The sequence below is a fragment of the Chiloscyllium punctatum genome, chromosome 8 (genome assembly GCF_047496795.1).
Source record: "Chiloscyllium punctatum isolate Juve2018m chromosome 8, sChiPun1.3, whole genome shotgun sequence".
Classification (NCBI taxonomy): Eukaryota; Metazoa; Chordata; class Chondrichthyes; order Orectolobiformes; family Hemiscylliidae; genus Chiloscyllium; species Chiloscyllium punctatum.
Window position 1 is genome coordinate 47,233,303 of NC_092746.1, and position 72,089 is coordinate 47,305,391.

General features: G+C 41.3%; 1 protein-coding gene across 1 annotated transcript; it reads left to right on the plus strand.

Moving 5' to 3' along the window:
- Positions 1-16,643: 16,643 nt before the first annotated feature.
- On the plus strand, positions 16,644-56,361 carry tfpi2 (tissue factor pathway inhibitor 2). The gene is made up of 5 exons (XM_072575485.1): positions 16,644-17,051; positions 28,352-28,531; positions 38,292-38,471; positions 38,567-38,740; positions 49,218-56,361. Exons 1-5 carry the CDS (start codon positions 16,976-16,978, stop codon positions 49,322-49,324), a joined length of 717 nt encoding a protein of 238 aa, XP_072431586.1. The 5' UTR covers positions 16,644-16,975; the 3' UTR covers positions 49,325-56,361.
- Positions 56,362-72,089: the final 15,728 nt, after the last annotated feature.

A 72,089-nucleotide genomic window follows, 5' to 3' on the forward strand; every position in this document is an offset into this window, starting at 1 on the left:
ACCTGACATGCTGCCTCACACGCTTTTGCTGGGGCAATCCTGAGAACGTGAGTTAGGAACACCTCAGCATTCGCAGCAGGGGGGCCAGCAACCCGAACTCCTACTGAAACCACACAGAACACAGCAAACAGATATGGAAGAAATGAAAGTTAAAGAAATTGTAATTCACTGATTTGTATTAACAATATGTTGCTTCCTGATGGCAAGCTCATTTTCTTAGTTATTTTATGGCAAATTAGATGCAAGAAGGATGGATCTACAGTTGCTGGATGAGTGGTTGAAGAACCTTTTCCTGTGAAGTGGGTAAGGTGAGGAATAGCTAATAGAATTGCATTGGTTTTATTTTCCTATGCAAGTCAATATTAGCTGAATATTTGAGCTGTTTGGGGAAATGAACTGGAATGTACACAGCTCATCTGGCTGAGACTGCAGATGTCTGCAATTACCAAACACAGGAACTACAGCCTGAATGAAGAAGTACTGCTTTTCTAAGAGCTCAAGGAAGCTGAACCTATGTCTGAAAATCCTGTGATGTGGGCATGCATCTCGAGTGACCTCAGCACCTTTCCTGTGTAGCTCCCTCTAGTGCTTGTGCACAACACATGGGTGATGATGATCGACCTCCTTATGAAGAACCCTGTTAAACATACTCAACATTGCTCCTGCCTGACGGTTATCAATGTGAAAGTCTTAAGTTTAAGGAAAACTGCTTTCATGTTAGGAACATGAATTTGGTTTCTGTGCTCCAAAGAAGGTTATGTCTTTGTAAAACTCTACATTGTGTACGGCTATCTGCTTCTAGTGCAGCAATGGTGTGTCCTTCCAAGATTGGTTTTATGGGGGGTAGTTCTATGGGAATACTCTATATGGTAGGGATGTGGAGTAAAGAGTTAAATGTAGCTTTACTCATGAGCCTATACATAAAGAGCTATGTAACAATGACATCAGATTACATGATCCAGAAGCCTGAGGCTGTAGGGTTCCAGAAGATGTAATTTCTTAACATATCTTGTATATAGTTATATTTAGTGAAGCATTTTAATATTCATCTAAAGGAGTGTAGACCTAACTTTATATCAGGGCATCCCTGCTGAATGCTAGAGACTTATGAAAGGACCCTATCTTGATATTATGCAGCCATGTGGACCGCACAGATACAGTTTACAAAGTTCTGCATCAGCCTATAAAGGTGAAGAGGTGATGGACATACACCAGCTTATTTAAAAGAACAAGCACCAAACCTGCAGTTTATGTAACTTTGAAGAATTTCTGCTATTCCATATTACTTCAAGTTGTGAGTGGAAGGTAATCATTGCATGTTTATGCACACAGAAGGAAATATGTATTGACATTGGGGTCAAAGAGTAGAGTTCTGAGCTGTAGACTTGTTATGTTGCACTTTATGAAGAAGCAAACAGGGCACTCAGTAGAACATATGCTTTCACCTCATTGTGTTAACTCAACATTATTACAATTGCATAGCTTTTACTTAAGGCTTTCCTGGGCCTGTTAGATGCTATGCAACCATGAAACTGGGAAAAAGGAGCTGTTTTAGTGAGCAGCCTGCTCACCAAGGAATCCTCAAGGTCATTAAATACAATAACCTGCATTGCAAACTCTATTTATGTTTTGACAACTGAGATAAATTGCACCACAGCCCTAATATAAACAAAATATTCAAACAAAAATCAATAACATTCTAAATATATCAACCCACAACATTCTGAAGAAAATCCAATTTACCACGTCTCTCAATGTTAAAGGATTGTTTAACAAATGGTCGAGTCTGGATTAGCGACACTAAAATCTAAACAGTCTTTCTTATACCATGCAATATCTAAAAAGCAATTTTGTTGAAATCCATATATTAATTGATAAGACTGCAGACAAACAATCTGGGATTAAATCATTCAGTCATAGAGGTAATAAATCTAAAAGGGTGCAAAGATTTTGATCTCCAACTTCATCAACTGGCTGTCGGGAATTTCACATTGGTGACATTTCTTGCAGCTCTGACAAGATTTCTGCTGTAGGCTCCGAGAATTCAGCAAGGCAAAAGTGAGGACTGCAGATGCTGGAAACCAGAGTTTAGATCAGAGTGGTGCTGGAAAAGCACAGCAGGTCAGGCAGCATCCAAGGAACAGGAAAATCGATGTTTTGGGCAAAAGCCCTTTATCAAGGCTTGTTCATTTTGGGTTCATTTATTTATTTGCCCCAAGGCCTCCTCCTGATGTCCTTCTGCAGGAGGCTGGGGCCCTGGGTATCTCCATCCCTGCTCCATCTCGGGCGGCATCAGCGGAATTTGAGCCTGGACCCCAATGGGCAACTCAGAGCCAGGACCCGTCATTTGATGCCCAGCTCAGAGGCAGTGGGCATGGAAGCTATGCCATTGGTGGCAGCAGAAAAGGAACACCAGCCCAGGAACCCTGGGACAATGGCAGATGGCAGTGACTGGAGGAGCAGAGAGAGTGAAATCTACAGAGAGGGCAAGATGAACATTTGAAGTGGTTTCAGTAACTTCACTTTAATATCAATTTATTCAATATTTCACAATTTACACAATTTATTAATTCATTCTGTAATCCAAGATGATGCCGGAGCATGGCGAGAAAATACACTTTTCATTGTATTTAGTGACAATATTAAATAAATCTATATTTAAATCTAAAGATTGTCTTAAGAAGAGTAGGTTGGGTGCACCTCAGTGCTGTTCATTTGCTTTTTTGTGTTTACTCCTTTCGCCCATCAGCTAGAGCCAGCAGGTACACAGTAATTCATCTTGTCTTACCCATTTAATGCAGATACAAAGCCAGGAAGCTTGCCCTCATTGTCAGACATCATCACTCAAGGGGATGGACATATAGTTGTGCCTACTTGATGTGCCAGCAGCATATGCACTAAACCTACTCCACCATGTTTCAAGCAAATGGCTATGTCTCAAATTCTAAGGGGAGAAGTCCTCAGTTATGTTAAGGGAGGCCAGGGACCCGGCACAGTAAGCTCAACAGCCTCCTCTGGTATCTGTCTAGGGACTTGGGGACAGCCTCTCAGGGCAGTCACAGTCAGGGTGCTGGCTCGTAGGGGCTGAAGAGCCAAACGTCAGGCAGCATACCACCTTTCCAGTCTCTTTCTGGCCTAGTGTGGATCTGGTAAGCCTCAACATGCTGATAGTGACTTTCTGCCTTCAGACCCTGCAACAATATCTTTACGTTGAACCTCCCACACAGTGGTGCCCTTAATGCCACGAATTGCCTGAATTTTATTTGGTCCAGACAATGATTTGGGACATGGTCAGCTTGTGTCAGAGCACTCTCCCTACAGGAGGTAGGCCGTAATCAGGGATTGACTGCTCGGCAGCAGGTTCCTCTGTCAGTTGGGTTTCCGCTGGCTGGTAGAGGAGAGGACCCTAGACACTGGGATAACCAGGCTCCGGACACTGGGATTACCAGGCTCCAGACAATGGGATAACCAGGCTGTGGACACTGTGTTAATCAGGCTCCAGACACTAGGATAACCAGGCTTCAGATATTGGGATAACCAGGCTCGGGACACCAGGATAGCCAGACTCCAGACATTGGGATAATCAGGCTCTGGACACTGGGATAACCAGATGGGGGGACATTGGGATAACCAGGCTGCGATAACTGGGATAACCAGGCTGGGGACACTGGGATAACCAGGCTCCGGCCACTGGGATGACCAGGCTCCAGACAATGGGATAACCAGGCTGTGGACACTGGGTTAATCAGGCTCCAGACACTAGGATAACCAGGCTTCAGATATTGGGATAACCAGGCTCGGGACACCAGGATAGCCAGACTCCAGACATTGGGATAATCAGGCTCTGGACACTGGGATAACCAGATGGGGGGACATTGGGATAACCAGGCTGCGATAACTGGGATAACCAGGCTGGGGACACTGGGATAACCAGGCTCCGGCCACTGGGATGACCAGGCTCGGGACACTGGGATGACCAGGCTGTGGACACTGGGATGACCATGCTTCAGACACTGGGATAACCAGGCTCGGGACACTGGGGTAACCATCCTCAGGCATGTGTTGGTTGGACAGGCTAGATAGCCAGGCACACGGTGGCACAGTGGTTAACACTGCTGTCTCACAGCGCCAGAGGCCCGGGTTCAATTCCCGCCTCAGGCGACTGTCTGTGTGGAGTTTGCACATACTGCGTGGGTTTTCTCTGGGTGCTCCGGTTTCCTCCCACAGTCCAAAAATGTGCAGGTTAGTGGAATTGGCCATGCTAAATTGCCCAATGTGTTAGGTGAAGGGATAAATGTAAGGGGGTGGGTTGCGCTTCGGTGGGTTGGTGTGGACTTGTTGGGCAGAAGGGCCTGTTTCCACACTGTAAGTAATCTAATCTAATAACATGGGCGCAGTTGGCTGAAAGGGTGTTGGTCAAGGTCTAGTGCATGGCCAATGGCCTGAGCGGACTTGGGACACTGGGATAACCAGGCTCAGGACACAGAGATAGCTAGGCTCTGGACACTGGGATAATCAGGCTTGTGACACTGGAATAACCAGGCTCGAGAAACTGAGATAGGCCAGGCTCCCGATGCTAATATAACCAAGCTCGGGACACAGGGATGACCACGCTATGGACACAGAGGGTGTTGGTCAAGGTCCAGTGCATAGCCAATGGCCTGAGCGGACTCAGAGCGTCCTGAACAGTGTAGTCAGCCCTGAGACTGCTCAGAGATTCAAGGTGGGTCAGCCATGTGGAGGGCTTCAAGACAAACGGACCCCTCTCCATTGCCTGTCATTGTCCCCCGGCAACGATGGGGGAGATCTTCGACCAAAGGGTCCATCTTCTTTCCATCTGGGATCTGGGATGGGGAGTGTGAGGCACAGTAATCCCATGTAATAGTAGCTCGAGTGAGTTCACTGGGTTCCAGGTCACATGTTGTTGTTGTGATTTGGGGGAATCAGTTTTCCACATTTATGTTGAACGTGTTTGCTTGCAGCCCCTCATTAGTTTTTTTAAAGGGGCTGCTCTCAAACCTCTCATTGTGCTTCAGCCCCTCTCTCGTGACCTATGGATACACTGTGTAGAGAGGGGCAGGCAGGTCAGAGTGCCCTCCTCATAGGCCTGGCCAAAGTGACCATTATTCTGCAGACAGTGCGCTGTGGAAGGGGTCACAGTGCCTGATTCAGTTATGCCTGGGATGTAAGTGGAGAGGGAACATGAGGCATGGACACACAATGGAGATATTTAGAGACTGGTGGGCATTCCAGGGGCTTAAAGTTTGAAGAGTTGAAACCGGATGGCACAGCAGTTAGTGCAGGTGCTGGGGGTAAGTGCCTTCCGGTGGAGAGGGTATGCAGAGCTGATGGTATCGATGAATCTGGTGGTAGGAGTGAGTGAGGGAAGATAGAATCATAGAGCCATACAACACAGAGAAAGACTGTTCAGTCCAACCAGGTCACACCAACCATGTTCCCAAACCAAACTAGTCTCACCTGCCTGTGTTAGGCCCATATCCCTCCAAATCTTTCCAAATGTCTTTTAAACGTTAGAACTGTACCTGCATCCACATTTCCTCTGGCAGTTTATTCTATGCATTAACCACTTTCTGTGGAAAAAACTTGCCCTTGTGTCCTTTCTAGAACTTTCTCTTCTCACCTTAAAAAACACGGCCCCTAGTTTTGAACTTCTCCACCTTAGGGAAAAGACCTTTGTTATTCACCTTACCTATGACCCCCATGATTTTATAAATCTCCTTAAGATCACCCCTCAACTTCTTCTGCTCCCAGCCTATTTTTCTTACTCAAACCCTCCATTCCTGCCAACATCCTGGAAAATCTTTACTAACCCTCTCTAGTTTAATAATACCCTTCCTATAACATGGCGACCAGAACTGCATACAGTACTCAAGAACAGACCTCACCAACATCCTGCACAATATTAAGAATAGGAGAGCATGAGATTTGGTGAGAGATAAGTGGGGTAGCAGAGGTAGGGTGAGCGTGATGTAGCAGAGAGAAGATGTTGGCACTTAGCCTGGCAAAGCAGAAAAGGCCATTGACTTTTTGCCTACAGTACAGGGCATTCCTTCAAACAGCTGAGACTGTACTGATTCGGGTGGCAACTTCAGAGCAGGCTGCCGGGGTCTGGTGTCATGTCCTCCGCTAGTCTTGTGATAAGAGGGCATCTCTCCTTTGCACCACCTCATACACAAAGATATCCAGGTCCCTGTCCACAAGGTATGAGGCAGCCAACTCTCCCAGACAGCAGTGTCTGCAGAAAATGTCACAAACTGTGCAGAGCAGCTCCAATTGACACTGGTCAGTTTCTAAAGTCTCCATGGTACCAGGCATGCTCCCTCTCCACTGACACTGACTGACAGTGCTTGACCAGGTATATAATGGGCTTTTAAAGTATGCCATTACATCCGCACAGTGGTGAATATTTCCAGCAATGCTGAGTGGGAAGATTGATTTAGCACTGGCCGAGATGGGCACTATAGGAGTGCGGTTGGTAATTAATGAAGTGAGTTTAGGATGGCAGTCCCCTCCCCCCACCTTACCCCAGTTTAGATTAGATTAGATTGCTTACAGTGTGGAAACAGGCCCTTTGGCCCAACAAGTCCACACCGCCCCGCCGAAGCGTAACCCACCCATACCCCTACATCTACATCTACCCCTTACCTAACACTATGGGCAATTTAGCTTGGCCAATTCACCTAACCTGCACATCTTTGGACTGTGGGAGGAAACCGGAGCACCCGGAGGAAACCCACGCAGACACGGGGAGAACGTGCAAACTCCACACAGTCAGTCGCCTGAGGCGGGAATTGAACCCGGGTCTCCGGCGCTGTGAGGCAGCAGTGCTAACCACTGTGCCACCGTGCCGCCCACAAGTTCCAACCTTCCAGCTCAACACCATCCCCATGACCTGTCCTACCTGCTAATCTCCCTTCCCACCTATCCGCTCCACCCTCCTCTCTGACCTATTACCTCCACCCCCACCCCCATTCACCTATTGTACTCTTTGCTACCTTCTCCCCAGCCCCACCCCTCCATTTATTTCTCCACCCTGGAGGCTTCCTGCCTCAATTCCTGATGAAGGGCTTTTGCCCGAAACGTTGATTTTCCTGCTCCTCGGATGCTGCCTGACCTGCTGTGCTTTTCCAGCACCACTCTGATCTAAACACAAATTACCATATGCATGATTCAAAAAAGCAAAATGCTGTGGATGTTGGAGATCTGAAATAAAAACTGAAAGTATTGGAGAACTTCAGCAGGTCTGCTGGTAGAGAAACAGAGTTAACATTTCAAATCCTACTTCTGCTCCTTGGAACTGATCAGGGGTGAAAATAATGGGGTTTATATTGTGGACAAAGTGGGACGAACAAGTGGAAAAGATGATGGTAAGAATATCCCAAGTAAAAGACAATAGGGAGCACTATTGGGAGGAAAGAAGATATATTGAGGTCACACAGTCAGATTAGCTGTAGACCTGCCGCTTCCCTCGGCCAACCTGACACATCAATATTGCATTGTGGGTGCTCAGCTGGGCTGGTTAGAATGGCCACAGTTCTCTGGGATTTTTGGGATCCCTAGCTCCAATCTCTCCATAGTGCCCGTGCACCCTCATGTACTTAAACAATATCCTATGTCATCTCATTCAAAGATAGCCTTTGTTGCCATTGAGACAGGAATTGGAGAAAAGAATGGAATAGTTGAGTCAGGCCTAACTCCCACAGGATAAGACATCATGACAACTGCCTAGGAATTGGGTATAAAAGTTGATGAATATCTTCCTATGGCCTTATACTACCTTTGATCGAAGGGAATACTCTCTCACTGATGAACCTCTCGGTCTGTCAGTGATTGCTGTAATGGATCCATGTACATTTGATTACATTTTGCCACCTAAGGGGAAGTGCAAAGCCAGTTTCCCATTGGGCGTCTGAATCCGTGGGAAAAGTGATGAGTTCATCATCTAGGCAAACAAACCATCCAGAGCAATGGTTCTGTCGTGATGGGCTGCTTCTTGTGAAGTGCAACAGAGATCTGCAGCAGAGCCTGGAAAGAGCTGTATTAAAAATCAAAGTTGATACTTTGATGCAGTACTCAGGGGAGTTCCACTGCCAGGGGTGCTATCTTGCAGATGAGGTATTTAAACAGAGACCCCCTCTGGCTGCTCAGGTTAAAGACACCATGGCACTGCTTCAAAAAAGTTACCCCAATGTCATGCGCCAATATTTACATTTCAATTAATATCATTGTGTTATGATCGTCTGCTTTTTGGAGGTTGGCTGTGCTCAGATTGCCTGCAATGTTTCCATTACAAAGCCGACTACACTTCAAAATATCTGTAAAATACTTCACTGGGATGAAATTATTTGAGATTTATGGCGGTTATGGTAAATGCAAGCTCTCTCTGTTTTATAAAGATGTTGTTGTTGTTGGTATTGCATCATTCTATGGCGAAACCATGCTGCCCTGTGCCTGGAACACAGCAATTAAACATTGATCCTCCAGCAATATTTTTCATTAATTAATTAACGCAAATCAGCCACCAATCTGATATTTTGGTGCACTAAATATTTTCCTCTGCTTACGTTGCAGGAATGACTTTAAAAGCACATCTGTGCTTTGAAATATTTAAGGATGATTTGAAGCTATGACAGAAGTTATACAAATACAAATTAGTTTTTAAAAATCAGACCAGAATGTGAGGAAGAAAGCTTTTCTGATAGAGCGAAATCAAGAATACTTGACTGTCTTCCATCAAAACATTCCGGGTCAGCATCCTCTGTGCATCCCTCAGTATGCATAACAGAATTTAGGAACAATTGAGCTACAGAAATTCGAACGTTTTTATTTAGAACTGGTAATTTTCTCTTCTTTGGTGCTTTTACAGTGTTTATTTTAATCTTATTTTAGTCTGAATATGTCTGATTACCTCCATTCACAGTTTATACAATTATCATCAACAGTCATATATTAACATAATCCTGTTTCATTTAAAGTGAGGCAGAAAACTGTGTCCTAAAAAACAAAACAAATAAGCGAGGACCACTGTTTCTTCACTGTCATATCTCTATAGTGCTACAGCAGTTTTCCTGTGACTGGGAATGAAAAAGCTTTGGTCCCAAATAGCACACAGGCTGCACCAATCAGAGGTGTGAGTGAACGATAGGCCCAATGTGCACACTTTATTTTTCAACTTCCTCTCATGCTGCTCCGTTACAGCAATGTCCAAAGGATTATGGCACACCCATATTTGTCTAAATCCCCAGGAATGGCAACCAAAGGCATACATTCTTATTCACCCTAGCTCCCTTATCTGCTGGCCTCAGGTTCCAGTGTCAATTGTGTTGGAGCAGTTTGTTGTAAGTGCCTGGTGGGCTTGCATTTAAATAGTACAAAACCAGCACTAATTGGCAGTTCCATTCAGACTGATATAAAGGATAACTGCTGTGACAAATGATGACCTGACACATTGGTGCAGTGGGATTAGGACTGAAGCGATATTGCTGAGATGAGGCAAAGGCAACTTTACATTTACTGATTTGAAATTATTTGATGTTGTCATTGGAAGATTACCTTTTCAGCACTGAGTTGTATGAGTTTTTTTCTTCTGATGGAAAACGATGAAAAGCTTGGGCCTGATTTGATGATAAGTGTTTCTGCACCACTAAATTTTGACAATAAGAACCAAAACCCACCCAACTGTGCTGGAGGCCCTTTCACCTTGGTGAGTATAAAAAATGATTTTTTTTAAAAATTCAGAATGTGAGCAAAGGAAGCAAAATCAGAATTGAACATGTTTCTTTTGCCTGTTGCTCTTCCTTGTTATTTTTGACATTAATGGAATTGCAATGTTGAGATAACTTCCTTCACTTCAAAATTCATAAATACTTTAACTTTTAAAATATCTCACAGAGAAAACTTACAGGTGAAAACTGGTTACTAATATTCAGGGAAGCAATTTTATCATAAAAGACTATCAGAAGAATCATTAATTGAGTATACAAAAGTAATTTACTTAATATTTCCCCATTCTCTCATATATTGATAAATCTCTCCAACAGGGCCACGCTGTTTAAGTATCATAGAAATCTTCACTTCCCCTACTTTATCAAATCATATTAACGTATCTTATTCTTTTCTATTGCATATGCTCCTGCAATTCTTAAAGGGATATTTTCTAACCACCTCAACTACTCCTTGTAGTGGTGAATTCTGGTATCATCCACACAAAAATTTTTGCACTTTTTCCAATTCATCCATATCCTTTAATGGTCTGAAACCAGATCTATTCAAAGTAACTTAGGTGTGGACTAACCAAAGTTCTATTCAAGACTGGAATAATTACTCTTTCTCCAATATTACCCCTCCAAAGATGAACTCAGAGCCTTCTTTACTGTTTTATAATCTTGTTAACTTATTGGAGACTTCCTAGAACCTGCCCAAACAATATTCAGCAAAATCATAAATACCAGAACATACACTAAAGGCCATTAATGATCCTTTAAATAATTTGTGTATCAGCAGCCTTAGATTCCCCCTATTCTTCTCCCCATTTAGATGTTTATATTTCAAATAATCTGTATCTTCCTCACCTTTGCTACCAAAATATTTAATCCCCTACTTACCGATATTGTATTTTAGTTGCTAATTATACACCAGTTCTACTCAAAAATTACTTACTTACTGTACTTTGTCGCAGTTCTTCTCTAAATTAAATATCATCCCGTAACTTTGTGTCATCAGTAAAACTTTGAAATTGTGCTCGTGTGTTCAAATTGTTTTCATAAATGGTGAACAACAGCATCAATTCAATGAGAGTTGACTCTTATCACCTTCCTTTAGGAAATCTATCCTGTTGATTGCATTTCGAAATAGAAGGTCTCTACAACCTGAAACATCTACTCTGTTTCTCTACACAAATGCTAACTGCCTTCCTGATCATCTCCAACTCTTTCTATTTGTTTTTTAGAATTCCCAGCATTAACAGCATTTTGCCTTCATGCTACTGTTTATCACTTTTTTTTTTCTTTTTTAAGGTTTCTCCGTTCCACATTTCAGTAATAATTCTTTCAAATTGCTTTTTTCCAACATTAATCAAGACATTATTACTTGACAACTGTTAAATTTTCAGCAACTTCCCACACGATTTTCATTTGTGCCTCCTCAATACACTCCTCTCTCATACCTGTCATACCTTTTGCTTGTTATCCCTCAGTTAGGAGGATAGGAGATTATGTGCTGAGTTTTACAGCATGATCCACATCATTCTTACTTCATGTTCAACTCGTGAATCAGCTTCATGGGCCCTGGGTCTTTTTTTCAAAATTGGAGCTCTTTGTCACTGTGAAATGATCCATCATAATAATTGGCTCAGAGTTCATGGAACTTGCCTGATGATTATGGGCAAAATCATAAGTTCTTCAGAACATACAGTAAAATTCATTAAAGTGCCTTACAATTTATTTCACCAATCTTTAAATATTAAAAAAAATATTTCTTTCAGCAACTATTTATTTCTTTTCTGCATTTTCAAACATTTGTTATTTCCACTGCATCCTTGACAATCTGGTCCAGACTCTCCCCACTACCTCTGGAAATCAGTTGAATGTAACTTGACAGTTTTGCACAGCACTTACATTCTGCCAGAAAAATGACCCTGAGCTTCTAATTCCAATACACCACTATTTTCCCGCACTAACTTTTTTGCCTCAGGCCTGCTGCAGTGTTCCATTGAACCTTGGCACAAGCTTGAAGAGCAGCATCCCACCTTTCACTTGGGGTCCCTGCAGCCTCTAGGACTCAACATCGAGTTCAATAACTTTAGAGCCTGATTCTGTTTTTACCCACCTTCATATGCTAATCCTGTCATAACATGGATTGCTTTCATCACAACCAATCCATCTCATTCACTCTCAGTCCTATTATCACATGACATGGTTTGCTCTCTCCCTCTCTCTCCCTCTCTCTCTCTCTCTCTTTCCGGGTTCCTACCTATCTGCTCACTTCTTCCCCTAGCCACCTCCTCCAACCTCATATTCAGCACATTCACTTTTTCCTAGCTGCTATCAGTTCTGATGAAAGGTCACTGGATTCGAAAGTTAACTCTGCTTTCTTCTGACAGGTGCGGCCAGACCTGCTGAATTTCAACAGCAATTTTTGTTTTGTAATTTCTGAGGTCACAGTCATGTCAAACAATCTGTCACACTGTACTTCACCCTTCAAGTTTAGAAATTAAAAATTCCATTAAGGTACACCTATTCCCTCTTGACTCTGATGTAGCTTTCCAAATTTCCTTGATCCCTAGGTTATATTTCCAGAATTAAACTGCTCAAGTCCTATATCACTTAGGTCATGGTTGATCTGTTTTTGAACTCCATTTACTTGACTTAGTTTCATTTTCCTTCATATCTTTTCCTGATTAAAATCTGTTAATATCTGTCTTGATCATTTAATTTGACATAGTATCCACAATTATTTGAATGAGTGAGTTCCATATTTCCACTATTGTTCATCTAAAAAGAAACTTGCTCACTTAAATCCAAACAATCCTCTATCTAGTATTCTTTTTTCTTCCTATATCTAATGTTAAATTCATATTCTATCTCTCACACCAGTTTATGATAGTATGTGGGTTCTGCAGTCATCAACACAATTAATAGCTTTAACAAAGGAGAACAAAGAAAATTTACAGCACAGGAATAGGCCCTTCAGCCCTCCAAGCCTGAGCTGATCCAAATGTACTGTCTAAACCTGTCACCCAATTCCTAAGCATCTGTATCCCTCTGCTCCCCACCTACTCATGCATCTGTCCAGATGCATCTTAAATGAATCTACCGTGCCTGTCCCTACCATCTCTGCTGGCAACACGTTCCAAACGCCCACCACTCTCTGTGTGAAGTACTTGCCGCGTGTATCCCCCTTAAACGTTCCACCTCTCACCTTGAAAGCTTGACCTCTCGTTATTGAATCCCTCACCCTGGGAAAAAGCTTGTCTCTATCCACCTTGTCAATACCCTTCATGATTTTGTAAACCTTAACCAGGTCCCCCCACAATCTCCTTTTTTCTAATGAAAATAAACCTAACCTACTCAAGCTCTCTTCATAGCTAGCACCTTCCATACCAGGCAACACCCTTGTAAACCTTCTCTGCACCCTCTCCAAAGCATCCACATCCTTTTGGTAATGTGGCGACCAGAACTGTACACAGTATTCTAAATGCGGCCGAACCAATGTCTTGTACAATTTTAACATGACTTGCCAGCTCTTATACTCATTACCCCGTCCGATGAAGGCAAGCATACTATATGTCTTCTTGACCACTCTATCCACCTGTGCAGCAAACTTCAGGGTACAATGGACCTGCACTCCCAGATCTCTCTGCCCATCAACTTTTCCCAAGGCTCTTCCGTTCATTGTATAATTCGGTCTAGAATTAGTCTTGTCTAAATGCATCACCTCACATTTGTCTGGATTGAAAACCATCTGCCACTTTTCCACCCAACTCTCCAGTTTATCTATATCCTCCTGTATTCTCTGACAGTCCCTTATGCTTTTTGCTCCTCCACCAATCTTTGTGTCATCTGCAAACTTGCTGATCATACCAACAGTGCCCACTTCCAGATCATTTATGTATATTACAAACAACAGTGGCCCCAACACTGACCACTGTGGAACACCACTGGTCACCTTTCTCCATTTCGGGAAACTCCCTTCAACTACTACTCTCTGTCTCCTGTTGCTCAACCAGTTCTTTATCCACCTAGCTAGAACACCCTGCACACCATGTGACTTCACTTTCTCCATTAGTCTACCATGGGGAACCTTATTAAATGCCTTACTAAAGTCCATGCATATGCATTGACAGCCGTTCCTTCATCGATCAACTTGGTCACTTCCTCGAAGAACTCTATTATGTTGGTAAGGCACAATCTCCCCTGCACAAAACCATGTTGCCTATCACTGATAAGGCCATTCTTTTCTAAATATAAATAGATCCTATCCCCCTCAATACCTTCTCCAGCAACTTTCCCACCACTGCTGTCAGGCTCACTGGTCTGTAGTTACCCGGAATATCTCTACTACCCTTCTTGTACAGGGGGACAACATGAGCAACCATCCACTCCTCCAGCACCTCACCTGTATTTAAGGATGCCACAAAGATATCTATCAGGGCCCCAGCTATTTCCTCTCTCGCGTCCCTCAACATCCTGGGATAGATCCCATCCGGTCCTGGGGATTGGTCCACCTTAATAACTTCTAGCCCACCTAACACATCTTCCCTACTTTTGTAAATATGATCCAGACTAATCAAAATTCTATCTCTAACGTCAAGATTCATCATGTTCCTCTTCTCAGTAAACACTGATGCAAAGTAATCATTCAGAATCTCACCTATTCTCTCAGGCTCGACACACAGCCTTCCTTCGTTATCCTTTAGTGGACCAATCCTTTCTCTAGTTACCTGCTTCCTTCTTATATAAGAATAAAATGCTTTGGGATTCTCCTTAATTCTGCTCGTTGAAACTATTTCATGACCCCTTTTAGCCCGCTTGATTCCTTGTTTAAGACTTGTCCTACTCTTCCGATATTCCTCCAGGGCCCGTTCTGTTCTTAGCTGCCTAGACCTTATGTCCGCTTCCCTTTTCCTCTTGGATAGTCGTACAATTTCTCCTGTCATCCATGATTCATGAATCGTGCCCTTCCTATCCTTTGCCTTCAACAGCACATGCTTATCCTGTCCTATCTTTAACCAGTCTTTGAAAGCCTGCCACATCTCAAATGTGGACTTCCCTTCAAATAGTGGAGTCCAATCCACATTTCCCAGCTCCTGCCTAATTTTGATATAATTGGCCTTGGCCCAGTTTAGTACTGTTCCCTTAGGACCACTCTCATCTTTATTTACAAGTATTCTAAAACTTACAGAATTGTGATCACTGTTCCCAAAGAAATCCCCCACTGCAACTTTTACCACCTGTCCTGGTCTCGTTCCCCAGTACCAGGTCCTCTGTGGCCCTTTCCCTCGTCGGACTATTGACCTCCTGCTCTTTGACTCTTTATGATAGAGATTTGTTTCAAACCATAACGCAGGACTATATCAGCTGCTTGTCTATATATAATAATCAGATATTCCACACCAGAGACTGCAACAGAGCTATCTATCAGATTTGAAAAGTGTGGCACTGGGAAAGCACAGTAGGTCAAGCAGCATCCGAGGAGCAGGAGAGTCAATGTTTCAGGCATAAGCCCTTCATCAGGAATGTGGAGAAGGAAAAAGGGGCTGAGAGATAAATAGGATGGTTGCGGGTGGGACTGTGGGGAAGGTAATAGGTAGATGCAGATGGGGGATGATAGTGACAGGTCAGAAGGAAGGTGGAGCAGAGAGGTGGGAAGGAAGCTGGACAGTTAGGGCAATTCGTGAGGGTGGTCCCGAATTGGAGGGTTGGATCTGGGATGAGGTGAGAGAGGGGAGATAAGGAAACTGGTAAAGTTGATGTTGATGCCATGCGGTTGGAGGATCCCAAGGCGGAATATGAGGTGCTCTTCCTCCAGTCGTCAGGTGGCTTGGATTTAGCAGTGGAGGAGGCCCAGAGTCTGCATGTCCTTGGCGGAGTGGGAGGGGGAGTTGAAGTGGTCAGACACAGGGCAGTGAGGTTGTTTGGTACATGTGTCCTAGACATGTTCCCTGAAAAATTTCACGAGTTAGTGTCCTGCCACATCGAGAGCAGGGGACACAGTAGATGAGGTAGCTGGGTGTGAAGGAAAATCTCTGCCAGATGTAAAAAGATTCTTTGGGGTCTTGGACAGAGGTGAAGGAGGAGGTGTAGGTACAGGTTTTACACCTGCAGCTGCAGTCCTCACTTTCTCCTGACTATCAGACATTGAGTCTAACCAGTAGCTGATCCAAAATCACTCGTTTAGCCTGAGTTTGATTTCTATTCTTGGGTTTAAATGTGTCAAATGTTGGCCTCGATCCTTGAGGCAGCGTATCGCCTCTGCCCACTGCGTTCTAATGGAACTGTTGAGTTTCAACTGAGACTTCCAACCTTAGTTGAAGCAGAAGTGAACCAGGGTAAATAAGTTTTTAAAAATCTCAGTTTTTTTGTGAATTGGTGGGGTTTGAGTGTTCTATGTTGGTACTAAGAAGACTGTAGTTCTGAACTTTTTAACTTATTTACTTTTCTAATTCTGTAACTAAAATTTTGTACCTAGATACTTTGTACCCTAGTGGTGCTGTATATGGTAACAATGTACACTTTTCGCTATACTCTTGTACCCTGAACTTGGGTTCATAGAGTCATAGGGTACAGAAACAGACCCTTTGGTCCGACCAGTCCATACTGAACATAATCCGAAACTAAACTAGTCCCATCTGCCTGCTCCTGGTCCATATCCCTCCAGATCTTTCCGAGTCAAATACTTATACAAATGTGTTTTAAACGTTATAATTGTATAAACGTTATAATTATATAACCCACTCTACCATTTCCTCAGGAAGTTGATTCGATGCTGGAACCAACTTCAGTGGAAAAAAAATGCCTCTCGTGTTTATTTAAAATCTTTCTCCTCTCACCTTAAAAATATGCCTCCTGAAATTCCCCATCCTAGGGAAAAGACAAGTTGCGACAATAAAACCCAAATTTATTTGAGTATGTGATGAATGTTGAGTGAACGAATGAGAGCGGGTAAGTGGGTGAACGCACGAACGACTAACGGTGGGGAGTGAGTGAGTGAGTAGACTAGTCCGGGGGGAAAATGATGACATGGATGCAATAATCGTTTTTGGTGTTCCACTGAAACATCTCGGAGCCAAGACGGAGTGCAGTGGCCGGAACACCCGCTGTATAAATGTACCAGACTGGAGTTTCCTGAAATCGGCGAGTGGAGAATCCACTGCTCCAGGCGCAGACTAAAGTCACGAGTCACAGAGAGGATCCTACAGTGAAATCAACAGTAATTCATTCGCTCTGTCCAAATCATGGAGTTGCAGCTTTTCACCATGATCTGCAGCATCTTGCTGCTGCTGGCTTCACGATTCAACATGGCACAGAAAGGTAAAAGCTTCCAAAATGTCTAGAATGTAGAATGTAGTTTTTAAAAAATTTCTTCATATTTTCCCCCCAAAATCCATGAGATCTTCTGATACGTTACAGGAAAAGCACTCGGGATATTCCTTTTGTAGAACGATTTAGGATTCAAAACAAACTTCGGGATTGGGTCTGATTGAGTAGTTAATAGCAGAAACCTGCTTTTTGAGAACTGGAATTTACTGTCCGTTTTGCTCGTGAACCAGCAGAATTAGCAGGAGTCAGTTATGCGGAGTGATACCTACTCCGAACTGTTTGAGACTCGACATTCGCTTCACCCAGAGTCAGAGTTTCCACATCTGCATAATTATATAATTTTCACTCAGAAATTTAGGGTATTTGGAGAATGTCAAACGAATAACAAAGTAAATTATTAATACCTTTCATTTAAACTGACAGCGAAGTTAAAAACTATGTTTCAAGTCGACTTATCAGTGGAGATTTTCCGAGGCACAGTTAGATCAATGTTTTGGAATGAGTACACACTTAGCGTTTTTTTCCAACAGCTGAAGTATGTTTTTCATTTGTTATTTTTCACTCCTGGAATAAATTCTGTTCTGTCACTCTTTCCCGTTTTTCACCCTGCGAAATATTTTGTTCCAGAATGGGTGATAAACTCCTGCAAGAGCAAGACTTTGACCAGATTTAAGTGCAGCTTTTAAAAACTTGTGAATAATTAAGTTATTATTAAAAATCACACAACACCAGGTTATAGTCCAACAGGTTTAATTGGAAGCACACTAGCTTTTGGAGTGTCGCTCCTTCATCAGGTGTGGTTGGAGAGCTCAATCCTAACATAGAATTTATAGCAAAAAGTGTGATGTAACTGAAATTATACATTGAAAACTTGATTGTTAAGCCTTTCATCTGTTAGAATACAGTGATAGTTTCACTTCTTTCATGTGTAAATCACAAAACCTTTTTTAAAAAAAGTTGCATTCTGGGGTTAGCTGTTAACGATGGTGATAGTTAGACAATATGTTGAAGGTGTTGGCCCCCTGTGTTTATGTAAAACTCCGTTATCTCACTTTTTAGATTAGAATCAATCTAAACATTATGGCATAGACAGAGAACACAGGGGGCCAACACCTTCAACATACTGTCTAGCTACTACCATTCCCGATGAAGGGCTTTTGCCCGAAACTTCGATTTCGCTGCTCGTTGGATGCTGCCTGAACTGCTGTGCTCTTCCAGCACCACTAATCCAGTAGTAGCTACCACCATTGTTAACAGCTAACCCGAGAATGCAACTTTTAAAAAAGTTTTGTGATTTACACATGAAAGAAGTGAAACTATCACTGTATTCTAACAGATGAAAGGGTTAACAGGCAATCAATTTTTCAATGTATAATTTCAGTTACATCACACTGTAAATCTTTGCTATAAATTGTGTGTTAGGATTGAGCCCTCCACTACCACCTGATGAAGGAGCAATGCTCCGAAAGCTAGTGTGCTTCCAATTAAACCTGTTGGACTTTAACCTGGTGTTGTGTGAATTTTAACTTTGTACACCCCAGTCCAACACCGGCATCTCCAAATCATAAGTTATTATTGTTAGCGTTAACACCAAGGACCGAGTTGGCTTTCTGCTGTGTTGAAACTTTGTTTAAAACATGACATCCTGAAGGATTTATAATTATCTTGCCTCTCAGTCAGAAATCCCAGATGACTTATTTGAATATTAAGTACCTCCTTGTCTTCAGAAGCTGCAACTTTTTCATAACAAATTCTAACTCAAACTGTCACATGTTGGACTTGAATGTGACTCAGGGTCGAAATCTGTCAACTGCACACTATGTACTGGACTGGGTCAGTTTGAAATTGTGTATAGGACCCGACTAGAGAACTGATTAAGACAGCCACATTTAAAGTAATTTTTATGCTAAAGTTTAACCATATTTTCTACTCCTGTTCCCAGTGATCTGATTAACATCACTTCTGTGATGTTTGACTCTACAGTTAGAATTGAAAATTATTAATGCATTTTAAGAGATTTTTCCCTGTGTATATTTTTTTTGCCTCAATCAAAGTAATGTGGTAGATAATTACAGAGCTCCCATCCCCAATCTGAAGGAATGGGCGGAATACTTCTGTTATACTTCCTAGCCTCAGATATATTTTAGTTTTATTGCCCAGAGTAATCTGCTAGTGTTAGAAAAAAACTACTGGCTTTGCTGTTCCTTGTGTGAAACTGAGACAGCAATTTCAGTGGGAAACAGATTAGCAGTTACACTCAAATCCAAAAACACTTGTTGAGTTGCAAATCTTCAAACTAGTTTTGTGAAGATTCCATCTTGCTGTGTGTCTCTCCACTGAACTGCAGTGAATGATCTGATGTTGCTCTACTCAAACAATAGGTATCAACTAAACTCACTCCAGAAAGCTGTCATTTTAAAGTAGCACTATACTTTCATCAGTAAGTGATTTAAGAGAAAACATCATTTGTTTTCGTGTTCACTTTCTGTACCCAGTTTAGCACTGGATTCACCCACTCAAAATTATACATTATTCTCTGTCCTTAAGATGTTAATTTCACAATCCATCAATCTAATTTCATAAGGTTTGTCAGTTCACTCAGATTTCAAATGGAGCAGATCGTTTGGTCTCAGAATGGTCTTTGGTTTTGGAAACAAAGTTTTTAACACAGTAAGACTTGGTTTAAAACAGAATTAATGACTGCCTGTTTGGATTCTGTAATTTCTTTGTGATGAATTTAGAGAAAAAACATGATTCATCATATTTAATTTATGTCATATGGTAGGTTACAAAAACTTATTGCTGCCTTAACATTTTCCTTGCAATAATATTTTTCAACAGAAACACTGCATGCTTTAAGATGTGAGTCAGGATGTGTGCTGTTATCAAAGATTGCATGAGAGTCCAGCACTAAATTATAGTTTACAGAATGTTACTGACTCCCACCTGACTTCATTTACTTGTAGATATCAATAGAGTTGAGATGGTTACAGTTGATTTAAAATTAAAGTATACTGACTTTTTTTTGCATTAAAGAAAACCAGGCAGAACAAGCCTAATACAACAGGAATGCAAATTCTGAGGTGAATGAGGAATTTTTTTATAAGTTAGTTTACTACAATTTATCTTTATCAAAATACTGTACAAGAAATGAAGAATTGCATAAGACAAATACACGATGCCCTGTTACTATAAAGTGGACTTGTAGCTTACATGGCCTCAAGCCATACCAAATATTTTCCAACCAATTAAGAACTAGTTAACTTGATCACAATCACTAATGAGATTGTGACTGTTATTCTGTTTATGGTGAAGCATTTTGCAGGATATGTATTCACCTGGAGACTGATCCCTACCATTGCCTTTCTTCAAATGGGTTCTTTAACTGTTCGTTGAAAGGGAAGACACAGTACATTGGTGAACTTGTTTGACACCTCTGTTCCATGTGACCAAATTTCATGAGGCTATAGTATTCCCTGCAGTGCCTAATCAGACCAAATAAAAATCAATTTCTCATTCATCAAAATGTTGCATGACCACAATCATTTGTAAATATAAAAATTACCTTCCAAATCATCTTTGTCTGTAAAGTTGTGCACTCTTAATGTCTTCCTTAAGTTCCAAAATTGTACCCAGCACAACAGAAGTGTACTTATGTGTTGTAGGATGATATCAAAATTTCCCTACTTTTACTCTTCATTCCCCTTGAAATCTGGAATTCCTTTCTTGGAGATAAGTCTATTGGTTAGCTAGCAATTGAGAGACCATAGAAAGTGTTTATTTCTCTATTAAAATTATTTTCTAAAGAGACTTTTCTGAAATATGACTTTGGCTTTGACAAAAAAAACTTTCCGAAGGCTGACTTACAAGTGGTGTTCCGAAAGCTTCAGTATTGGGACCACAGCTTTCCACTCTAAACACTACCGATCTGGATGAAGGAACTGAGGACATTCTGGCTAAATTTACAGATGATGCAAAGATAGATAAAGGGATAGCTAGCATTGAGGTGGCAGGGATGCTGCAGAAGGACTTGGAGAGGTTAGGATGGTGGGCAAAGAAGTGACAGGTGGAGTACAATGTGGGAAAGTGAGAGATTGTGCACTTTGGTAGGAAGAATAGAGAGTTGGACCAATTTCTAAATGGAGAGAAAATTCAGAAGTCTGAAGTGCAAAGGGACTGGAGAGTTCTAGTCCAGGTTTCTCTCAAGATAAACTTGCAGGTTGAGTCAGTAGTTAGGAAGGCAAATGCAATGATGGTATTTATTGAGAGGACTTGAATATCAAAGCAGGAATGTACTTCTGAGTCTCTATAAGGCTTTGGTCAGACCACATTTGGAGTATGGTTTTGGGTCCCATATCTTAGGAAGGATGTACTGGCCCTGGAGTGTGCTCAGTGGAGGTTCATGAGAATGGTCACAGGAATGAAAAGCTTAACATATGAGAAATGTTTAAGGGTTTGGGTTTATACTTGATGGAATTTAGATGAATGAGGAGGGATCTAATTGAAACATACAAAATACTGAATGGCTTGGATAGAGTAAATGTTGGGAAAATGTTTGCATTGGTAGGAGAGACTAGGACCTGAGGGCATAGCCTCAGAGTAAAGGCAAACTGTCTGATCATTCAAATTCAGATATTCATAACAGCAACAAAAACAGAAATTGCTGGAATAGCTCAGCAGGTCTGTAGCATCTGTGGAGAGAAATCCGAGATGATGTTTCAGATCGAGAGTTTTTTTTTCCCCCATAAAGACAGTTGGGTTGATCTGTGGGAGTCATGTGACCAAACCCTCTTGGGAAAGGAAACGTGGTTACCATTGAGACAAAAGGTATTCATCACAGGTAATCAACTGTCTATGGCCCATTCCAGGGATTAAGTAGAAAGTCATTAATATATCTTTGTGTGATAGGTCTAACGTAGTAGCTTTTACTCTTAGAAAAGATTGTCTCTGTATCATATGATAACTCAACAGTGAGCACTCAAGAGACATCAGAAGAGCTGATACTGACTTCAGGTTTACAGAAGATAATTGCCAGTCACATGAGTATGCAGCCATTGCTGGGCTACTTACCATTTTCAAAAAAAGTCAATAATAAAAAATATGCATGACAATAAGATCATCCACTCATTTATTCATTCAAATTTCCAAGTTCAGTTTATCCAGATCTGCCCTTGTAACCATAACTGCCTTTAAGTTAATTATATTAGTGAAATGAAGGATGAGAATAGTTTTATTATTTGGCAACTTGTGCTCTCAAATGGAGGTAAATGGGATTTTCATTTTCAGTTCTGTGAATTGAATCGTCATTTATTGTCATTTATATTTTTCATTTTAAAAAGTTTACAATGAAAAGTGTTTAAATCATCATATCACAACACTTAAATTTATCACATAAGAAAAAAAATTAAAATTCAGTCAAAGTTCATCTTAGTTCAATTCCTGGCTCTTAAGTTCAGGAAAAGACAGTACCACTGCAAGGCTGCCATGCCAGGCCACTGGAATACTGGGTGGAAGCCACTGTCAAAGCAGGCCATCCATGTTGGGCCGCTGGAATCCTGGGCTGCAAGACACCACAGCAGCTGCCACAAGAACCAATGTCATCACCGATCCAGGGAATGAAGTTGTCGCAAAAGCTACCCAATTGATTCCCAGGTCACCAGATACTGGTCAAAACCACCTCTTTGCCGATGCCACTGCCGGTCTCTGCTGATGTGGCAGTCAAGACCAACAGCCTGTGCTCACTCCTCTGCCAAGCAACTTTTCTAAGATTCAGACACTTTTTTTTTCTACAATTTTAATATTTGTTTTGTAACTCTGGGTCAAAGTATTTCTAAGAAATCATGAAACTTAATCCAGGTGACTCTAAGTTACTTGTTGACATGACTGTTGAAGTGTTTACTAAATGATAAACAGAAAGAAGATCCATACTAACCGATTTACAGTTTTAGCAGCCTCCAAGTAGTCAATTCTGTGTCTTATGATCCTGCTCCACAGCTACCTGATGAAGGAGCAGTGCTGCAAAAGCTAGTGCTTCCAAATCAACCTGTTGGACTATAACCTGGTGTTATGTGATTTTTAACTTTGTCCACCCCAGTCCTACAACGGCACCTACAAATCAAAAAATAGTAAATTAGCATGTCTGACAATTGCATTTGGTGGCTGTGCAAAGAATCATCAGTTGACTAAGAAATTAGTCAGGATGGGAGTGATGCTTCACTAGTGTTAACATCTGTAAAGGATGTTGTGAACAATGATTGAATTTTTCTTTTGCTGTTTACGATAGAGCTTTTCTTTTCGTGTAATAAATGGATATTCTTTTAAGTATGTTGACAGCTTCATGTGAACATGTTCAGTGATTAATCACCATAGCAACAAAAATTAAAACTTATGGTCTCTAAAACCAGGTTTCACTCTTGGATCTGAATTGTTCAAGATTGTTAGCACCACAGCCTCACAGTGCCAGGGACCTGGGTTTGATTCCCACCTCGGGTGACTGTCTGTGTGGTGTTTGCACATTCTCCCCGTGTCTGTGTGGGTTTCCTCCGGGTGCTCCAGTTTCCTCCCACAATCCAAAGATGTGCAGGTCAGGTGAATTGGCCATGCTAAATTGCCCATTGTTTTAGGTGCTTTAGTAAATGTAAGGGAATGGGTCTGGGTGGGTTACTCTTTAGAGGGTCAGTATGGACTTGTTGGGCCAAAGGGCTAGTTTCCATACTGTGGGGAATCTAATCTAATCTAAACTAGGATTTTAATATTAGTCTTGGACTCACTAGTCTCTCTTTCAAACTAAATGCATTATTCAATCATTTTATGGCCGTTACTACCTCAAGTGGTTCCTTTACTATGAATTAATTCATTAATCCTGTCTTATTATACATTTCTAGGTTGAGAATAGCCTATTGTCTGATTCAAAAGTGTGCTGTTCTAAGAAACAATCCTGAAAATACTCTGATCTCAATTTTTCCTGGCTACCTCAACCAATCTGATTCATATAATCTATACGTAGACTAAAATCACCCTTGATTTTCAGAACCTCCTGTTATTTATTCCTGAATGCCTTGTCCTATAATGAAACATCAGGCCTACAAAATACAACAACATGAGACTTCTTACCTTTTATGATTTCTCACTTCCACCAAAATTCTGCATTGTGAGCTTTAGAAGTAAGGTCATCTCATGGTTATGCCAATGACATCCGAAATTAACAAGGCCACTTCACCTTTTTTGTGTCCTATTTTCCTGTCTTTGGGAATGTCATGCACTCTTGAACGTTCAGGTCTCAGCCTTGGTCACCTTGCAGCCAGATCCCTAATGGCTATTGCATTGTATAACCATTTTTGTTTGAGCTGACAACTTAACTTATGTCTGATCCATACCTTCTGATATTAAATATTTAGCAATGTCTCTTTGTAGTTGGGCATTTAAAAATTTTGCTCTTGCTGAAAGACTTATTACAGAACTCAACCTGCATGTGGCTGATTTTGACTTGCCTTATTCTTTAAGCCATCTTCCCCTCCTGGAACAAAGATCTCGTGCATTTGCATGTGGGTTTTCTTTATTTGAATGTGTTCTTGATGAAGGACTGGCTGTAGGATAGAGACTCAGTTTAATGTTTCATCCAAAGAAAATTCCTCCATCTCTGCAGTACTGTATCAGTGATGCTTTACCTTTTAACTTCGTTCCTTTTGCTATGTTGTAATGAAGTTTTAATGTACCTAAGTACCTTTGTACCGAAGATTGTGATGAATGTGGCAATGTTAGACACTTTTTGCTGTACTTCTGTACATGAGTACGCATGACAATAAAATCTAAATCTAAGTGTCTGTCAATATTTAGTTGTTCAGGACTCTGGGGCAGAACTTTAGTCCACAACCTGTGACTGAGCCACAGCTGATATTGTTCCACAGTAGCTGTAAGGCCTTTATTCATCCCTGCATCTCAAATCATCAAATGTTCCCAGTGCTCAGCTACTTTTCTATTGCTACTCAGACTTACAACATTCAAAAGCTAATGTTCAAAGCTTAATAGGTGACAAAGCAGATTCTCCCCCTCCCTCAAGTTCATTTTTACCATAATTATTACTTTTTTTTTGCTGCAGTCACTGTACTCGAAATGTTAACTCTGCTTTCTTCCCACAGATGCTCCCAAACCTGCAGAGTTTCATCAGCAATTTCTGTTTCCTGTTTGCAAGTAGACTTGTGTTTGCGTTGGTTAATTGGCAGATGGAATTTATAGGTTTTGGGAGGAGTTGAGGCCATGATGGCATTTCAACAAGGGATAATGATTCGAATGCAATTCATTGTGGAATAGGGAGCTGGTGGAGATCAACAAAAACAGGGCTAATAGGCGAGCAGAAATCAGTGATCATGTTCTCCATCACAAGAGTTTTGAGTCAATCAGTCAATGGATTAGGGTGTGGAGTGTGGTGAGTAATACATTGGAGCAATGGGCTGACAGACCAGAAATGCATAGATAAATTTGTATAAGGACTTCCCCATAATTAGAGATCTTCGAGATTCTACTTTGGGCTTCTGAGTAGAGGTTTCAAATGTGACCATTAAATCTCCCTCCGGTTTATAGTCAGGCCTGCTGGATTCATTTATGTTTAGAAAAATGTTGTTATCTTCCAGAAATGTTTTGACCATATTCCGACATTACATATTGTACTGAGAGTCTCGGTGCTTAATTATTCTCTCAAAGGCTTAACACTTAACTAATTACAGCTAAGGTGCAAAAGCCCACTGAAGTCTGGCAAGGCCACTGGAAAATATTTGTTTGGAAACATCACTGATTTCCGAAGAGTTGACATGGGTTGACCCTAGACAGTCGAGACAGTAATCTAGGTTTGTTCAATATATCATTTCAGTTGCATGGCACTGTAATCTTTTGCTATAAATTCTGTGTCTTATGGTCCTGCTCCACAACCACCTGATGAAGGAGCAGCACTCCAAAAGCTAGTGCTTCGAAATACATCTGTTGGGCTATAAGCTGGTGTTGTAATGTTTAACTTTGTCCACCCCAGTCCAACACCAGCTCCTCCACATCCTGGTTTAATAACAGCTTTATTTTTCAACAACCGTAGAACAGGAAAAGGTGACAAATTTCTTAAAGCATCTTCAATTTTTCAACTCACTATCATGTTTTGTGATTATTGTACTTTTATACTTTATAAGACAGATTTATTTGGACACTTCATTTCACACTTCAGTGTCAATAACTACTTAGAAAACCTGTCCCGAAAGGATTAATAGTACTGAATTTGTAAGCAGGTTTAATTATCTATTTTACAATTTGTAATTGTTTATTTTAGCCAATGATATCTCCAGCTAGTTTCTGAACACACTAACCATATTTTATTGAGATTTACATGGAAATCAGAACTTCCTTCTCAATTGAACATTGGAAAAACCAAAGTTTTTTTAATTCCGCTTTGATAACTGTGGTCACAGGTTCCAACATTCACCCAGCTACTTGATCAAACCGATTACAATTCACCCTGTCTCACATATCAGTGTGACTGAATGTTCAGTTATCAGGAGAATAAATTGTCTTTGCTTGTGACCCAAAATCTCCACACATGCATTGTCTCTCAGAAGTAGTGGTGATTCCAAGATGAACCCAGGCTGAGAATTTTCCTTCCCAACTCAGGGCACTGAGATTGTTATAGAAACACAGAAAATTCAAGTGGGAGTAGCTCTATTGGCCTTTCAAGACTGCTCCATCTTTCAATATGCCTAAAACAGTTCATCGTACTCCGTACCCAATTGCTGTTTTCTCTTCATCCCTTTTTGATCCTTTTTAACCCTAAGATATATTTCTAGCTCCTTTTTGAAAACATTCAATGTTTTGACCTTAAATGCTTTCTCGGCACACAACTCTTTTAAGTAAAGAATTTTTTTTCCCCCTCAATGCTCTACCCCATATTTTTAAACAGTGACTCCAGCTCTGGACTCCCCAGTCATCGGGCACGGCCTTCTTGGATTTACCCTGTTTATTCCTGTTTAGAATTTTAGAGGTTTCAATGAGATCTCCCTCTCTTTTATATTGTCAAACTGCAGTGAATATAATCTTAACCGATCTAGTTCATATGTCAGTTCAGCAATCTGAGGAGTCAGTCTGGTAAATCTTTGTTACACACCCTCCACAGCCAGATCATCTTTCCTTGGATAAGGAGATCAAACGACACAAAATACTCCAGGTGTGGTCTCACTAAGGCTCTGTAAAATTGCAGCAAGACATCCTACTCTTGTATTCAAGCTGCCTCACTATGAAGGCCAATATACCAGTTGTTGTCTTTATTTCCTGCTGCACCTGCATGTTTACTTTCAGCAGCTGTTGTGCAAGGACAGCTGCATCTCATTGTACCTCTCCTTCTCCCAATATATCACCATTCAAATACTAATCTGTTTGCCTTTTTGCTAACAAATTACCACACTCACATATATCCACCTCTACTGCATCTGCCATACATTTGTGCACTCACTCAACTTGTCCAACCTACACTGAAGCCTCTCTTCATCGTCCTCCATGTTCAATCTTTCCACCCAGCTTTGTATTGTCTCCAAGCATGGAGATGTTACATTTAATTTCCTTGTCTAAGTGAATAGCTGAAGTTCAAGCACTGATTACTGCAATTCCCACTCACCACTGGCTGCCAATCAGAAAATGACCCGTTTATAACTAATCTTTGTTTTCTGGTTGCCAACTAGGTTTCAATCCATTTCAGCACACTGCCCCCAATCCAAGATGCTTTAGTTTTCCTTGCTAATTTCATTATTAAGAACTTTTTGAAAGTGCAAATAAACCACATTCACTCACTCTCTCCCTTACCAACTCGACTAGTTAGATTCTTGCAAAACTCCAGCAGATTTGTTGAGTGTGCTTTCCCTTTTATGAATCTAGGCTGACTCTCTCTGATCCTCTCACTGTTTTTCAAGTGTTATACTATTAAATCTTTTATAATGGACTCCAGCATTTTCCCCATTGTTGTCAGCGTTCCAGCGTTGTCAGGCTAACCGGTCTGTAATTCCTAATTTTGTTCTACCTCCTTTTTTCAGTGAATGGTATTACATTAGCTACCCTTCAATCCAGCAGAATTGTTCCGAATTGATAGAACACTCAATGATGTTGCAGTATTAAAGTGAACCACTTCCTTTCTGAATTTGAAATTCTGACAACTCTGTAATGGTTGGGATTTCCATTGTTTTATGTTTCTAGGTACCAGGACATTTATTGACTCAGCTAATGTGCAATCATAAAGATGTCACATGTGACAATTTTCATTTTTCTAGACAACCGCGATGTCTGCTTACTGTTACCAGACCCAGGACCCTGTAAGGCCTTGTTCCATCACTTTTATTATGACAGATATACTCAGAATTGTGAGGAATTCGAATATGGTGGCTGCAAGGGTAATGCAAATAACTTTGCAACATTGGAAGAATGCAAGATGCACTGCCGCAGAATTAAAAGTAAGCTCCTCTTTTTCTTTCTTCTCTGTTTTGTGATGAGCATTTTGCCAAAATGAGTTGTTTATTTGGGAAAAGGAGAGAGTGACAAGAAATGTGAGGGTTCTTTCTTATTGAAACAGTTTATTTAAAAAAATGTTTTGAGTAGTTGATAACTGAACTGTACAATTGAATCTCACAAGCTACCTATTAGGAGAAGAAGACAAAAGAAAAACGCTACATTTATTTGCGTGGTGAATGAAATTCAGTTATTATTTAAATGTTTTATTTTACAAGAAAGTGAGTTGGATTTCTCATTGGCAGTTAAACTGTGAGGGAGAATGAGGTTTATGGTGCCAAGTCTGCCATGGCCCAGTACACATTTTCACGAATAATCTTCTTCTGCCTTTTGCCACTTCCATCATGCAGCCAAGTTGTTGGGTATGTTTCTTGGGGAATTGTATGGTGAATGAAGCAGAAATGTGGGTGGCACGATGGCACAGTGGTTAGCACTGCTGCCTCACAGTGCCAGAGACCCGCGTTCAATTCCCGCCTCAGACGACTGACTGTGTGGAGTTTGCACGTTCTCCCTGTGTCTGTGTGGGTTTCCTCCGGGTGCTCTGGTTTCCTCCCACAGTCGAAAGATGTGCAGGTCAGGTGAATTGGCCATGTTAAATTGCCCGTAGTGTTAGGTAAGGGGTAAATGTAGGGGTATAGGTGGGTTGCGCTTCGGCGGGTCAGTGTGGACTTGTTGGGCCGAAGGGCCTGTTTCCACACTGTAATGTAAACTGTAAATACTCTCCACTGCTGAGACCTTGTGGGGGTACATATTTCAACCACAACATCGAATTCTCGGCCGAACAGCACTTTAGATACTACAAGCCAGCAACTGGCCCTCGCACTGTGGTGCTCAACTATCTGGGAGGATAGGCAAGCTTGACCCATACTTCCAGGACATGGATCTGGAGTTGTTGGTAGTCAGGGTGGGAAGGTTGAGAGCAGTACTTTTATCCTGCTGACAGTCTAAGGAGGGCACACCACCAAACCCAGCCAGTCTGGACAGAAAATTGCAACATGGGTCAGTTTTGTCTCCAAAGTCAAATGTTCAGACATATAGAAAGGTTAATGTTCTGCAAAAGCCATTTTCTTCTCTGCTGACTCACCTTCACTAGGCCAACACTCACACTAACTCTGCTGCTGCACATGCATCTTATCAATGCTCATGGAGTACAACTCTCACTATTGAATGCATCATATCCACTCAACAGCTTTCACCTATCTCATCCAGTAATGACCACATCTCACGAGCGAACTCAAAATAATCCTTCCAAATTACCAACCCTTCTGTGCTTCCTACCCTCGCATTGTGGTTATTTCACCCCCTCTCCTCATGAATCACCACCAATTGCTCTTGCATCCATTTCCATCATACTCAAAACCTCTCTTTTTCCGCATTGCAATAAACACCCATAACTGACCAAATCGCCCAGGCCTGGTAGAGTCCAGCTCCTAGTGCCAGAGGAACACTTGGTGCATGGTGGATAGACCCATGAACCTCTATTCCTGCTCCTCGGATGCTGCCTGACCTGTGCTTTTCCAGCACCACACTAATCTTGACTCTCGCTGGATTAACAGTCCAGTGATAATACCACTAGGCTGTACCACTAAATAAGAAGTAGCAGACATTTTTTGCTGTCTGAACCAGTTAAGTTGCACCCACATGAGCCTTGGACAGTCTCTTCAAGACATTCCAAGAATGGAAGAAATTGCAATCCCCAAGCATTTCTCATCTCTCCTAATCAATCAATTCCTTCACTTCAGATAGGATCATTGAACCATCACTTTGAGTGCTACACATTGTGTTTTGCTTCAGAGTTGTCTATATTAATGTGCAGGGAATATATAAAGGCCTGGATTGCACATCATTTCATACTTGTGTCCACCTCCTGAAGTAGAGTGCAGAATTTGTGATGACTCTGCAGGGAATTCTATCTTTCAACTTTTTAAGGGATGGTACTGCCATTGAAGGTTGGGAGATGTGAACTGCCCATGGTGTGTGTCCACTTTCTTCTGTATAGTGGTCTTCCAAGCAAAGGTGCACAAAGTGCTCCATCTCATAGGTTAAATATTATCCCTAAGGATGATGTGGAGGAGCTGGTGTAGGACTGGGGTGGAGAAAGATAAAACTCACCCAACACCAAGTAGTAATCTAACAGGTTTATTTGGAAGTACAAGCTTTCGGAGCGCTGCTCCTTTGTCAGTTAGCAGCTGTGATCCTGCCCCACTAGCTGCCTGACGAAGGAGCAGCGCTCCGAAAGCTAGCACTTCCAAATAAACCTGTTGGACTATCACCTGGCGTTGGGTGATTTTTAACTTTATTCCGAAGGATGTTGAAGCATTTCAGGGCAATCTAAGTGTTTATGTGAACTCAAAAATATCGAACATTTACCAATGATGGGATGGATAGGAGATTCCTCAGGATTCCTGCCAACTTGATTATTATGATCATAAGGGACCTCACAGCACAGCAGTCAGATGTCACATCCTTTATAGATGCCTTAAGGAGCCTACCTATGTGCCTTGCAATGTCACTGACTACTGTGTTGTCCTTTACGGTCATATTAGACAGTTCATATGTAGACACTTCAAAGTGGGCTTGCATGAAGATGTCGCATTTACAAACACTTGGATAATGGGCAAGTTGTCTGTGAATTTTCCTTTTTGAGCCTCCCATACTGAAGATAAAATCATTAGCGTATACCAGAAACAGCAAAGGATCCAACATTAAGCACCAGTCTGCGATGTGAGACCTTGTCAATTGTCGTAATGAGTTGAGAATGTGGTGCTGGAAAAGCACACCTTACACACAGCCACAATTGTTGTAATAAAATTGTTATAGAAAACGTCCACTACACTACCCTTGTCAATCCTCCCTGTTACTTCCTCAAAATTCAGTTAGTAAGACTTGTCCTTTCTTTACTACTACTGGAATGACTATTCCTGGTTAATCCATGCCTTTGTGAGTAGCAATTAATCTTATTTCTCAATATTGATTCTAATAATTTCCCACCTGAGGACAGACTGACCAACCTTTAATTATTTGGCTGGTCCATCTGAATGATGACACAATTTTCACATCTCTCATTTTCTGTTACCTCACTTGTACCTAGTGAGGATTAGAAAATGATCCTCATTAATAGTGTAGATAAATATTCATCAGACCCTGGAGATTTTTGTCCACTTTAAAGGATGTCAGTCTACTCTCTTGTGTTATACGTAATGTATCGAATATTTGACACATGTTCTCTTTAACTAGAATGTCAACATCGTCCCTTTTCCTTTATGAAGACAGACACAAAATGTTCATTAAGATCCTTACCCACAACTTCTGCATCCATATACAAGTTACCATCTACATCTGAGATCAATGTTACATTTTCGTTAGTCATCTTAGTGCTCTTAATGCATGAACAAAATATCTTTAGATTTTCCATAAATTTGCCAGCCATTTTTTAAAAACTGTTTCCTGACTTCCTTTTTTACCAGTAAGCACAGTGACCATTCCCTCAGCAATTCACTACAATTAAGCCCATCCCCAAACTGGGTTTGCCTGCTTTCTCAGACTACATGGACTGTTGCTGATAAAACTCTTGATTATTTTTGACCAAACCCCAGTGATGGACTATGTTGTTCCATTTCCCTGTCCACAAATATTTTGGCAGCATATCTTTGACTACAAACTGTCGCCATCAATTGATATCTCCACGGTACCCCATACTGGACTACCCTTAGTCCTTGAACTATTTACACATTTTCTGAGAGATTGACCATACCTCAATCCCCTTATACAAGGATGTAGATCCAGGGACTGACATAGGATCTAGCACCTGAAAGCCAATGCTCTATACAGGAATAGGATGAGATGTTGTCTGACTATAGTGGTACGTCAGACTGACTATTGTCCCTTCACCTACATTTTGACTCTTCTCTCATGATGGGCTTGAAGTTCATGCAGTGTGTTAGCTGCATAAACTGCTGGCACATGCTGCAGCTGTGATATTGATATAGCATGGTGTTGCCATGGAGTGACATGTCAACTGCCTAATCAATGCTCCTCACTATCACAAGTCGCCTGCCTCTCCCTCTAATAAAAGCAAATACTGTGGATATGGGAAATCTGAAAGAATCACATTGGACTCAATGTTAACTGTTTCGCTCTCCATAGATGCAGCTTGTCTTGCTCAGTTTCTCTAGCACTTCCTGCTTTAATTGCCACAGTCTCTGCATTTAAATAAAAGCTGAAGTGGATGGCTGTGTGTAATTGAGTATGAAGGTTAGTGAGTACTAAGAAATGAATGTCACCATAGAGGATGGCTTACTGGAACTCAGTCTTAAAGCCAGTCTGTGCCACAAAATCAACCAGAAGCAGACATGATCACAACATCCCAGTAAGGGGTAAAGTAATTGAGCACTAAATAAAATGAGCTAAGAGCTATGAGTTTGTGTCAAGTACAAAAGCATCCTGTATAGATGTGCGAGATGCCATATCTTTCCATGTATGCAAGATGGCTAGGCAGAAGCATGAAAGTATATGTCTGTCAGTTACAAATTAGTATCAAAGTTTTAAAGTAGTGACTCAGTTGGTCTGAGAACCGGTATGATAATGTTGTGAGGCTGCTGGTTTGCTGATGCTGACTTACCTGGATGAAGGGTCGAGGAGGATGGTAATCATGGCACATGTCGGGATGGCAAAAGAGTTGCATTATGGCCAGGACAGACATTCGGAGATCTTCAGGTGATAGTAGCTGTTCTGCTTGATCTGTTAGAAATTTGTCCTATCTTGTTTCTCAGTGGAGGAGAGGAGAACTGGCAATCAGGTGTAAATAGGATGAGTTGGTACTTTAATGCAATAGAAGGAGGTGTTTGCCACACAACAAGATTTGAGAGTTTTTCTCAGTACCAGGAATCTTTCTATTTAATTCTCACTCTGTTATCATCCTTCACTGCACCTTGCAGGAAAAGGAACATTCTGTCTGTCATCTTCAAAGTATTTTTGCAGATCATTCTGTGGAGAATTTCATATCTAATGACATTGCTATAAGACTTTGCTTTTTTAAAAAAGGAAACAAATGTTAAGGTTTTTTCTCTGAAAACATTTCCATAAGTAACTCCACATTCTAAAAATTCCTATTCACTCACTGGGATTTATTCTCAGTGGGAACCTTTATTCCAATTTCCTGTATTGTTGCCCAGATAGCATTTTTCATTTAGGTACTTTCAGAATATCAGTTTGTTTTTTTAAAAAAAAAATTCTTTCATTTTGTGTACCACGTTAATTTCTTGTTTTCTGAAGATATTGTTCTACAGCTCTAGGACCTAGTCCCAATAATTAACTCTTGACATGAGCCAGATCTTGTTCTTGTGTCATGTGCCCAAGTAAGTACTTTGGAATTGTAGTCAATGGATAACAAAGAGTTGGGAACTGAGACCCCTATCATCCTTTCTTTCTGATGGTTGTTGCTTGACACTGAAGCAGATTTTAGCACCCCCAGTTCCAATCCATTTGAGTTCAACTGATTTAATACTGAAAAAATAATTATATTAAGTATAGCAGCTGGGATGTCACATTGCAGTTGTACAGGATGTTGGTGAGGCCACTTTTGGAGTACTGTGTCTAGTTCTGGTCACTCTTTTAGAGAAAAGAAATTATTAAATTGGACAGGATGCCGAAAAGATTTACAAGGATGTTACTGAAACTGGAGGCTTTGAATTCTAAGCAGAGGCTGCATAAGCAGAGACACTGTTTTATGCCTTTGGACGCTGAAAGGAACTGAAAAATAAAACCAATGAGTTTTTCTGACAATGACTATAAAGGTCCTGACACAATTTTTCAGATCTAAGAACAATTTAAAGTTCAAGTCTATTTCAGGATACACAGGCTTGAGTTCCTGTCAAACTGCCAACAATCAGGTGAATTCAGAGAAATGTGTCAATGCAAAGGTACTGGATTTGATTTCACCTCAGCTAACTTAACTGATGGGATTACAGATCTGGTCATTGCTTCTTCACATCAAATCCTTCTGAAAAGCACTCCTGGGCAATCCTAAGGAATATACCATTCATGTTCTAATGGAAGAAAAACTTAAACAATTGCAGGAGGCCATGTGCTTGACTTTAGAACAGCTATTGCTGTTAGCAGATTCAGTGGAATGTGCAAGATATCCAAATCTTGCATAAGGTCTGGCTTTTCTTGCACCTGAGACAGTGTCCAGTATTTTGCGATATATGTTTCATAAGTAGACATCGGGCTAAAATGTGTGAGAAATCCAATCTGCCAGAGAAACCCAAAGTACAACACACTTAACCGCATAAGGACAGGTGAAGAAAAGACAGTGAAGGAACAATGCTAAAGAGGTTTCCAAAGTTCAATTTATGGCACTCACATGTGTCACAAAGTCCAAGTGAGAACTGCAGCAATGCCACTTTCAGATCCCAGACAAACAATACCTGTGCAAAACTTAATATCTCCCATGGAAGCTGCCAGAAAAACTGAAGTCTTTACTTCCATCCCAGTTTTCGATCCTAAAAGAAATGGATATTATACAGTAGAAGCCAAATTCAACACTGCTGCCAGAGCAAATTTCATTCCTTTATGTATCGTATGCATGATGTATTTAAGGGACTGGCACAGTGTTGTACAGTCCATTCAAAGTAAGCCCATGGTTTCCAATTGATCCTAAATGCCAAAGCATGGCATTTAGGATCAATCTGTTTTAAATACCAATATGGATCCTTGGGATGAACACCTAAAATCTTTGACATAATTGAAACAAATGGAGCAGCCATTATCAGTATAGCAACACTTACAGACCTCCATATGATTACAATCCATAAGGTAACAAGCCTATCAGTTTTAACAGCAAAGATTTCAGGCTGCAGTACCGATCTCATACATTTTGGTCATAACTGAGCCATTGCAGATTCAGCTTTTATTAGACAATGACCAACAGCAACAGCTCTAAAAGATTATCATTGGGTGTCCTAAATATATATAAGAGATCCCTGAGCAAAATTTTCAAGTCATAATTCTGCAAGCTCCATGTCAAAATATATGAGACTTCATAGAGCACATGAATATAGAACAAACACCAAGAGATTGGCACTTGAACCCAGACATTGCCTGGTATTGACAAGAGCACTGAACAATTGATCTAGTTGTGTGAAACATGTCAGTCCATTAACCTCAACAATCAAGAAAATGCCTCCTTCTACATGAGATTCGTGAGCCAGGGTGCAAGGCTACAACTGATATATAATTAAATCTGGTGACTGACTATTTCGTCAAATTACCTTTTAGGTGATAAGTCAAAAGATTTGTGTAGGACCATTGCAGCGACTGTTGAGATATTGACTGTCATATTCAGTATGTTTGGTGTGATTTAACAAATTGTGTCAAACAATGGTCAGCAGTACACTAATGTACCCTTCCAAGATATGAAGTAAATGGCTGTTCAATGTTTTGCCTGTTTCTCCTCATAATCCTCTGTCACACTGAATGTACTGTTTGTCCCAAGGTTTTTGAATAACTGTGAAGTCTGTGCACAGATTTGGCCTCACCAGCAACTGTCAGGTTGTGAGGACAGACCCACAAAGTTCTTCTCTCTTAGACTTTCACCATCCAAACGCATGTGTACGACACTTTGTTGAAAAGAAGGGAGACAACAGTACAATTTCTCATTGAGCATGCAAACAATAATTATAATGTGAATAAAGATAAAGCAATCAAGTTTGACACTTACAAAAAGAATTCTGGAAGGATTCTACGTTGTTGTGTCTAGTCTAGACCATTTATGTAATAGGCAATGGTCAAGTCCCACAGAAAAGAGATGATATGTCTGAACTGCAATTCATCAACCATTTATCATACCAGGTAACAAGCACTAATCAAATAATTAATGGTATACATCCTTTTGCAATGACAGCACATCACAAACTGAAGCTACACCACTAAGTTGTGATAACTGTATAAGGACTAGATCTGGTCATTTTATAAATGTACCAAGGTGTGTTACGAATGTATAGAGAGACATATATATATTAGTATGTACCTGTACATGTTTTTGGAAAAGGGTTCCCATTCTTTAAAGGGAAAAGTGAGTGCTGTATTATGGCATAGATTCCAAACCAGACAAGCATGTACCTTTAAGACACTTGCATGACACCACAGTATATAACTCTCCAATATAAAGGTACTCACCTTGCCTCTGTTACTGAGTTATGGAGTCGATGTCTGTGTCATCAGTTAGTCAGTTATGTGCATATAATGTACAGTAACATCAGTAAGTACAGAACCTAGACTGTGTATATCTGTGATATTATAGCCTAGTAAACAGTTAGGTCTTATAAATAAACTTCAAGATATCTAAGCCACAGAACCCAAAATTTATGATATGCATTACATGGACCAACATATGTAGTAAAGCATAAATAGCATGATAGACATTCAGGTTTTAGTTAATAATACAACATAAGTGGAAAGTTTAATCAATATATGACTTGGTTTTGCACACAACTGTGCAATTGCCAACAGCACTGCAGAGGAGTTCAAGCCAGTCCTTTAATAAAATTTAAGTGTGAAAAATAACTTACTAAAATGGAAAACAAGAGCTTTGTTAAGCTGTATTGAGGGTCAGTGAGCTGGATCATTCTGTTACAAAGAAGCCAAACATTCATGTAGAAATTGGTCAGTTCAAAAACATCATATAATTTAGAGAAACTTAAGTTTGCACAGAACAGTTGCATGAATTCCTGCATAGTTTTTCATGGGATTTATCCCTGTGTTTTGTGAATTGAAAGCACCTCTGTCAACCTATCATGTATTAGTGTAAATAATCACTTTCAGTAACATGGGTACTCAAGAGGAGTCCAACCGGCACGATGGCACAGTAGTTAGCACTGCTGCCTCACTGGGCCAGAGACCCAGACTCCATTCCCGCCACTGTCTGTGTGGAGTTTGTACATTCTCCCTGTGTCTGTGTCGGTTTCCTCGGGGTGCTCTGGTTTCATCCCACAGTCCAAAAATGTGCAGGTTAGGTGAATTGGCCATGCTAAATTGCCCATAGCGTTAGGTGAAAGGGTAAATGTAGGGGAATGGGTCTGAGTGAGTTACTCTTTGGAGGGTTGTTACGGACTAGTTGGGCCAAAGGTCCTCTTTCCGCACTGTAGGGAGCCTAATCTACTGCACATGTAGACTCACTAAGTGTGCTATGTAACTGAAGCACAACCTCCTGCTTTTGTGTTCAATTCCTTCACATTAAGTGATAACATTCTATGGGTATTGTCCAGTTTAGGTGGGTATTGTCCAGTTAGCCTTGTTTTTTTACTATGCTTCACATTATTTAATTGATAAAACCAGAAACACCTCATATAATAATTCATTAAATCTTCAATCTTCAACCCAACTTGCTGTGTTTATTTCTCTATATAAGCTTTTGGCTATTTGAACAATATATCTCCTGATGTGTTTTGTAACTAATTTTGTGCAGACATTTCATTGTAAATTGTTCCTTTCCCCTTATCCCTAATATCTTTCATATAACTTTTGCTGGATACTTTGAATTTGTTGGAAAAAGACAAGTGGCAATCATAAATGGGTAGCTTTGCTTGAACTATATTCTAAATCTACAGTTGGCAGTAATATCCTCTGTGATTTTTTTTTGTAGCTGGAGGAAACACTGAGAACATATTTGCATCTAACTGCAGGGTTTTTTTTTTATAATTGCAGAGGTTTCTAAAGTCTGCAGGCTGGAAGCAGATTCAGGACCATGCCGTGCTTCCTTTGTGAGATATTTCTATAACTTTACAACAGGACAATGTGAGCAATTTATATTTGGTGGTTGCTTTGGAAATGATAATAATTTCAAAGACATTTCATCTTGCCAGAATGAGTGCAAGCCAATATCAGGTAGCTATTTTATAATATATCTTTCTTCATTTTAAATGACAATAAATTTGTGCTGCAGTAAGCCAGATATTTTCAAAGCTATAATTTCTTTACAGTTTTACCCTCATTCTGTACCAAGCCCAAAGATAAGGGATCTTGTGCAGCTGATATCCTGCGGTTTTACTTCAACGATGAGAAAGGGATCTGTGAGACATTCACTTACTCTGGCTGTGGCGGAAATGACAATAACTTTATCGCTCTGAATGCTTGTCAAAAGATTTGTCAACCACGTAAGTCACCCAGCTCCCGATAATTAAGGGAAGACATGTCAATGTGTATAGAGTGGGGGAGCTCCAGACAGGAGACTTATGATCTGCTGATATTATCTATATCTTTTCACTTATTCCTCCATATTTCATACCTCATTGACCGGTTTGTTTCTGGTTGTACAGTTAGGCTGGTAGCCCATGGCCGTAGCCCATGGCCATAGCCAAGGAGCAGAGTATAAGGAGAGCGGGAGAAAGAGAATGTGTTTGTGTTAAAGAAAAATGTGGAAATGACAGGATCCTGGAGGGAGGTGGCAATACTAGGAGCTTGAAGCAGAGGAACATGTTTGCAGTTAACAAGGAGTGCTGGAAATGCTTACTTTTCTAAGGCTCAGAAAACCCAGTTGAGAAAAATAAAAGGAAAAATCCCATTTTTAAATAAAATGTTCAAAGTAGTTGTTGACTAAGCTGTTTTCCCCCAAGGCGGATTGGTCACCTGCTCCTTTTGCACCTTCTTCAAAACTGGAAATGCACAAAAAAAGTGTTTCAGTGGTTTGAAATGTTTAACTCCTCATGTGATGAGAAACGCACCCATATATGATAAACATAAAGCGTAGAACAGTACAGCACAGGAATGAGCCTGATGTTGTGATGAACATGAGACCAAATTAAACTAAGCCCTTCTGCCTGCCCTTGGTCCATTTATCTTCATTTCTTGCAGATTCGTGTGTTTATCTAAAAGTCCCTTAAACACTCCTATTGTACCTGCTTCCACCACCACCCTGACAGTGCATTCCAGGCTCCTTCCACTCTATGTGTAAAAAAAATCTTGTGCGTCACATCTCCTTTTGAACTTTCCCTCTCTCACCTCAAATGCATGCCCCCCCCCACCCCAGTATTGGAAGTTTCAACTGTGGGGGGGCAGGGGGGAGAAAGATTCTGACTGTCAACCTCATCTAAGCATCTTGTAATTTTATAGACTTATATCAAGTCTCCCCTCAACCTTGCTACTTCAGTGAAAACAACCTGAGCTTTTCTAGGCCCCCCTTATAGTTCATACCCTCTAATCCAGGCAGCATCCTGGTAAACCTGTTCTGCACCTTCTCCAAAGCCTCCACATCCTCTCCATAATGTAGTGCCCAGAATTAATGCTGTAGTGTAAGTGTTTCCTAATCAAAGTCTTATAAAGTTGCAACATGACATCTTACCTTTATAATGACTGATTAATTTTATCTGTAATACACTGCAGTTTATTTTCTAATAAGAAGGCAGCTTCATATTGCATTGTTATTCTTCTAATGCATCCAGAGTTGCCTTCCTATGTTTGAGCTGGAGCCATTGTTTAGGCTGATGCATGGTTGTGGTATCATCTTCAATCACTTGGAGCACCCATAACGCTGAGATCACATCAGCAGTTGCCACTAATTATGGCCATCTTTTTCTGGCAATCTGTCTCTTTTGGTACAATGTATTGGGACGATGTACCTGTTACAATTCAACATGTACAAGCTGGGAGATGTACGTCTGTTTTGTTATATTATTGCGTGTGTGATGGGAGGTAGGACAAGGAACATTGGAATTGAATCATGTTTGGCAGAAACTGTTAAGATCGAAGTGATGCCGAGGATTGTGTGTGAAACAGTTTGAGAGGCTATTGGTTAATCTTTAAGGATACAAATGCAGTACATTAAATATTAATACAGGAACAAAGGGCCAAAAGGCTCTTCCTGTACTGTAATACTTCTGAGATACTGGGGTTTGTTCATACACTTTGACCATTCATTAGAATGCTATTGAAATTTTTGTGACACTGCATCCCGGTCCTTGGAGTGATGCTATTGACTTCCTGCTCTCTGAGGAAAGAGATCTCCTCCTCACTCCCTCTTTCTCTCCTCCTTTCTACCTCCTTTACTAAGGCTTTCAGGATGAGAATGCTGAATGCACTTAGAGAATGCTGTGTACTTTGCTGCACCATTTATTCTGCTCACAAACACTTCCAGCATGACTTCCACTTCAGCCAGAATGCATCTCCCCTTTAAGAGGTGGAAGCTGACTTAAAGTGAAGCTGACTACATTTAGATAGTGTTAGACTCACACAGGCTAGAGTCCCTTGCTGACAACATGTGCAGTCATTCATCAACAAGTATAGCATTTATCTCACTTAAATTAGCAAACAGCTTAACTACTAAACATGTGCAAATTAATCACAACATCACAATCTTTATGATCTGTTTTAGGGTCAATAATGGTTGAATAACTACTCTGCCCCAGTTTAACAGTAGAAAAGGAGGAGAGCTTGCCAGAAGTTAATAGTGGATCAGGAACAAAGTAAAACACTGGTAATGAGGAAATTAATGGAATTAAAGTGTGACAAATCCCGCAGACCTGATGGTTTCCATCCAAGGGGGTTAAAGGGAGCAGGACAGCACATTGTAGGTGCCTCAACTGTAATCTTTCAGAGTTTCCTAAATACAGGATTTGTCCCACTGGATTGGAAAATTGAAAATCATTCCACTTTTTAAGAAGACGAAAGATGAAAACCGAGGAATTACAGGCCACCTAGCCTAATGTCTATGGCAGGGATATTGTTGGTATCTATAATCAAAAATGAGGTAATGAAAACTTCAAATGTATCAGTTATCAGGGAGAGCCAGCATGTATTCATGCCTGACAAATCTCACTGAAATGTTTGAAGAGGCAATATGGTAGTGGATAGGGGAGTGTCTTTGGATGTTTTATATGGACTTCCAGAAAGCATTTGATGAAGTTCCACATAACAGACCTTTAACTAAGGTAGAAATCCTCAAAATTGAGGCCATATTGCTGACACGGCTCAGAAATTGGTTGAGTGGCAAAGAGTAGAAAATAGGGATAACGGGTAGGCAAGTACTGAGTTTAGGATGTACAAGCAGAATTTTTTCAGTCTTGCATATAGTCTGTTTAAATCTTCTGTGGAAATAGCCACATGGTTTTTTAAACTTTATCTAAGCCTGACCATACCTCACATACATTTAGTAGATCATCATTTTTAAAACATTTTGTCCATGAATGTTAGCAGATCATCCAAATCTTCCTCAATGTTCAAATTTTGAGGCTCCACCTCTGAGAATACTTTACACCTCATTTCAACTTTTAGCAGCAGACCTCAGGCGCAAAGTGAAATCTTGTTTATCCTTTGGTCAAATTTTCAGGATGTGACCAATGATATGCCACAAGGATCTCTGTTAGGGCTTCAATTATTCACACCATTAATAACAACTTGTATAGTGGCCTAAAAAAAATTCAAATTTGTTGATGACACAAAGCAGCATGGTAGACTGTGTACTTGCAAACACAAAATTATAAAGAGTTATTGAGGGACTAAGTGAATGGGCAAGACTGTGGTAGATGGAGTTCAATGTAAGCAAGTGTGAGGTCATCCAATTTAGACTGATAAAGGTAGGTCAGGGTACTTTCTAGATGGTGTGAAGTTAAATACAGAGGATGCTCAAAGAGATTTGGGGGTTCTGGTGCATAGATCTTTGAAATATCAAAAATAGATTCAGAAAATAATCAAGAAAGCCTATGGAATGCTGGCCTTTATATCAACAACACCCTGGTTAGACGTCAGTTGGACTCCAGTGAGCAGATCTGGAAACCACACTTTCGGAAGAATAAATTGGCCTTGGAAAGAGTACAGTGTAGTCTTACTAAAATGCTACTTGGACTTCAGGGTTAAGTCATGATGAGAAAATAGACAATTTAGGCCTGTTTTCCCTCAAATTTAGAAGGTTAAGTGGTAATCTGATCAGAATTTTCAAGCTATTCACAGGAAAAGACAGAGTAGATTAAAGATAAACCATTTCTACTGTTTGGAGATTCTAGAAGAAGGGGGGCATAGTCTGAGAATTAGGGTCAGATCATTCAGGAGAGAATGTTGGGAAGCATTTTTATACACAAAGGGTAATGTAGTGATTGTAATGAGGTTAGTCAGGTAGACCCCAGAAAATAAGTTCCCTCATTGGAGCTGCTAATCAGGTCCAATGAGGGAGCCCTGGCTGACAGATAAGAACAGGAGTGTCAGACATCCAGTTCACTCTAAGAACTGGCTCTGCAGAAACTGGATCTGCATCAAGGACTCTCTATGTATAAACAAAGAGAGACTTGGTGATGGGATACTGGCCTCTGTGGAGTTATTTCAGGTAGTATATGTCTGGAACCCTCTTCCATAAATGGCAGTGGACGTTGGATTAGTTGTTAAATTTATCTCTCTCCATTTTTAAATTTTGTTAAGTAAAGGTATTAAAGAATGCAGGTGAAAGGCAGATATATGAAGTTAGGCCACAGATCAGCCATGATCTCATTGAGTGAAAGAACAGGCTCAAGAGACTGAATAGCCCTCTCCTGTTCCTATGTTCCTATGTCAATCAAATGGTTAGTTTTAAAAAACCAATTATTTTTCCCAAGTTCTTTTACATATATTTTGGTGAGCAGATGAAACCCAGCTAAATATTGCAATTAAAAAGTTCCATGTGCAGTCCCACCTCAAAGTATCCATATCAAACCCATGATTATACTGGAGAGAGTGTCGAGGAGATTCACTATGATGTTCACTGGGATAGAAAATCTCAGTTATGAGGAGAGATTGGATAGGCTGGGTTTGTTTTTCTTGGTACAAATAAAGCTGAGGGGGGATCTGATTGTGCTATAAAAAATCATGAGAGGCACAGATCATGAGAATCTTTTTCCCTATGGCAGACGTGTCTAAGATTGGAGTGCGTAAGCTTAAAGTGAGGAATAAGTGGTTAGAGGAGATCTGAGGAAAGGTTTTTCACCCAGAGGCAGGTAGAAATATAGAATGTATTACCCGAGAGGGTGGGTAAAATTCAAGTACTCTTCCAGCATTTAAAAAGTATCTGAATGAACACTTAAAATGGCATGGCATTGTAGGCTACGGACCGGGTACAGGAAAATGGGATTAGTGTAGTTTGGTAATTGTTGATTAGCATAGATGTAGTGGGGCTAAAGGGCCAACTTCAATGCTGTATGGCGCTATGATGATTAAGATTTTTAGATGATATTTAACTGCTTTATAACTGATATTAGGTGCTTTTTAACGTATAAATCAAACACATTTAAGGAGACATTATACATCCACAACCAGCTCATGCGCATATAAATTAGAATAAGCACCAATACATACAGGTAAAACAAAAGGATTGGGGGTAGTAATGGTGGCTCGGGGGAATGAAGTTGGCATGGATTGATTGTCAAAGGTTAAGTAGCTAACCCAAACATGTTTTGGATGCTTAATTTGCCATTTTAAAGTGGTAACCTAGTCTGAGAATATTTGGATAATAATAATGACACTTGTTTCATTTGTTCTGGACCAAGGTAAGAAGTGGTTGCCAAATGCAATCAACTCCAGCTTTCTTCAGAGGCTTCCTATAAGACAGTGGGCCCAGGGAAGCTGGTTTGATATCAAGGATTCCCTAGCACTGTAATTGACAGTGACCTCAGCTGGATCTGACTCATGTCCTTCACTTTGGTCCTCACCCGCTCTCTTCCCTCCTGCAACAGCGCTAAGGTCCCCCTTCTCCTCACCTACTATTCCCAACAACACTCACATCCAGAGGATTATTACCCTGCGTTTCCACCATCTCTAGCAGGATGTCAACAGCAGTCACACATTCCACTCTTCTCCCTTTCCAGCCTTACACAGGGACCATTCCCTCCAGTCAACTCCTCCTTCACTCCCAACACCTCTCCCATGGCACCTTCCCCTGTAACCGCAGATGGTATAGCACCTGTCCATTTACTTCCTCCATTCTCACTATCCAAGGCCCCAAACCCATCTTCCAGGTGAAGCAGTGCTTTACCTGCACCTCACTCAATCTAGTCGACTGCATTTGCTGCTCACAATGTGGTCTCGTCCACATTGGGGAAACGAAGTGCCGACTGGGTGACTGCTTCACAGAACACCTATGCTCTGTCTGGAATAAAGACCCTGAGCTTCCCATTGCTTGCCACTTCAACTCATCGCTGTGTTTTCTGATCAACAATTTTGTGCAGGGTTGCTGCAGTGCTCCAGTGAAGCTCAGTGCAAGCTGAAAGAACAGTTCTTCATTTTCCACTTGGGAACTCTGCTGCCTACTGGACCTGATATTGAATTCAACAACTTTAGGGCTTAAGCACCTTTCTCCATGCTTTCCCCCAGCACCTTCCCTCCATGAAACGAGGCTTTGGCTTCACATGGGTTGCTACCATGCACTACCCATTGTCAGTCACTAATAGTTCCCTTTAGCAGCTATTCATCCCCCAAAGTGATCTTTAACCACTCCCTTGTCTATCCAATTGTGTTTCTCTCTCTTTTGAGTTCTACATTTCACCCATCATTTACTCTTTCCCCTACCTATCTTCTGCACAAAAAACATTATTTTCTGAGCTACTATCAGTTCTGAAGAAGAGTTACCCAATCCAAAATGTTATCTCTGATTTCTCTGCACAATGCTCCCAGATCTGCTGAGATTTTCCAGCTTTCTTTCAGATTTCCAGCATCCCCACAGTTATTTCAGTTTATGATCTAGAGATGACCTGGCTGTGTGAAACAAACTTGAGATGATTTGTTCAATTTGGCCATAGAGAGACCAATTTATTATATCACAACAAGTCTTTTTCAAGAGCAAATAATTCGTAGTATCAAAAGCATTGTGCGGAGATATTGTACCCATGTTATCCCAGGGACACATGGGTATTCAACACAAGCCAACAGGTATTTGAGTCAGCGTACTGGTCAGTGATGAATCTGGATATTTGAAGACTTGTAAGTTCATGTCAAATGAAGCAATGGAGAGAGCATCCACGTCTCCACAACGTCGTATCTATCCCTTGGATATAAGTAGTAACCGATCTGTTCAGTGTACAGAAAAACTATATCCTTGTGATAGATTATTTCTCCAAATTTCCTTTCCACAACAACATAGCAACATAGCAAACATAACTCTTGCTGACATGATGAAAAGTATTTTCAGGTTATTCTGTATCCCATAATGGGCAGTGTCTGACAACAGGCCATTATTAACCTGCAAATCGTTTCAAGGTGTGTGATAAGAGGAAGTGACCCATTGTTACCCCAGCAGAACATGTTGTATGTACATCAAATCAATGGTTATTAAGTTTTAAGCAACAAAGGAGCCTTAGGGTTTTCATTGCTTCATTTTTGTGCAACACCAATGGAGAAGGGATTACCATTTCCAGCACAAATTATACTCAAAATGCCAGCAAGCTGAACAGGGAACTGAAGTATCTATTGTTGTCGAGGAAATGTTATTGTGTGATGTAGCTATAAGCTCATGGAAGGATCCCCGTAGAGTCTTATCTTGGAGGAATAGCTGGAATACAAAGGGAACTTAATGTAAACTCTGAAGGAAAGTGAATGAGCCTTTAGAATTTTGTAAGATAAGGGAGCTCTTGGGCAGTGTGTAGGGGGCGTGGGCAAGGTTAGAGCAAAGATTAGAACAAAGTTTCTGGTATAAACCCTTACAATTTACAGATTGCACCCCTCCCCCCCCACTTTATTGAATTTCTATTTCTATATCCAATAAATTAAGCTTTTGTGACAGGTATTAAATCTTGTGACATAGTTCTGAGACTTAATTGGTGTTTGGATTTCTTCTTTAAACATGAATGATCCACAACAAATTTTGTGTCAGGGCTTTAGGACCCTGGAAAAAATTTGCGATGGTGTCATGGAGCTATTACCCCTGGGAGGAGTTGATTAGATTTTTAAAAAAGCACATGTCGCTACTCATCTTTTTAATGACGTAACAGTAAGATTAGAGCCCGGTATATCTCATATTACCATGTTTACTTGCATTTAATAATAATTTGCTGTTAACCAAGATGGTCGTGTTTTATGACAATAGACAATAGGTGCAGGAGTAGGCCATTTGGCCCTTCCAGCCAGTACCACCATTCGTCATGATCATGGCTGATCATCCACAATCAGTATCCTGTTCCTGCCTTATCCCCATAACCCTTGGTTCCACTATCCTTAAGAGCTCTATCCAACTCTTTCTTGAAAGTATCCAGAGACTTAGCCTCCACAGCATTCTGGAGCAGAGCATTCCATATATCCACCACTCTCTGGGTAAAGAGGTTTCTCCTCAACTCTGTTCTAAATGGCCTACCCCTTGTTTTTAAGCTGTGTCCTCTGGTTCTGGACTCACCCATCAGCAGAAACATGCTTCCTGCCTCCAGAGTGTCAAATCCTTTAATAATCTTATACGTCTCAATCAGATCCCCTCCTGTCCTTCTAAATAAGTATATACAAGCCCAATCGCTCCAATCTTTCAACGTATGATAGTCCTGCCATTGTGGGAATTGACCTCGTGAACCTACGCTGCACTCCCTCAACAGCCAGAATGTCCTTCCTCAAATCTGGAGACCAAAACTTCACACAATATTCCAGGTGCGGTCTCACCAGGGCCCTGTACAGCTGCAGAAGGACCTCTTTGCTTCTATACTCAATTCCTCTTGTTATGAAGGCCAGCATGCTGTTAGCTTTCTTCACTGCCTGCTGTACCTGCATGCTTGCTTTCATTGATGTACAAGAACACCCAGATCTCATTGTACTTCCCCTTTACCTAACTTTACTCCATTTAGATAGTAATATGCCTTCCTGTACTTGCCACCAAAGTGGATAACCACACATTTATCCACATTAAGCTGCATCTGCCATGCATCCATCCTCTCTCCTAGCCTATCCAAGTCACCCTGTATTCTCATAACATCCTCCTCACACTTCATCCTGCCACCCCACTTTGTGTCATCAACAAATTCACTAATATTACTTTTAATGCCTTCATCTATATCATTAATGTATATTGTAAACAGCTGCGTTCCCAGCACCGAACCTTGTGGTACTCCACTGGTCACTGCCTGCCATTCCGAAAGGGACCTGTTTATGACTACTCTTTGCTTCCTGTTAGCCAGCCAATTTTCAATCTAAGTTAAAATTTTGCCCTCAATACCATGTGCCCTAATTTTGCTCACTAATCTCCTATGTGGGATTTTATCAAAGGCTTTCTGAAAGTCCAGTTACAATACATCTACTGGCTCTCCCTTGTCCATCTTCATAGTTACATCCTCAAAAAATTCCAGTAGATTAGTCAAGCATGATTTCCCTTCGTAAGTCCATGCTGACTCTGACCTATCCTGTTACTGCTATCCAATTGACTCCAGCATCTTTCCCACCACTATTGTCAGGCTAACCGGTCTATAATTCCCATGTTTTCTCTCTCCCTCCCTTCTTGAAAAATGGGAAAACATTAGCCACCCTCCAATCCACAGGAACTGATCCTGAATCTATAGAACATTGGAAAATGATTACCAATGTGTCCACAATTTCTAGAGCCACCTCCTTAAGTACCCTAGGATGCAGATCGGGGACTTATCAGCCTTCAGACCTATCAGTCTATCCAACACCATTTCCTCCCTAATATAAATTCCCTTCAGTTCATCCATTACTCGAGGTCCTTTAGCCACTATTACATCTGGAAGATTGCTTGTGTCTTACCCAGTGAAGACAGATCCAAAATTCCTATTCAACTTTTCTGCCATTTCCTTGCTCCCCATAATAAATTCACCCATTTCTGTCTTCAATTTTGGTCTTAACCATTTTGTTCTTTTCACACACCTAAGAAAGCTTTTACTATCCTTCTTTATATTTTTGGCCAGTTTGCCTTTGTATCTCATTTTTTCTCCGCATATTGCCTTTTTTAGTTGTCCTCTGTTGCTCTTTAAAAGTTTCCCAGTTCTCCAGCTTCCCGCTCATCTTTGCTATGCTGTACTTCCTCTCTTTTATCTTTATACAGTTCTGAACTTCCCTCGCCAGTCATGGCCGCCCCTGCATCCCCTTACGATCTTTTTCCTCTTTGGAATGAGCTGATCCTGCATCTTCTGCATTGTATCCAGAAATACCTGCCATTGTTATTCCACTGCCATCCCTGCGAGGGTATTGAACTACTGAACTTTGGCCAGCTCCTCCCTCATCACTCCATAGTTCCCTTTGTTCAACTGAAATACTGACACTTCCAATTCTCCCTTCTCCCTCTCAAATTGCAGATTAAAACTGATCATATTATGGTCATTATCTCCTCATGGCTCCTTTACTTCGAGGTCCCTGATCAAATCTGGTTTATTGCACAATTGCCTTCTCTCTGGTAGACTCCAGTACAAGCTGTTCTAAGAATGCATCTCGGAAACACTCCATAAACTCCCTTTCTTGGGGTCCAGTGCCATTCTGATTCTCCCAGTCTACCTGCATGTTGAAATCCCCTGCAATAGTACCTTTGTGACAGGCCAATTCCAACTCCTTATTCAACCCAGAGTTTTAAAACTGTTAGCCCATGTTACACAAAATACTCTTGGTTGTTGTGTTATAAGATTGTTGGATATGCAGGCTGCACAGAACATCAAAAATATATTGATTTTCCTCGATGTTTTGTTTCCTTTTTGACAGGTGACAGGAAACCAGTGAAAAGCAAAGTTCCTGTGAAACCAGCTTATAAGACAATTACATTAAAAAGCAGAAAGCAGTTTTTAAGAAACCAAAAGAGGAAAATTTAAATGTTGACCACTCCTAACAAGAAGGTCCAAGTCAAATGTTTTTACATTTTCCATCTTGGATTAAAATCTGGACTGTAATCAACATTTTCTTCATATCTTTGAAGATGAAAAGAGGATTTACAATCAATATCTAATCTCCCACAGTAGTCTGAGAGTACAGAGCTTTTTTGTTTCAGATTAGGCTTTGCTGCATTTATTATGGTGTCACTAATTTTGCTGAAGAGAATATTTTAATGACAATGGGAAACTAAAGAAAGGAAGGATTTAATGGATCAACTGATCATTTGTCATTCCACTCATTTTTATACTGTTCTAGTGGAATCTGTTTCTTTTAGATATCATACAATTGAAATGGATGAATTTCAAGCATTGAATGCAGTAAAAAAGATTTTACTTCAAGATCTGTGCACTCTTTTCTTAAGTGCTTGTTTAGTTGGAAAATGTATTCCTTGTGGTCAATTTCTTCTTGTCATCTTTTCTATGACTTATTTCCATTCATGTAAATGTAAAACTTTAGAATTATTAAGTCCCCTCATAATTATCGCTTGAATTCAAAAGCACCAGCAATTTCAACTGATTCACTACATTTAAATGGGTTCTAACCTCTACATTAGGTTCTTTGTGACTAACAGTGAGAGGACTAGAACATAGAGTTTAATTCCATTTCTGAGCACAGATTTATAAAGGAACCTTGAGCTCTCTTTCAAAAGAAATAGAGCTCAGAGAAGTTAAATTACATTGTTGCTTTAACTAGTTAGAATCACATTAAATCCTATAATTGATTAAAGCATACTGAATAATTTTTATGGCGTTTTCTTTTTAGCAATTATATACATATTAAATATGAAGTACTAGAATTTATTCTTAAGAAGTGGAGGAATTTGATAATATCCAAAAACGCTATCTTATTGGAATAAATTCTGCATTGCCACTTCCTTTTATAAATGCACAGTAGAAATGGGAATATTTATGTACTGAAGCCTTTTAAAAAATTAAAAAGAATGAATAACAAACTTGTGAACTTATTTCTTTGTATAGATTACAGGGTAACAGTTCTGAACTGCTTATGCATTAAATTTGTAGCCTTGCAGTAGGCTCCTGGAGAAGTGTTTCCAGTGATTTCAAATCTAATCCAATAAAGATGCAATTTGAAAATGATGGGGAGGTGCCCCCTAGTTCGATGTCCATTCCACTGCCATTAAACGTGTTGTGGATGGATGAACTTGCACACCTCTTCAGACACCCAGATTGGTCAGCAATTCTAATAGTCCTGACAGCACTGGAGTTCTATAGTGGGTCTGGCCAGGACAACAAGTATATCCAAGAATTGTGGGATAGGTTTGACTTGGTTTTATCTTTCCCCTCTCTCTGACGTGCCAGTGTGGTGGGATTTAAAGAATGTGCAGGAGCTGGGGAAGAAACATACAAACACATGAACGAGTACAGGAGCAGGCTATCTAGTCCTTTTTGAGTCTGCTTTACCATTTAATGAGTTCATAGTTGATCTCATTGTAATTCAAATCCATATTCCTGCCGACACCTGACACCTGCAAGCAACAATTTGATTTCAGATAGTCAACATGGTTTCGTCAAGGGCAGGTCGTGTCTCAAAAACCTCATTGAGTTTTTTGAGAAGGTGACCAAGCATGTAGATGAGGTAGGGCAGTTAAGCCTTTGATAAGATTCCACATGGCAGGCTGTTGGAGAAAATGCAGAGGCATGGAATTGAGGGTGATTTAGCAGTTTGGATTAGAAACTGGCTTTCTGAAAGAAGGCAGCAAGTGGTGGTTGATGGCAAATATTCAGCCTGGAGTCCAGCTACTAGTGGTGTGTCACAAGAATCTGTTTTGGGGCCACTGCTGTTTGTCATTTTTATAAATGACTTAGACGCAGGCATAGGTGGACGGATTAGTAAATTTGTAGATGACACTAAAGTCGGTGGAGTAGTGGTATGTTTGGAAGAATTTTACAGGTTGCAGGGGAACTTGGATAAACTGCAGAATTGGGCTGAGAGGTGTCAAATGGAGTTCAATGCAGCTAAATGTCAGGTGATGCACTTTGGGAAGAATAATAGGAAGGCATAGTACTGGGTCAATGGAAAGATTCTTGGTAGTGTGGATGTGCAGAGGGATCTTAGAGTCCATGTACAGAGATCCCTGAAAGTTGCCACCCGGGTGGATAGTGCTGTTAAGAAGGCATAAGGTGTGTTAGGTTTCATTCATAGAGGGATTGAGTTACGGAGCCGCAATATTATGCTGCAACTATACAAAACGCTGGTACGGCCACACTTGGAATATTGTGTGCAGTTCTGGTCCCCATATTTCGGGAAGGATGTGGAAGCATTAGAAAAGGTGCAGAGAAGATTTACCAGGATGTTGCCTGGTCTGGAGGGAAGGTCTTATGAGGAAAGGCTGAGAGACTTCGGTCTGTTCTCATTGGAAAGAAGAAGGCTAAGAGGGGAATTGATAGAGACATACAAGGTGATCAGAGGATTAGATAGGGTAGACAGTGAAAGTCTTTTTCCTAGGATGATGATGTTTGCTTGTATGAGGGGGCATAACTACAAATTGAGGGGTGATAGATTTAAGACAGATGTCAGAGGCAGGTTCTTTACACAGCGAGTGGTAAGGGCATGGAATGCCCTATCCACTAATGTAGTCAACTCAGCCACATTAGGGAGATTTAAACAATCTTCAGATAAGCTCATGGATGATTTTGGGGTAGTGTAGGGGGACGAGCTGAGAATAGTTCACAGGTCAGCGCAACATTGAGGGCCGAAGGGTCTGTTCTGCGCTGTATTGTTGTATGTTCTATCATTTCACCCTCTTATTTCACCAGAAAACATCCATGCCTGCCTTAAAAACATTCAAATACTGCCTTTTCAGGAAGGGAATTCCAAAATGTTACGACCTATGCAAGAAAATAACTTCACATCTGCTCCGTTTTAACATGTAACCATATTAACCAGTGACCCTTTAGATCTTGAATTTCCCATTTAATAGAAACAACCTCTCCATACCTATCCTGCCAAGATTATATGCACCAATTAAGTTATTTTTTTACTCCTTTAAACTCCAGCAGATGCAAGCCTAGCCAACCTTTTCTCATGTGACAACCTGCCTATTCCAGGTATTAGTTTGGTGAACCATCAATGAACAGCTTTGAATGCATTTACTTCTGGTCAACCTGTTCAGACCTGTTGTGATACACCTCTGGAGCAGATGGGACTTCAACCCTAGCCATTTATATACTTTCTTAAGGTGACCAATATTCTACACAGTGTTCCAGAAGTGGTCTTAGCAATGCACTGATTAACCAAAGCTTAATCTTTTAAATTTCTCAATGATTCCCCTCAGGATAAACAATGGCATTCTATTAGTATTCCTAATTGTTTGCTGTGCTTACATATGACCCTATTGTGATTCATTCAGTTAGACATCCAGATCATTCTGAATCTCAGAGCTCTGCAATCCCATACCCTTTAAATAATATCCTTTTCTTAAAATTCTACCTATAAAATGGACAATTTCATACTTCCCTCCATTATACTCCATTTTGTCACATCCTGCCCACTCACTTAACCTATCTATATCACTTTGTAGCCTCCATGCATCTTTTCACAGCTTATCTTCCTATTTATTTTTGAGTTGTCAGCATATTTGGCAAACATATCATCAGTCCCTTCATCCAAGCCCTTTATATAAATAGTAAACAGTTGATTTCCCAGCACTGAGCCCAGTGACACACCATTCATTACATCCTGCCAATCTGGAAAAGACTAATTTATATTTACTCCCTGCTTCCTGTTAGCCAGCCAATCATTTATCCATGTTAATGTGCTACTCCTGCACCATGAGATTTTAGTTTCTACATTAACCTATGGTGTGGCACTTCATCACATGCCTTTTAAAATTTGGAGACCATGTATCCAGTGGGTTCCTTTTATTCACAACATATACTTTCTTAAGATGACCAATATTCTACAGTGTTCAGAAGCGTTCTTATTAGGTCATTGATTAGCCAAAGCATAAACTCAATGAACTCCATTTCACCAACTTCACCAACACCTTCCAACCTGACCTCAAATTCACTTGGGCCATCTCCTTCATCTCCCTCCCCTTCCTGGACCTCTCCACCTCCATCTCTGGTGACTGACTCAACACAGTCATTTATTTCACCGACCCTCACAGCTACCTTGTCTACACCTCCTCTTACCTCCCCACCCTGTAAAAACACGATCGCTTACTCCCAATTCCTCCACCTCTGCTGTATCTGCTTCCAGGAGGAGCAATTCCACTCCAGGATGTCTCAGATGGCCTCCTATTTCAGGGACAGCAATTTCCATTCCCCTGTTATCAACAATGCCTTCCAGCACATCTCCACTTCCCGCACCTCTGCCTTTGAATCACAGCTTCCCACCCCCCGCCCACTTACCAAGGATAGAACCCTCCCCGTCATCAGCTTCCACCCCATGATTCTCCAGATACAGTGCATTATCCTATGCCATTTCCACCACATACAGTCAGACCCCACCACCAGAGATATATTTCCCTCCCTACTCCTACTGAATTCCGCAGTGACCATTCCCTCTATGACTCCCTTATTAGGTCCGTGACTCCCACCTAACCACCCTTCACTCCCGGCACCTTCCCTTACCACTACAGGAGGTGTAAAACCTGCGCCCACACCTCTCCCAGCACCTCCATTCAAGGCCCCAAAGGCTTTTTTTATATCTGGCAGAGATTGTCCTGTACATCCACCCACCTCATCTACAGTGTCCATTGCTCCCGATGGAATCTCCTCTATATCGGGCAGACAGGACACCAACATGTGGAGCATTTCAGGGAACATCACCGGGACACATGCATCAAACAACCCCACCACCCTGTGGCTGACCACTTAAACTCCTCCTCCCATGCCCTCAAGGACATGCAAATCCTGGGCTTCCTCCACTGCCAAATTAAAGCCACCCTCCAACTGGAGGAAGAACACTTAATCTTTTACTTTGGGACCCTTCAACCACACAGCATCAACATCAACATCAACTTCACTAGTTTCCAAATCTCCCCTTCCCCCACCTCATCCCAGATCTAACCCTCCATCTTGGCATCGCCCTCTTGATCTGTTCTACTTGTCCATCTTTCTTCCCACCTATCTGCTCCATCCTCCCCACCAACCTATTGCAATTCCCCTCGTCATGCATCCACCTTCCCCCCAACCCCACCCCACCCCCTATTTATCTCTCAGCTCCCTTCCCTCTCCAATTCCCATTTGACTTATGCCCAAAATGTTGACACTTCTGTTCCTCGGATGCTGCCTGACCTGCTGTGCTTTTCCAGCACCTCACTGTTTGACTCTGACTCTTTAGTATCTGCAGCCCTTATTTTCTCCATTTGATTGTTTGAACTTGATTTCCCTTTCACAAAACCACATTGACAATGCCTGATTACCTTGAACTTACCTACGTGTCCTGTTAGAAGTTTTTAACTCATAGTTTTGAACATCTTTCCCATGACTTTGTTAGGCTAATAGACAGTAGTTTCCTGTTTCTCATCTTCCTTACTTTTTCAAAAAGGGAATTCCATTTATTGTTTTCCAGTGTGATGGGATCTTCTCTGACTTTAGGGTAATTGATCTTCTTGGATGATGATCCCAGTAGGAAAAGGTGATGGTACCCTATCTTCGTCCTCCCAATTTAAGCACTTTCTAAAAAAAATCATGAATCCCTCTCTTGCTTGGTTGCCCATGGTAACTATCATGGGATAAACATTTCACTCTTCATTGTTTTGTTACATACAATGGGCTCCTGATTTTGACACCTATCCTGTGATACGGCAGCCAGCACAGTCAGTAGTTGAATGGGTGGTCATTCGCCACACTCCTTATATTACATACCCAAATCCCCATCTCTCACCCCACATCGACACAACTGATGGAGGCATGTCATATCCGGCCCCTTGTTTCCTATAATCTGGAAAATGCATTTTCATTCACTATCTGTTCTTAAAGATTTGCATAGCAACAGTTAAAATTTATAAACTTTTGAGTTTAATCTACTCTTTGAATTTGGAATACTTTGATGCTGAAATGAGCCAATTAATCATGTTATGTCAGATGCATGTTAATCATAGTTCCTGTTTCCTTGGCGAAAATAACAATATGTTTATTTAAAGCCAAGTGTGTGAACATAAACATAATGTTTCATCAAATATTAACAGCAAAATATGAATGCAATAATGCATTGTTTAAGAAAAGGTGATATTAGGTAACTTGCCTTTGCTGAACATTCCATATGAAATGTGAAAAAGCTTTGAGTAGATTTTTGTTCTTATACCACTATTAGAGAACTGGTTGACAAGAACAGTTCCAGGGAAGAGACACTTTGTTCTGCAGATCAATTAGAAATGTTGGGACTGTTTTTCTTAGAAAAGAGAAAGCTGAGAAGAAATTTAGGGCAAGCCTTCAAAATTATTCATGGTTTTAGGGATAGGGAGGAAGTGTTCCACCTCACAAAACGGTCCAGAATGTGATGGCCTGGGTTTAAAGTAGTTTGCAAAAGCAGCATGGAAACAGGAATTAAGAGCAAGCATTGGAGCCTGCTATGCCATTCATTCTGATCATGGAGGATCATCCATCTCAATAGCCTGTTCCTGCTCCCCCACCTCACTCCTATTGATCCCTTTAGCCCCAGGTGCGGCTTCCAACCTCTTAAACTCATACGATGTTTTGGCCTTGACTTCATTCTGTAGTCACAAGCTGCACAGACTCACCACTCTCTCGATGAAGAAAATTTTTACTCATCTCAGTCCGAAATGGTTTACCCTATATCCTTAGACTGCGCCCCTGGTCCTGGACTCCCCTACCATGAAAGACATCGTACCTATATTTACCCTGTCTGATCTTACATAGAAAATTAATAGAATTACCTTTATGACCTTTACAGTAATTACATGTATATATTATATATATTAAAATATATGAATTACTCACTTTATTCTTAGAATAAGGGAAATCTGATAGCTTTCAAAGATCCTGTTGGAATAAATTCTGTACCTATTCTATAATCTCACTTATAAAGAGGTAATATTTATGTACTGAAACTTAAAGAAATAAAATGAATAACAAATGATGTAATGTGTGAATGCATTTATTTCTCCAGATGACATGGTACATAATGAAGTATGCGGTAAAGATGTATATGAGAAAAAAAAGGTAAAAACAATGACTGCAGATGCTGGAAACCAGATTCTGGATTAGTGGTGCTGGAAGAGCACAGCAGTTCAGGCAGCATCCAAGTAGCTTCGAAATCGACGTTTCGGGCAAAAGCCCTTCATCAGGAATAAAGGCAGTGAGCCTGAAGCGTGGAGAGATAAGCTAGAGGAGGGTGGGGGTGGGGAGAAAGTAGCATAGAGTACAATGGGTGAGTGGGGGAGGGGATGAAGGTGATAGGTCAAGGAGAAGAGGGTGGAGTGGATAGGTGGAAAAGAAGATAGGCAGGTAGGACAAGTCCGGGCAAGTCAAGGGGACAGTTACTGAGCTGGAAGTTTAGAACTAGGGTGAGGTGGGGGAAGGGGAAATGAGGAAACTGTTGAAGTCTATATTGATGCCCTGGGGTTGAAGTGTTCCGAGGCAGAAGATGAGGCATTCTTCCTCCAGGCGTCTGGTGGTGAGGGAGCGGTGGTGAAGGAGGCCCAGGGCCTCCATGTCCTCGGCAGAGTGGGAGGGGGAGATGAAATGTTGGGCCACGGGGCGGTTTGGTTGATTGGTGCGGGTGTCCCGGAGATGTTCCCTAAAGCGCTCTGCTAGGAGGCGCCCAGTCTCCCCAATGTAGAGGAGACCGCATCGGGAGCAACGGATACAATAAATGATATTAGTGGATGTGCAAGTAAAACTTTGATGAATGTGGAAGGCTCCTTTGGGGCCTTGGATAGAGGTAAGGGAGGAGGTGTGGGTGCAGGTTTTACAGTTCCTGCGGTGGCAGGGGAAAGTGCCAGGATTGGAGGGTGGGTTGTTTGGGGGCGTGGACCTGACCAGGTAGTTGCGGAGGGAACGGTCTTTGCGGAAGGCGGAAAGGGGTGGGGAGGGAAATATATCCCTGGTAGTGGGGTCTGTTTGGAGGTGGCGGAAATGTTGGCGGATGATTTGGTTTATGCGAAGGTTGGTAGGGTGGAAGGTGAGCATCAGGGGCATTCTGTCCTTGTTACGGTTGGAGGGGTGGGGTCTGAGGGCGGAGGTGCGGGATGTGGACGAGATGTGTTGGAGGGCATCTTTAACCACGTGGGAAGGGAAATTGCGGTCTCTAAAGAAGGAGGCCATCTGGTGTGTTCTGTGGTGGAACTGGTCCTCCTGGGAACAGATCCGGCGGAGGCGGAGGAATTGGGAATACGGGATGGCATTTTTGCAAGAGGTAGGGTGGGAAGAGATGTAATCCAGGTAGCTGTGGGAGTCGGTGGGTTTGTAAAAAATGTCAGTGTCAAGTCGGTCGTCATTAATGGAGATGGAGAGGTCCAGGAAGGGGAGGGAGGTGTCAGAGATGGTCCAGGTAAATTTAAGGTCAGGGTGGAAAGTGTTGGTGAAGTTGATGAATTGCTCAACCTCCTCGTGGGAGCATGAGGTGGCACCAATGCAGTCATCAATGTAGCGGAGGAAGAGGTGGGGAGTGGGGCCGGTATAATTATGGAAGATCAATTGCTCTATGTAGCCAACAAAGAGACAGGCATAGCTGGGGCCATACGTGTGCCCATGGCTAGAAAGCCTATTACATTCCACGTGACTCCCCGAAATTAACGCTTCACTGGTTTTTGGTAAAATCAGCCCCAAACTGAGTGAATGTGGATTTTCTAATATTTTGGGCTGTGCCAATTTCAGAGTTTCAGTTTCACGGAGTTATTCCTTCCGGGAGCTTTGGTAAACTGTTGCATGCAATTCTCTGCTACTCTCCTGCCTCCACGGTGCACTCTGATGCAATCTTGTGCTCAACAGGGGCAAGAGGTGCTTACTGGTGGCAGGACCTTAAGGCACCAATGTTATGGGTACCATATTTAAACCCCAGTTGCACACTGTTTCAAACATTGCATCTAGGAATTACCCTCACTTATTGTTGTTCAATTACAAACAGCATGGCAAAGACAGACAAGTTGGTAACATAATTTTCAGACAGGGGCCTGGGAGTCCTGATGGATTGTATGATGGGAAAGGGGGCCATCTGCCTTCCTCAGGACCAACAGAGGAACCAATGGCACAAGATGCTCCCAGACTGCTTGAAGTAGATTCACTCACTGCTCTCACTCACGCTCACCAAACCATGCCTGCTCTCTGCATTTCATGCGCATTCACTCTGGACACCTCACCAATTGTCCTGACTGAGGACAGATCAACACCCCAACTAATCAAAAATGACCATAAATCACTTTAGTAGACTAAGGACTACTCCACTTTGACTTTCTAACATTTGAGTAAAGAACAAGCAGTATATTTGTCAAATAAGCTGTAGTTATGACTTGACAGAGCAAGGTATGCCAACATATCTGCCCCTGGACTGCTCGTTGCTAGCCAATGGACAGGTATTGGACAATGCTCTTGACTTACCGTACCAGTATCCCTAACAGGCAACAGTGCTCACAGATTTAACTGAGGATTAATCCCTTACCCTATGAGACATGGTCATTAGTTTGAAGCACATGCTCTGTGCTCGCCAGGTAAGCTGCTGGCATATGCTGTAGGTGTGATATTAATATAGCACAGTGGCATTAATCAGGATGTCCACCACTTAGATTGATCATTGCTGATGTGAAGGCTCATTAGAATTATTCCTGGGATAAGAGGGCTCTCCTGTGAGGAAAGACTGATTAGAATGGGCCAATACACTTTGGAGTTGAGAAAGATGACAAGTTAGACACTGGATCATATGAGACCCTGACAGGGTTTGACAGAGTTTGACAGAGTAGCTGCTAACAGGTTGTTTCCATTGGGTGGAGAGTCTAGAACTGGAGGGTGTCAGCTACGGATAGTTGAACAATTTTTGTCAATACTGTCGAAATGGTAGAGACAATTTGAGCATGTTTTTAACCAGTGCTTATTTATATTTTACTATTTAACAGATTGCAACACTATATTGCAGTAAGTTAAGTGGTTGCATTAACTTAATTATATGTGCACATTTTAGATCAAAAATCTAGAAGCCAGATTAATTTAATGGGTACAGTATGTCAAATGTTTTAAGACAAGCAAACAATTGTAGGTTTAAAATGAAATGTCTAATAACATGTAAGGAATTTTAATGCAGACATTCTCATGTGTATCAGAAGTTAAATAGAACCTTTTTTTGTACTAAAGGGATCATTAGATCAGGTTTTAATCAATGTGATGGGATTTAGCTGAGAATTGTAATTAAAATTGTATCTAATTGCATTGGTCTACACAGTTAGGAGCTCCTTTCAACTAAACCACTCGGCAGGAAATAGTTGCTTTGGAGTAAGCCATGGGTTTTATCACCTACCAAATGTATATTTGATTTTGCACATATCATCACACTATTGCCCCCCCTTTTGGGGGTGTGATAGGAGGAATCTGAGACTGAATATCAGTCCATTGAATCATATCATGAATGTTCTTTTGTGGCCAAGACATTTTGGCATGTGACTTGAACTCAGAGTTATCTGGGTATACATATGGGACACTACCACTGCATCACCAGCCTATAGCTATTCATTAAAACCACAGGGAGTAGAACTGAACTGGTGTAAAATGAATGATGGAGCCAAACCAACACCCTACTGTTTTTCATCCACAAGTTGGGTTACAATTGCTTCCTTAACTGTTGCATGTAGCAATGAAAGAAGATTTTGCTGGAAGAATTCAGAAACGTGAATAGGGTTCATTGGCTAAGCATGTATATTAGTCAGAGCCATTGGAAATGTGGCTCATTGGTAATGACACTAAAATGGTAATGAAGAGATAATTGAGTCAAAATCCCACCATTGTAGTTTGAGAATTAAAATTTGCTTTTTAACTACCTGGAAATATAAAGCATGTGTTAGTAAAAGTGAAGGTGAAGTTGTCAACTCAGTGTAAAAATCCATAGGTTCACAGCCAGTTTCTAGGGAATGAAAGCTGCTACCTTTACTACCTAGTCTATAAATCAGTCCAGGTACACAACTGCTCTCTGATGCAGCCTAGAAGTTTGTCAATGTAGGTAGCAGCAATTCAGGAAAATAACCATATAATCTTCTCAGGGAATCTAGAGATGGATTAGTCTCAGAATAAATAACCATAACCTCAAATGAATTTTGAACATCTTTCAGATCTGGTCTGACTATTGAGTTGATTTAAACAGCTGGGGATAAATGGGAACAGACAGAGTATATATTTTACTCAATCCTTCTTCCCAGAGTTGGGAAGACTCAAATTTGGATGTTTTGGTGGCTCAGTGGTTAGCACTGCTCCCTCACAATGCCAGGGACCTGGGTTTAATTCCAGCCTGGATGATTCTTTATTTGGAGTTTGCACATTCTCCCTGCGTCAGCGTGGGTTTCCTCCCACAGTCCAAAGATGTGCAGTTTAAATGGATTGCCCATGCTAAATTGCATAGAGTGTCCAGGGATGTGTAATTTAGGTGGATTAGCCAGAGGAAATGCAGGGATACAGGGATAGAGTAGCGGGGTGAGTCTGGGTGAGATGCTCTTTTGAAAGTCGGTGAATGGTCTGTTTCTGCACTGTAGGGATTCAATGGAAAACTCATTGTGACCTTTCCAGGAAGTTGTACATCTCAAATAATCATTGGACAATTCAAACATTGAACAGGCTTCTGGGTAAATCCTGAGCAGAATGTGGAGGAGAGGATGTGCATTTCTGTGCTAGAAATGATGTACGGTGTTTGTAATTCCTTTCTGGCTCTACAGAAGCATGACACTAACACATGCAGGTTTTTCTTGACCTTTTATGGACCAAACTGTATGCATGATATGTCCTATAAATCATAAAATCCAAAAGGATGGCGAAAGCAGTGATAATGGAACTGTAAAGAAGCTGAGGGACATAACTTTTCACAGTTGGGGATGTCGCACTGCAAAGGACAAGCACAATTCTGATAGACTGAATGATCTTCATCTGTGCTGTAATGACTCCAAGGCTGAGCAAGTTTACTGGCCATTTCTTACCAAATCCGCTCCATTAAATACCCACCCACCACTGTGGCATCCCTCTCGGTGAATTCTAGCTCATCTTACCACATGCTGTTCCTGGAACAATTAGCCACTCACTGGATATTCTGGGGTTACCTGCTATCCCTGGCACCAACATTGGCATGGTAAATCTATTGTGTGTATGGAAAAACACTGTCAATCCAGAGCTGCTCTTCACAGCTCCTAATGTTTGTCCAGACATCACAGAAAGGGAAAAATTGGTGTCCTGCTCTCCGGGCAGGAACCTGAAGCTCCTGCCAGTCAGGGTGATACACAGGAGGGGTACCCTCTTCCCTATGGGACCAAAAATGGAGGGCATGACACCAGACCATGCCAGACTGCTCTGAGGTTGCAATTCAGGTCAGTGAGGATCCGCCATCTGAAGAACCACAGAAAGAGAGTCAATTACTTTCTTCACTCCAATACCTCACACTCACTCTATCTCTGCTACTGTGTCCACCTCCCACCAAAGCTCATGTAATACCGCTGTCTCGCTATTGCCTGTAACATCTTCCCTCACTTACTGCCACCCACCCCAAACCCCCCAGCTTTAACACTGCATGCCTTCTGCTTGACTTCAAGTTGCGAATTCTCAACACCTAGCTTGTTCAGCACATTTGGTAAAATAGGAAGCTGGATATCAATGAAGCAAGTTGTGGCAGTCATAAGCTGTTTGACAAGGTATACCCCACCCTTACCTTTATTAGCAATTAGTCACTGGCCAGTGAGAAATTTGCCTCACTGCTCAGTAAAAGTATACAAGTTGCAGTGACTTGCTACTGACGTAGAAATAGGCTTCATTAGATCTTTCATGTGATTCTGCCACAATCTTGTCATAGCCCACATCGGTCAGGCCCCTATAAGATTTCATCCCATGTCCCAGAGCGGGTAGAACATTTTCCTCATTTTGAATTGACACTGTCTTTACCTCACTGTCTTTCATGATTGTGTGCTTTCTATGCTGCTCTTTTATTGAGCTTTTCTTTACATCAAACAGCATTACTGTGCCTTTGATGTGGCTCTGAGATTATTTCAGGCAGTAGTTAACTTACTTGATGGCTATCCTCCCTCTCAAAACTCCGTGTTGCTTCATTACCAAGTTTACAAAAAACATACTGGTCTCGATGTTAAACTGTTTTCCTTCGGTAGCACACCAGCATTCTTGACAAAAAAAATGGCATTGATACAGGAGATTTAAGAATTATTCTACTGATATTTTAGATATATGTAACACTCTAATTGGACTTATTTGCTATCCTTCTGCTAAGGATGAGGTCCAGGTCATTTGTGTAATTAGAGTGAGCTACTGAAGCAGATATTTATGGGATTACATCACAGATATATACCATAGAGTCATAGAGATGTACAGCACGGAAACAGTTTGTCTGCGTACATCACCCTAGGCTAACACCGAGGGTGTCCTGGTGACAAAAGACTGCTTTCTGACCTATGTTATGCCTTGTTCAGGTACACAGACAATAAAAAAAGCAGCTCTTCCTTGAAAAAAATTAAGTCAAGAAAATCACTGTTCAGTTTGGGGTAACCCGCATGAAGCGTTCAAGACACACGGACAGCAATTTCAAAAATGAAGAATATTGACACTTCTCAACAGCACTCAAGATAATTTATTCTTTGTGACAATCATTCAATAATTATGCGTATGCTCAGTGCTTTAATAGCACTTGTCTTCAATTTGTGACAGCCTTCAGCTAAATTGCCGCTTTTATTTCTTTGTTGATCCTAAACGTGTATAGCAACTCTCAGGATTCAGAATTCTCGTCTCACCATTTTACTGACAGAAAATCAATTCTGAGTCTTAAAAAGAAAGCAAGGACATCACTGAGCAGAAGTTTAATCAAATATAAAATTTACAAAGATAACACAGGCTCCCTAAAGCTATGACATGATGGCTGAGATGTTTGCCTTCAAGTAGAGCAGTGTCACAGCTCACTTCACAGAAGGACTAGAGTTTTATGATATCTATCTCAGTGGTTGACCCATCTGGATCTGGAACTCTTGATACTCCCATGTGTTTTCAGGAGAAGACAGCATGTAACACCAGCAATCAAACAAGAATAGGTCAGGGACTGACAAAGCTGCAAGTACACTCGGAGATAAAAGAGACCGTTCAGGATCTGATGAATCAAAAGGGGGCCACATCAACTGGATGAGGAGAGGCCAGAGTGAATGCCATGGATCAAAAACAACTGCTGCAAAAGCTCAGTAGATCTCGCAGTATATATGGAGTGAAGGCAGAGTTAATATTTCGAGTCCAGTGACTTTTCCTCAGAACTCGGTTCTGATTTCCAGCTTTCGCAGTTCTTTCTACTATCCAGTGTAGAACTTTTAAGTGCAGATCCATATTTCTTTTAGATGAGTTGAGGCTTTCTGCTTTGACTGAAAATGGGCAGTGAATTTCAGACATGCACCACCCTCTGGGTGATAAATTCTTCCTCATGTCCCTTTTTAATTATTCTTTCAATCATCATAAATTTGTGTCCTGATAATTGGCCTCTATACATGGGAAACAAATCTGTACTAGCTACTCTATCTTAGCTAGCTCAGTTGACTGAATGATTACTTTACAATGCAGAATGAAGTCAATGGTGTGGGTCCAATCCGACGGTGGCTGAGATTACCATGAAGATCCTACCGTCTCAGTCTTGCTCCCTACCTGAGGTGTGGTGACCCTCTTTAAACTCACCACCAGTCATCTCTCTCAAATGAGAAGCCCTGAGGTCCTCTGGTGACTTAAGGTCCCTTGGAAGTTTTTACCTCTTAAGTCCTCACCCCTTGACCATCTCTGTTCTAAGGAAAACCACTCTAGACTGTACAATCTTTTCTCATTGTTGCTTATTTCAAACTTTACAACATTCTTGTAGATCCCCTGTATACTACCTGCTGTGCAATTTCTGTACTGGGTTGACCAGAGTTGTATACTCTAGCTGTGGCCTAAACAGGATTTTGTAGAGTTCCAACATAATCTGTGCTTTTGTATTCCATCTTCATCAATGAAGAAAAGCATTCTATATCTTCTGCTACCACCTCCACCTAGTATATGTACTCTGAGATTTGTCATTTCTTCTACCCTAATTTCCTAAGCTGATTTCCTAGTCGTGCCTCTCACATTTGTTTGAATCGCCAAAAAAACAGTATCAGGAAATGCAAATTACTAAACAGAGCCCATCAGAAACAATATGCTATTCATGAAAGCATCCATTAACTGTTGGTCTTTGTTTCCTGATGCCAAGATAATTTGGCATACATTCTCCTGTATCCCAGGAGTTTTTACTACTCTAACCTGTCTGCAATGTGGCACCTTGACTTAATGGCTCAAAGATTGTGGCTGTTGCAGATCAGTCATGTCAACTACAGGACATTTCTGCAGATGTTCCACAGGGTCCCTTAGACCCAAGAAGCATTGCATTGTCAATGACCTTCTCTCCATCATCAAGTCAGAACTGGAGATGTTTGCTGATGACTGCTCAATGTTCCTTGAAATTCCTCATAATGAAGTGGTGTGTGTCCAAATGCAGCAAGATGTAGCTGATAAGTGGCAAGTAACATTTGCACCACACAAGCTATCACCCACGTCATTTAATGTTTCCATCACTGAATTTACCCAATATAAGTATCCTGAGGATTACCATTGATGAGAAACTATATGGATTAACCATATAGATAAAATGGCTAGAAGAGTAGGTCAAAGGCTAAGAATGGTGCTAAGGGCGACTCAACTTCAGCAATCACATTCTCTTTACCATAAGGTCAGAAGTGGGAATATTCACTGACTATACAGGACCATTTGTGACACCTCAGACACTGAAGCAGTCCATATCTAAATGTCACAAAACCCGTAAAATGTTCAAGTTAATGTTCATGAGAGGCAAACGACACTTACACCACAATAGTGTTAGGCAATGACCTTCTTCAATAAATGAGATTCTAGCCATTTTTCTTGACGTGCAATGGAATTATTATTACTGATTTCCCACTATCAAGAGGGTTACCATGGACCTGAAACTGAACTGGATTAGCCATATAAGTACAATAGATACAAGAGCAGGTCAGAAGCTAGGAATCCCACAGCAAATAACTTACCTCCTGACTCACCAAAGTCTGTTCGCCATCTATAAGGCACAAGTAAGGAGTATGATGGAAAACTACCCATGTGCCTTGATGAGTTAAGCTTCAACAACACTCAACAAGTTTGACACCAACCAGGAGAACACTGCACGCTTGATTGGCACCACATCCATTCCATCATTCATCAATGCACAAAAACAGCAATGCGTGCTATCTATAAAATGGGTCCTTAGATAACTCACAAATACGCAACCATGACCATCTAGAAGGAAAAGGGCATAGATACATGGAGGCAGTACCACCTATAAATTCCCCTTTGAGACATTCACGACACTGACTTGGAAATATATTGCCATTCCTTCACAGTCTTTGGGTCAAAGTCATAAAACTCCTTTGTGGATTTATCTACTCAAAACAGACTGCTGAAATTCAAGAAGGTAGCTCACCACCATCTTATCTACTGACAGAAATAAGCCTTACTAAATGCACTGCCATCATCAGTCTTCCCAGTTACTTCCGCAGAGAAACTTAATAAGTTAGTAAGACATGACTTGCCTTAACAAAACCATTACTTCCAGGCACCAATTCCCAGAACTCAACAGTCATGGCAAACTCAAAATGTTAACTTTATTTCTCTCCGCAGATGGTACTGGACCTGCTGATTTTCACCAGTGTTCTCTGTTTGATTACAATAATTCGTCCCTTGTCTTCTATTATACAGCTTCACCAGCACTGGCAACTGTGACCCTTGGAAATAACTGAAGCTACAGGATACTGTGCATGTCCAGACAGTGGTCACCTATCAACTATATATTTGGAATGAAATCCCTTACTGTACACAAATTGCTGTATCTACACCACTGATGCCTTGATAGCTATGTCTGTGCAGTTGATAGTACTTATATTTTAGGGAATGTGGCAATTTCCTTAAAACCCCTTGCTCTGGCTGTTGCTGTCAGTAATAATCTTTATGCTAATATCTACTCTCCTAAACAACGGAGAAGGTTTCATACAGCCCCTAAAGTGAGGGAAAAGGCCTTTCAGCCCATCAAGTCTGCACCAATTTTCTGAAGGCCATTCCACTCAGACCCAACTCTCCACCCTATCCACATACCTCACATTAACCATGTCTAATCCCGTTAACCTGCACATCCCTGGATACTACAGGGCAATTTATCATGGTCAATCCACCTAACCTGCACATCTTTGGACTGTGGGAAGAAATCACAGCATCCAGAGGAAACCCACACAGACATGGGGAGAATGTGCAAACTCCACACTGACAGTCTCCCAAGGCTGGAATCAAACTCAGGTCTCTGGGTTGCTGTGAGGCAGCAAAGCTAACCACTAAACCACAGTACCTCCCATTGCCTGTGACTATGTTGGTAACGATCATCTACTCATTACGGGATAGCACACAGATCTCCTACTGATTCGTGTAAGGATCCTAAGGAGTTGAAATTTAAGCTCACCATATACAATTCCTATAGAGAATGATATCTTTTGAAAAGTGATCATGAACTTTTCAGCCAAACACAGAAAACATTCTCGAACAAGAATTTACATTAAGATATTTACTGCAACAATCACACTGAAATTAAAATATACTAAACATTATTTAATGGGCAGCTAATACACCAAGCTACAGAAAACATTTTTCTGTATGAACTAATTGACACAACCATGAGTTCTTCATGACCTATTTATACATTAAGCTTTGCTCAGACAGAAATGTGTGGCCTTGTAGAATCTTTCCCAGCATTTCAGAAAGCCAGGTCTTTTTGATTGTCTGTCCAGCTAAATCTGAGAATGTCTACTGTAAGATGTGCCCAGTCACCTGTGCCTCAAGGTGTGAAACTGGCACATGAGTATCCATAGGTTTTGACCTGTGACCACCAAATGACATGGGCCTGTCCCTGGGCAAAGTTCAGAATGCTTATCATTCCCAATATCACTTCAGAACTTCCTGTTTTATCATAAATTGAAGAAAATATTTTAAAACACAGCCATCTTTTAAACTCCTCCCCTTGTAACACCATCCAGAAAGCATTCCTCTACCCTTTGAAAGTTTAAAATTTGCAGACAATTATTGTGCATGTTTGCATGCTGGATTACTTTTAGGTTCCTGATGCACATTAGTACCAAATATCGAGAGATTTACCATTAATTCAATCTGAAGATCTGGACTACTGAGTTCCTTTAAAATAAAGACAATTGAATATCAAGGCCATCCTGATCAGGACTTCAATTTGGAACTGCACTTCACTTCGCCAATTTGTTACAGAATTCTAAGGACTTTTATAATTGTGAACACAGTAATGGGCAAAGACAAGTGTGCTTAGTGAAGATATCACTACACCACTAGGTGTCAGCATTGGATGATAAACAGCAATCTTCCATTATTGTTTATGACTTGGAGATGCCAGTGTTGGACTGGGGTGTACAAAGTTAAAAAGTCACACAGCACCAGGTAATAGTCCAACAGGTTTATGTGGAAGCACTAGCTTTCGGAGCACTGCTCCTTCATCAGGTGGTTGTGGAGTATAAGATTGTAAGACACAGAATCTATAGCAAAAGTTTACACTGTGAAATAACTGAAATTATATATTGAAAAAGACCTGGATTGTTTGTCAAGTCTGTCATCTTTTAGAATGATCATGTTGATTTCAGTTCTTTCAGATGTAAATCGCAGAACGTGTTTAAAAGTTACATTCTCAAGTGAACTTTAACAAGTGTCATGTCGGCCCAGATAATGCATTGAAGGTGTGAGCTGCCCTGTGTGAGACTGTCTGTGCCACAATGGTCAGACTGATTCTAATCTATAAAACAGATTTACCAAATCTTACATGGATTCATGCAGCTTTTGAGCAAAGTAAAATATAATTCTGCAAGTCCAAATTCACCCCACAAACTTTTACTCTGTAACTCTGAAGATGGACGAGGGAGATCCAGTAGATGTAGTGTACCTGGACTTTCAGAAAGCTTTTGATAAAGTCCCACACAGGAGTTTAGTGAGTAAAATTAGGGCGCATGGTATTGGGGGCAAAGTAATGGATTGGATTGAAAATTGGTTGGCTGATAGGAAACAAAGGGTAGTAATAAATGGCTCCATTTCGGAATGGCAGGTAGTGACCAGTGGGGTACCGCAGGGATCCGTGCTGGGACCGCAGCTTTTTAACAATATATGTTAATGATATAGAAGATGGTATCAGCAATAACATTAGCAAATTTGCTGATGATACAAAGCTGGGTGGCAGGGTGAAATGTGATGAGGATGTTAGGAGATTACAGGGTGACCTGGACAAGTTAGGTGAGTGGGCAGATGCATGGCAGATGCAGTTTAATGTGGATAAATGTATGGTTATCCACTTTGGTGGCAAGAACAGGAAGGCAGATTACTACCTCAATGGAATCAATTTAGGTAAAGGGGCAGTACAGAGAGATCTGGGTGTTCTTGTACACCAGTCAATGAAGGCAAGCATGCAGGTACAGCAGGTAGTGAAGAAAGCTAATAGCATGCTGGCCTTCATAACAAGAGGAATTGAATATAAAAGCAAAGAGGTGCTTCTGCAGTTGTACAGGGCCCTGGTGAGACCACACCTGGAGTACTGTGTGCAGTTCTGGTCTCCAAATTTGAGGAAAGACATTCTGGCTATTAAGAGAGTGCAGCGTAGGTTCACGAGCTCAATTCCTGGAATGGCGGGATTACCTTACACTGAAAGACTGAAGCGACTGGGCTTGTATACCCTTGAGTTTAGAAGACTGAGAGGGGATCTGATTGAGACATATAAGATTATGAAAGGATTGGACACTCTGGCAGCAGGAAACATGTTTCCGCTGATGGGTGAGTGCCGAACCAGAGGACACAGCTTAAAAATACGGGGTAGACCATTTAGGACAGAGATGAGGAGAAACTTCTTCACCCAGAGAGTGGTGGCTGTGTGGAATGCTCTGCCCCAGAGGGCAGTGGAGGCCCACTCTCTGGATTGATTTAAGAAAGAATTGGATAGAGCTCTCAAAGATAGTAGAATTCAGGGTTATGGAGATAAAGCATGAAGAGGATACTGATTAGGAATGATCAGCCATGATCATATTGAATGGCGGTGCAGGCTCGAAGGGCTGAATGGCCTACTCCTGCACCTATTGTCTATTGTCTATATGCATATTTGTGCATGTGGGTGTGTGTGTGTATTGGGGGGGGCTATGAGTGTCTGTAACAGAGTATGTGTATGTGCACAAGTGTGAGTGTAAAGGGGTATAAGTCTGTGAGAGTATGGCAGTGTATGTGTGAGTGTATGAGAGAGGGTCTGCGTGAACATATGGGTCTGTAGGAGTGTGTGTGTGTGTGTGTGTAGGAGTGTCTGTGTGTGTGCGTCCGTGTGTGTGTATAGTGCAATGGGGTCACCTGTAGTGTGACATGAAGCCAAGGTCCACACACTCACACTCACACACACACACACACTCACACACACACACTCACACACACACACTCCTACAGAAACATACACTCTCGAACAGACCCATACACTCATGCAGACCCTCTTTCGTACGCTCGCACATACACTCACATACTCAGACACTCACCCTCTCCCAGACTTATACCCCTTTACACTCACACTCACACACATACACACACTCTGTCACAGACACTCATAACCCAATACCCCACACACACACACAAACACCCACATGCACACATACACATACAAGTTGTGGGCTGAATTTGTACTTGCAAAATTACATTTTACTTTGCTCAAAAGCTGCATGAATCCATGTAAGGTTCTGTCAATCTGTTTTTTAGATTAGAATCAGTCTGACCATTTTGGCACAGACAATCTCACACAGGGCAGCTCACACCTTCAATGCATTATCTGGGCTGTCATGACACTTGTTAAAGTTCACTTGAGAATGTAACTTTTAAAAACGTTCTGCGATTTACATATAAGACCATAAGACATAGGAGTGGAAGTAAGGCCATTCGGCCCATCGAGTCCACTCCGCCATTCAATCATGGCTGATGCGCATTTCAGCTCCACTTGCCAGCGTTCTCCCCGTAGCCCTTAATTCCTCTAGACAACAAGAACCTATCAATCTCGGCCTTGAAGACATTTAGCGTCCCGGCTTCCACTGCACTCCGTGGCAATGAATTCCACAGGCCCACCACTCTCTGGCTGAAGAAATGTCTCCGCATTTCCGTTCTGAAATGACCCCCTCTAATTCTAAGGCTGTGTCCACGGGTCCTAGTCTCCTCGCCTAACAGAAACAATTTTCTAGCATCCACCTTTTCAAAGCCATGTATTATTTTGTACGTCTCTATTAGATCTCCCCTTAATCTTCTAAACTCCAACGAATACAATCCCAGTATCCTCAGCCGTTCCTCATATGCTAGACCTGTCATTCCAGGGATCATCCGTGTGAATCTCCGCTGGACACGTTCCAGTGCCAGTATGTCCTTCCTGAGGTGTGGGGACCAAAACTGGACACAGTACTCCAAATGGGGCCTAACCAGAGCTTTATAAAGTCTTAGTAGTACATCTCTGCTTTTATATTCCAACCCTCTTGAGATAAGAGACAACATTGCATTCGCTTTCTTAATCACAGACTCAACCTGCATGGTTACCTTTAGAGAATCCTCGACTAGCACTCCCAGATCCCTTTGTGCTTTGGCTTTATTAAGTTTCTCACCATTTAGAAAGTAGTCCATTCCTATATTCTTTTTGCCAAAGTGCAAGACCTCGCACTTGCTCACGTTAAATTCCATCAGCCATTTCCTGGACCACTCTCCCAACCTGTCTAGATCCTTCTGTAGCCTCCCCACTTCCTCAGTACTACCTGCCTGTCTACCTAACTTTGTATCATCGGCAAACTTCGCTAGAATGCCCCCGGTTCCCTCATCCAAATCATTAATATATAATGCGAACAGCTGTGGCCCCAGCACCGAACCCTGCGGGACACCACTCGTCACCGGCTGCCATTCTGAAAAAGAACCTTTTATCCCAACTCTCTGCCTTCTGTTCGATAGCCAACCCTCAATCCATCCCAGCAGCTCACCTCGAACACCATGGGCCCTCACCTTGCTCAGCAGTCTCCCGTGTGGCACCTTATCAAAGGCCTTTTGAAAGTCCAGATAGACCACATCCACTGGGTTCCCCTGGTCTAACCTACTTGTTACCTCTTCAAAAAATTCCAACAGGTTTGTCAGGCATGACCTCCCTTTACTAAATCCATGTTGACTTGTTCTAATCAGACTCTGCTCTTCCAAGAATTTAGAAACCTCATCCTTAATGATGGATTCTAGAATTTTACCAATTTTATGAAAGAACTGAAATCAATATGGTCATTCTAAAAGATGACAGACTTGACAAACAACCCAGGTCTTTTTCAATATATAATTTCAGTTATTTCATAGTGAAGCTAGTGCTTCCAAATAAACCTGTTGGACTATAACCTGGTGTTGTGTGATTTTTAACTCATTGTTTATGTCTAAATAATACACT

Excerpts from the sequence above, each read along its gene's own strand:
- tfpi2 (XM_072575485.1), top strand. The coding sequence starts at position 16,976 with ATGGAGTTGCAGCTTTTCACCATGATCTGCAGCATCTTGCTGCTGCTG. Across the intron at positions 17,052-28,351 it reads ATTCAACATGGCACAGAAAG|ACAACCGCGATGTCTGCTTA; the intron begins GTAAAAGCTTCC and ends TCATTTTTCTAG. Across the intron at positions 28,532-38,291 it reads GCACTGCCGCAGAATTAAAA|AGGTTTCTAAAGTCTGCAGG; the intron begins GTAAGCTCCTCT and ends TTATAATTGCAG.